The sequence below is a fragment of the Bombina bombina genome, chromosome 4 (assembly GCF_027579735.1).
Source record: "Bombina bombina isolate aBomBom1 chromosome 4, aBomBom1.pri, whole genome shotgun sequence".
In the NCBI taxonomy this organism is placed as follows: Eukaryota; Metazoa; Chordata; class Amphibia; order Anura; family Bombinatoridae; genus Bombina; species Bombina bombina.
Genome location: NC_069502.1, coordinates 1,226,905,398 through 1,226,977,486, shown reverse-complemented (window position 1 = coordinate 1,226,977,486; position 72,089 = coordinate 1,226,905,398).

Genomic DNA, 72,089 nt, shown 5'->3' with positions numbered 1-72,089 from the left:
TGGCTTTGTATGATAAGAATCACATGACAGATCTGTGTGTGTCTGTATGAGAGGCACAAGGCTTCTGTATGATAAGAATCACATGACAGATCTGTGTGTGTCTGTATGAGAGGCACATGGCTTTGTATGATAAGAATCACATGACAGATCTGTGTGTGTCTGTATGAGAGGCACAAGGCTTCTGTATGATAAGAATCACATGACAGATCTGTGTGTGTCTGTATGAGAGGCACACAGCTTTGTATGATAAGAATCACATGACAGATCTGTGTGTGTCTGTATGAGAGGCAAACGGCTTTGTATGATAAGAATCACATGACAGATCTGTGTGTGTCTGTATGAGAGGCAAACGGCTTCTGCATGATAAGAATCACATGACAGACCTGTGTGTGTCTGTATGAGAACTAGTAATAAAGGAATATGTACAGCGCCAATACAGGCTAAGGGATAAATATAAACACTAAAAGATCAGATGTATACCTGCTAAGGCTAAAAAAGGATTTATTGTATTGGTAACAATAGATGTATACCTGCTTAGGCTAAAAAAGGATTTATTACAAATAAAATAGTATTGATAACAATAAATGAATAAAATTAATGAATAAAAACAATGGTAAGGTAGAGTCTCTCTGAAAAACTCACAATGTGCAAATGACAATTGGATCCAAGGGTGTGAGAAAACTAAAATGATGATATTGTGAAATCCATGTGTGAGTGTGGATACACAAATAAGAACAAGTGTTTATGCAACATAAATGTGCAACATAATCTGGGCATAAATGTGTGTGTCTGTATGAGAGGCAAACAGCTTCTGTGAGATAAGAATCACATGACAGACCTGTGTGTGTCTGTATGAGAGGCACACAGCTTTGTAAGATAAGAATCACATGACAGATCTGAGAGTGTCTGTATGAGAGGCACACAGCTTTTGTATGATAAGAATCACATGACAGATCTGTGTGTGTCTGTATGAGAGGCACACAGCTTCTGTATGATAAGAATCACATGACATATCTGTGTGTGTCTGTATGAGAGACACACGGATTCTGTATGATAAGAATCACATGACAGATCTGTGTGTGTCTGTATGAGAGGCACACGGCTTCTGTATGATAAGAATCACATGACAGATCTGTGTGTGTCTGTATGAAAGGCACACAACTTCTGTATGATAAGAATCACATGAAAGATCTGTGTGTGTCTGTATGAGAGGCACATGACTTCTGTATGATAAGAATCACATGACAGATCTGTGTGTGTCTGTATGAGAGGCACACGGCTTTGTATGATAAGAATCACATGACAGATCTGTGTGTGTCTGTATGAGAGGCATACGGCTTCTGTATGATAAGAATCACATGACAGACCTGTGTGTGTCTGTATGAGAGGCACACGGCTTCTGTATGATAAGAATCATATGACAGATCTGTGTGTGTCTGTATGAGAGGCACACGGCTCTGTATGATAAGAATCACATGACAGACCTGTATGTGTCTGTATGAGAGGCACACGGCTTCTGTATGATAAGAATCACCTGACAGATCTGAGTGTGTCTGTATGAGAGGCACAGGGCTTTGTATGATAAGAATCACATGACAGATCTGTGTGTGTCTGTATGAGAGGCACACACAGCTTTGTATGATAAGAATCACATGACAGATCAGTGTGTGTCTGTATGAGAGGCACACGGCTTCTGTATGATAAGAATCACATGACAGATCCGTGTGTGTCTGTATGAGAGGCACAAGGCTTCTGTACGATAAGAATCACATGACAGACCTGTGTGTGTCTGTATGAGAGGCACACGGCTTCTGTATGATAAGAATCACATGACAGATCTGTGTGTGTCTGTATGAGAGGCACAAGGCTTCTGTACAATAAGAATCAAATGACAGATCTGTGTGTGTCTGTATGAGAGGCACATGGCTTTGTAAGATAAGAATCACATGACAGATCTGTGTGTGTCTGTATGAGAGGCACACGACTTATGTATGATAAGAATCACATGACAGATCTGTGTGTGTCTGTATGAGAGGCACACGGCTTCTGTATGCAGATAAGAATCACATGACAGACCTGTGTGTGTCTGTATGAGAGGCACACGGCTTCTGTATGATAAGAATCACATGACAGATCTGAGTGTGTCTGTATGAGAGGCACACGACTTCTGTATGATAAGAATCACATGCCAGATCTATGTGTGTCTGTATGAGAGACACACGGCTTCTGTATGATAAAAATCACATTACAGATCTGAGTGTGTCTGTATGAGAGACACACGGCTTCTGTATGATAAGAATCACATGACAGATCTGTGTGTGTCTGTATGAGAGGCACACGGCTCTGTATGATAAGAATCACATGACAGATCTGTGTGTGTCTGTATGAGAGGCACATGACTTCTGTATGATAAGAATCACATGACAGATCTGTGTGTGTCTGTATGAGAGGCACATGACTTCTGTATGATAAGAATCACATGACAGACCTGTGTGTGTCTGTATGAGAGGCACATGACTTCTGTATGATAAGAATCACATGACAGACTTGTGTGTGTCTGTATGAGAGGCACACGACTTCTGTATGATAAGAATCACATGACAGATCTGTGTGTGTCTGTATGAGAGGCACACGACTTCTGTATGATAAGAATCACATGACAGATCTGTGTGTGTCTGTATGAGAGGCACACGGCTTCTGTATGATAAGAATCACATGACAGATCTGTGTGTGTCTGTATGAGAGGCACACGACTTCTGTATGATAAGAATCACATGACAGATCTGTGTGTGTCTGTATGAGAGGCACACGGCTTCTGTATGATAAGAATCACATGACAGATCTGTGTGTGTCTGTATGAGAGGCACAAGGCTTCTGTATGATAAGAATCACATGACAGATCTGTGTGTGTCTGTATGAGAGGCACACGGCTTTGTATGATAAGAATCACATGACAGATCTGTGTTTGTCTGTATGAGAGGCAAACGGCTTTGTATGATAAGAATCACATGACAGATCTGTGTGTGTCTGTATGAGAGGCACACAGCTTCTGTATGATAAGAATCACATGACAGATCTGTGTGTGTCTGTATGAGAGGCAAACGGCTTCTGCATGATAAGAATCACATGACAGACCTGTGTGTGTCTGTATGAGAGGTACACGGCTTCTGTACGATAAGAATCACATGACAGACCTGTGTGTGTCTGTATGAGAGGCACACGGCTTTGTATGATAAGAATCACATGACAGATCAGTGTGTGTCTGTATGAGAGGCACACGACTTCTGTAGGATAAGAATCACATGACAGATCAGTGTGTGTCTGTATGAGAGACACACGGCTTCTGTATGATAAGAATCACATGACAGATCTGAGTGTGTCTGTATGAGAGGCACACGGCTTCTGTATGATAAGAATCACATGACAGATCTGAGTGTGTCTGTATGAGAGACACACGGCTTCTGTATGATAAGAATCACATGACAGATCTGTGTGTGTCTGTATGAGAGACACACGGCTTCTGTATGATAAAAATCACATGACAGATCTGTGTGTGTCTGTATGAGAGGCACACAGCTTTGTATGATATGAATCACATGACAGATCTGTGTGTGTCTGTATGAGAGGCACACAGCTTCTGTATCATAAGAATCACATGACAGATCTGTGTGTGTCTGTATGAGAGGCACATGGCTTCTGTATGATAAGAATCACGACAGATCTGTGTGTGTCTGTATGAGAGGCACAGACCTTCTGTATGATAAGAATCACATGACAGACCTGTGTGTGTCTGTATGAGAGGCACACGGCTTCTGTATGATAAGAATCACATGACAGATCTGTGTGTGTCTGTATGAGAGGCACACGGCTTCTGTATGATAAGAATCACATGACAGATCTGTGTGTATCTGTATGAGAGGCACAGGGCTTTGTATGATAAGAATCACATGACAGATCTGTGTGTGTCTGTATGAGAGGCACATGGCTTCTGTATGATAAGAATCACGACAGATCTGTGTGTGTCTGTATGAGAGGCACAGACCTTCTGTATGATAAGAATCACATGACAGACCTGTGTGTGTCTGTATGAGAGGCACACGGCTTCTGTATGATAAGAATCACATGACAGATCTGAGTGTGTCTGTATGAGAGGCACACGGCTTCTGTATGATAAGAATCACGTGACAGATCTGTGTGTATCTGTATGAGAGGCACAGGGCTTTGTATGATAAGAATCACATGACAGATCTGTGTGTGTCTGTATGAGAGGCACACGGCTTCTGTATGATAAGAATCACATGACAGATCTGTGTGTGTCTGTATCAGAGGCACACGACTTCTGTATGATAAGAATCACATGACAGACCTGTGTGTGTCTGTATGAGAGGCACACGGCGTCTGTATGATAAGAATCACATGACAGATCTGTGTGTGTCTGTATGAGAGGCACCCAGATTTGTATGATAAGAATCACATGACAGACTTGTATGTGTCTGTATGAGAGGCACACGACTTCTGTATGATAAGAATCACATGACAGATCAGTGTGTGTCTGTATGAGAGACACACGGCTTCTGTATGATAAGAATCACATGACAGATCTGAGTGTGTCTGTATGAGAGGCACACGGCTTCTGTATGATAAGAATCACATGACAGATCTGAGTGTGTCTGTATGAGAGACACACGGCTTCTGTATGATAAGAATCACATGACAGATCTGAGTGTGTCTGTATGAGAGGCACACGGCTTCTGTATGATAAGAATCACATGACAGATCTGAGTGTGTCTGTATGAGAGACACACGGCTTCTGTATGATAAGAATCACATGACAGATCTGTGTGTGTCTGTATGAGAGACACACGGCTTCTGTATGATAAAAATCACATGACAGATCTGTGTGTGTCTGTATGAGAGGCACACAGCTTTGTATGATATGAATCACATGACAGATCTGTGTGTGTCTGTATGAGAGGCACACAGCTTCTGTATCATAAGAATCACATGACAGATCTGTGTGTGTCTGTATGAGAGGCACATGGCTTCTGTATGATAAGAATCACGACAGATCTGTGTGTGTCTGTATGAGAGGCACAGACCTTCTGTATGATAAGAATCACATGACAGACCTGTGTGTGTCTGTATGAGAGGCACACGGCTTCTGTATGATAAGAATCACATGACAGATCTGAGTGTGTCTGTATGAGAGGCACACGGCTTCTGTATGATAAGAATCACATGACAGATCTGTGTGTATCTGTATGAGAGGCACAGGGCTTTGTATGATAAGAATCACATGACAGATCTGTGTGTGTCTGTATGAGAGGCACATGGCTTCTGTATGATAAGAATCACGACAGATCTGTGTGTGTCTGTATGAGAGGCACAGACCTTCTGTATGATAAGAATCACATGACAGACCTGTGTGTGTCTGTATGAGAGGCATACGGCTTCTGTATGATAAGAATCACATGACAGACCTGTGTGTGTCTGTATGAGAGGCACACGGCTTCTGTATGATAAGAATCATATGACAGATCTGTGTGTGTCTGTATGAGAGGCACACGGCTCTGTATGATAAGAATCACATGACAGACCTGTATGTGTCTGTATGAGAGGCACACGGCTTCTGTATGATAAGAATCACCTGACAGATCTGAGTGTGTCTGTATGAGAGGCACAGGGCTTTGTATGATAAGAATCACATGACAGATCTGTGTGTGTCTGTATGAGAGGCACACACAGCTTTGTATGATAAGAATCACATGACAGATCAGTGTGTGTCTGTATGAGAGGCACACGGCTTCTGTATGATAAGAATCACATGACAGATCCGTGTGTGTCTGTATGAGAGGCACAAGGCTTCTGTACGATAAGAATCACATGACAGACCTGTGTGTGTCTGTATGAGAGGCACACGGCTTCTGTATGATAAGAATCACATGACAGATCTGTGTGTGTCTGTATGAGAGGCACAAGGCTTCTGTACAATAAGAATCACATGACAGATCTGTGTGTGTCTGTATGAGAGGCACATGGCTTTGTAAGATAAGAATCACATGACAGATCTGTGTGTGTCTGTATGAGAGGCACACGACTTATGTATGATAAGAATCACATGACAGATCTGTGTGTGTCTGTATGAGAGGCACACGGCTTCTGTATGCAGATAAGAATCACATGACAGACCTGTGTGTGTCTGTATGAGAGGCACACGGCTTCTGTATGATAAGAATCACATGACAGATCTGAGTGTGTCTGTATGAGAGGCACACGACTTCTGTATGATAAGAATCACATGCCAGATCGATGTGTGTCTGTATGAGAGACACACGGCTTCTGTATGATAAAAATCACATTACAGATCTGAGTGTGTCTGTATGAGAGACACACGGCTTCTGTATGATAAGAATCACATGACAGATCTGTGTGTGTCTGTATGAGAGGCACACGGCTCTGTATGATAAGAATCACATGACAGATCTGTGTGTGTCTGTATGAGAGGCACATGACTTCTGTATGATAAGAATCACATGACAGATCTGTGTGTGTCTGTATGAGAGGCACATGACTTCTGTATGATAAGAATCACATGACAGACCTGTGTGTGTCTGTATGAGAGGCACATGACTTCTGTATGATAAGAATCACATGACAGACTTGTGTGTGTCTGTATGAGAGGCACACGACTTCTGTATGATAAGAATCACATGACAGATCTGTGTGTGTCTGTATGAGAGGCACACGACTTCTGTATGATAAGAATCACATGACAGATCTGTGTGTGTCTGTATGAGAGGCACACGGCTTCTGTATGATAAGAATCACATGACAGATCTGTGTGTGTCTGTATGAGAGGCACACGACTTCTGTATGATAAGAATCACATGACAGATCTGTGTGTGTCTGTATGAGAGGCACACGGCTTCTGTATGATAAGAATCACATGACAGATCTGTGTGTGTCTGTATGAGAGGCACAAGGCTTCTGTATGATAAGAATCACATGACAGATCTGTGTGTGTCTGTATGAGAGGCACACGGCTTTGTATGATAAGAATCACATGACAGATCTGTGTTTGTCTGTATGAGAGGCAAACGGCTTTGTATGATAAGAATCACATGACAGATCTGTGTGTGTCTGTATGAGAGGCACACAGCTTCTGTATGATAAGAATCACATGACAGATCTGTGTGTGTCTGTATGAGAGGTAAACGGCTTCTGCATGATAAGAATCACATGACAGACCTGTGTGTGTCTGTATGAGAGGTACACGGCTTCTGTACGATAAGAATCACATGACAGACCTGTGTGTGTCTGTATGAGAGGCACACGGCTTTGTATGATAAGAATCACATGACAGATCAGTGTGTGTCTGTATGAGAGGCACACGACTTCTGTAGGATAAGAATCACATGACAGATCAGTGTGTGTCTGTATGAGAGACACACGGCTTCTGTATGATAAGAATCACATGACAGATCTGAGTGTGTCTGTATGAGAGGCACACGGCTTCTGTATGATAAGAATCACATGACAGATCTGAGTGTGTCTGTATGAGAGACACACGGCTTCTGTATGATAAGAATCACATGACAGATCTGTGTGTGTCTGTATGAGAGACACACGGCTTCTGTATGATAAAAATCACATGACAGATCTGTGTGTGTCTGTATGAGAGGCACACAGCTTTGTATGATATGAATCACATGACAGATCTGTGTGTGTCTGTATGAGAGGCACACAGCTTCTGTATCATAAGAATCACATGACAGATCTGTGTGTGTCTGTATGAGAGGCACATGGCTTCTGTATGATAAGAATCACGACAGATCTGTGTGTGTCTGTATGAGAGGCACAGACCTTCTGTATGATAAGAATCACATGACAGACCTGTGTGTGTCTGTATGAGAGGCACACGGCTTCTGTATGATAAGAATCACATGACAGATCTGAGTGTGTCTGTATGAGAGGCACACGGCTTCTGTATGATAAGAATCACATGACAGATCTGTGTGTATCTGTATGAGAGGCACAGGGCTTTGTATGATAAGAATCACATGACAGATCTGTGTGTGTCTGTATGAGAGGCACATGGCTTCTGTATGATAAGAATCACGACAGATCTGTGTGTGTCTGTATGAGAGGCACAGACCTTCTGTATGATAAGAATCACATGACAGACCTGTGTGTGTCTGTATGAGAGGCACACGGCTTCTGTATGATAAGAATCACATGACAGATCTGAGTGTGTCTGTATGAGAGGCACACGGCTTCTGTATGATAAGAATCACGTGACAGATCTGTGTGTATCTGTATGAGAGGCACAGGGCTTTGTATGATAAGAATCACATGACAGATCTGTGTGTGTCTGTATGAGAGGCACACGGCTTCTGTATGATAAGAATCACATGACAGATCTGTGTGTGTCTGTATCAGAGGCACACGACTTCTGTATGATAAGAATCACATGACAGACCTGTGTGTGTCTGTATGAGAGGCACACGGCGTCTGTATGATAAGAATCACATGACAGATCTGTGTGTGTCTGTATGAGAGGCACCCAGATTTGTATGATAAGAATCACATGACAGACTTGTATGTGTCTGTATGAGAGGCACACGACTTCTGTATGATAAGAATCACATGACAGATCAGTGTGTGTCTGTATGAGAGACACACGGCTTCTGTATGATAAGAATCACATGACAGATCTGAGTGTGTCTGTATGAGAGGCACACGGCTTCTGTATGATAAGAATCACATGACAGATCTGAGTGTGTCTGTATGAGAGACACACGGCTTCTGTATGATAAGAATCACATGACAGATCTGAGTGTGTCTGTATGAGAGGCACACGGCTTCTGTATGATAAGAATCACATGACAGATCTGAGTGTGTCTGTATGAGAGGCACACGGCTTCTGTATGATAAGAATCACATGACAGATCTGTGTGTGTCTGTATGAGAGACACACGGCTTCTGTATGATAAAAATCACATGACAGATCTGTGTGTGTCTGTATGAGAGGCACACAGCTTTGTATGATATGAATCACATGACAGATCTGTGTGTGTCTGTATGAGAGGCACACAGCTTCTGTATCATAAGAATCACATGACAGATCTGTGTGTGTCTGTATGAGAGGCACATGGCTTCTGTATGATAAGAATCACGACAGATCTGTGTGTGTCTGTATGAGAGGCACAGACCTTCTGTATGATAAGAATCACATGACAGACCTGTGTGTGTCTGTATGAGAGGCACACGGCTTCTGTATGATAAGAATCACATGACAGATCTGAGTGTGTCTGTATGAGAGGCACACGGCTTCTGTATGATAAGAATCACATGACAGATCTGTGTGTATCTGTATGAGAGGCACAGGGCTTTGTATGATAAGAATCACATGACAGATCTGTGTGTGTCTGTATGAGAGGCACATGGCTTCTGTATGATAAGAATCACGACAGATCTGTGTGTGTCTGTATGAGAGGCACAGACCTTCTGTATGATAAGAATCACATGACAGACCTGTGTGTGTCTGTATGAGAGGCACACGGCTTCTGTATGATAAGAATCACATGACAGATCTGAGTGTGTCTGTATGAGAGGCACACGGCTTCTGTATGATAAGAATCACGTGACAGATCTGTGTGTATCTGTATGAGAGGCACAGGGCTTTGTATGATAAGAATCACATGACAGATCTGTGTGTGTCTGTATGAGAGGCACACGGCTTCTGTATGATAAGAATCACATGACAGATCTGTGTGTATCTGTATCAGAGGCACACGACTTCTGTATGATAAGAATCACATGACAGACCTGTGTGTGTCTGTATGAGAGGCACACGGCGTCTGTATGATAAGAATCACATGACAGATCTGTGTGTGTCTGTATGAGAGGCACCCAGATTTGTATGATAAGAATCACATGACAGACTTGTATGTGTCTGTATGAGAGGCACACGACTTCTGTATGATAAGAATCACATGACAGATCTGTGTGTGTCTGTATGAGAGGCACACGGCTTTGTATGATAAGAATCACATGACAGATCTGTATGTGTCTGTATGAGAGGCACACGGCTTCTGTATGATAAGAATCACATGACAGATCTGTGTATCTCTGTATGAGAGGCACACGGCTTCTGTATGATAAGAATCACATGACAGATCTGTGTGTGTCTGTATGAGAGGCACACGGCTTTGTATGATAAGAATCACAAGACATATCTGTGTATGTCTGTATGAGAGGCACACGGCTTCTGTATGATAAGAATCACATGACAGATCTGTGCGTGTCTGTATGAGAGGCACATGGCTTCTGTATGATAAGAATCACATGACAGATTTGTGTGTGTCTGTATGAGAGGCACCCGGCTTTGTATGATAAGAATCACATGACAGATCTGTGTGTGTCTGTATGAGAGGCACACGGCTTCTGTATGATAAGAATCACATGACAGATATGTGCGTGTCTGTATGAGAGGCACATGGCTTCTGTATGATAAGAATCACATGACAGATTTGTGTGTGTCTGTATGAGAGGCACCCGGCTTTGTATGATAAGAATCACATGACAGATCTGTGTGTGTCTGTATGAGAGGCACACGGCTTCTGTATGATAAGAATCACATGACAGATCTGTGTGTGTCTGTATGAGAGGCACACGGCTTCTGTATGATAAGAATCACATGACAGATCTGTGTGTGTCTGTATGAGAGGCACATGGCTTCTGCATGATAAGAATCACATGACAGATCTGTGTGTGTCTGTATGAGAGGCAAACGGCTTTGTATGATAAGAATCACATGACAGATCTGTGTGTGTCTGTATGAGAGGCACACGGCTTCTGTATGAAGATAAGAATCACATGACAGATCTGTGTGTGTCTGTATGAGAGGCACAGAGCTTGAGGCACACGGCTTCTGTATGATAAGAATCACATGACAGATCTGTGTGTGTCTGTATGAGAGGCACATGGCTTTGTATGATAAGAATCACATGACAGACTTGTGTGTGTCTGTATGAGAGGCACACGGCTTCTGTATGATAAGAATCACATGACAGACTTGTGTGTGTCTGTATGAGAGGCACACGGCTTCTGTATGATAATAATCACATGACAGATCTGTGTGTGTCTGTATGAAAGGCACACGGCTTTGTATGATAAGAATCACATGACAGATCTGGGTGTGTCTGTATGAGAGGCACATGGCTTCTGTATGAAAAGAATCCCATGACAGATCTGTGTGTGTCTGTATGAGAGGCACACGGCTTCTGTATGATAAGAATCACATGACAGATCTGTGTGTGTCTGTATGAGAGGCACAGGGCTTCTGTATGATAAGAATCACATGACAGATCTGTGTGTGTCTGTATGAGAGGCACACGACTTCTTTATGATAAGAATCACATGACAGATCTGTGTGTGTCTGTATGAGAGGCACACGGCTTCTGTATGATAAGAATCCCATATGATAAGAATCCCATGACAGATCTGTGTGTGTCTGTATGAGAGGCACAGGGCTTCTGTATGATAAGAATCACATGACAGATCTGTGTGTGTCTGTATGAGAGGCACACGGCTTTGTATGATAAGAATCACATGACAGATCTGTGTGTGTCTGTATGAGAGGCACACGGCTTCTGTATGATAAGAATCATATGACAGATCTGTGTGTGTCTGTATGAGAGGCACAGGGCTTTGTATGATAAGAATCACATGACAGATCGGTGTGTGTCTGTATGAGAGGCACACAGCTTTGTATGATAAGAATCACATGACAGATGTGTGTGTGTCTGTATGAGAGGCACACGGCTTCTGTATGATAAGAATCAAATTACAGATCTGTGTGTGTCTGTAAGAGAGGCACACAGCTTCTGTATGATAAGAATCACTTGACAGACCTGTGTGTGTCTGTATGAGAGGCACACGGCTTCTGTATGATAAGAATCACATGACAGACTTGTGTGTGTCTGTATGAGAGGCACATGGCTTCTGTATGATAAGAATCACATGACAGATCTGTCTGTGTCTGTATGAGAGGCAAACGGCTTCTGCATGATAAGAATCTAATGACAGACTTGTGTGTGTCTGTATGAGAGGCACACGGCTTCTGTATGATATGAATCACATGACAGATCTGTGTGTGTCTGTATGAGAGGCACATGACTTCTGTATGATAAGAATCACATGACAGATGTGTGTGTCTGTATGAGAGGCACACGGCTTCTGTATGATAAGAATCACATAACAGATCTGTGTGTGTCTGTATGAGAGGCACAGGGCTTTGTATGATAAGAATCACATGACAGATCTGTGTGTGTCTGTATGAGAGGCACAAGGCTTCTGTATGATAAGAATCACATGACAGATCTGTGTGTGTCTGTATGAGAGGCACACAGCTTCTGTATGATAAGAATCACATGACAGATCTGTGTGTGTCTGTATGAGAGGCACACGACTTCTGTATGATAAGAATCACATGACAGACCTGTGTGTGTCTATATGAGAGGCACATGGCTTTGTATGATAAGAATCACATGACAGATTTGTGTGTGTCTGTATGAGAGGGACACGGCTTCTGTATGATAAGAATCATATGACAGATCTGTTTGTCTGTCTGAGAGGCAAACGGCTTCTGTATGATAAGAATCACATGACAGATCTGTGTGTGTCTGTATGAGAGGCACACGGCTTTGTATGATAAGAATCACATGACAGATCTGTGTGTGTCTGTATGAGAGGCACACGACTTCTGTATGATAAGAATCACATGACAGATCTGTGTGTGTCTGTATGAGAGGCACACGGCTTCTGTATGATATGAATCACATGACAGATCTGTGTGTGTCTGTATGAGAGGCACACAGCTTCTGCATGATAAGAATCACATGACAGATCTGTGTGTGTCTGTAGGAGAGGCAAACGGCTTTGTATGATAAGAATCACATGACAGATCTGTGTGTGTCTGTATGAGAGGCACACGGCTTCTGCATGATAAGAATCACATGACAGATCTGTGTGTGTCTGTATGAGAGGCACACAGCTTCTGTATGATAAGAATAACATGACAGATCTGTGTGTGTCTGTATGAGAGGCACACGGCTTCTGTATGATAAGAATCACATGACAGATCTGTGTGTGTCTGTATGAGAGGCAAACGGCTTTGTATGATAAGAATCACATGACAGATCTGTGTATGTGTCTGTATGAGAGGCACACGGCTTCTGTATGATAAGAATCACATGACAGATCTGTGTGTGTCTGTATGAGAGGCACACAGCTTTGTATGATAAGAATCACATGACAGATCTGTGTGTGTCTGTATGAGAGGCACACAGCTTTGTATGATAAGAATCACATGACAGATCTGTGTGTGTCTGTATGAGAGGCACACGGCTTCTGTATGATAAGAATCCCATGACAGATCTGTGTGTGTCTGTATCAGAGGCACACGGCTTCTGAATGATAAGAATCCCATGACAGATCTGTGTGTGTCTGTATGAGAGGCACACAGCTTCTGTATGATAAGAATCAGATGACAGATCTGTGTGTGTCTGTATGAGAGGCACAGGGCTTCTGTATGATAAGAATCACATGACAGATCTGTGTGTGTCTGTATGAGAGGCACACGGCTTTGTATGATAAGAATCACATGACAGATCTGTGTGTGTCTATATGACAGACACACGGCTTCTGTATGATAAGAATTATATGACAGATCTGTGTGTGTCTGTATGAGAGGCACAGGGCATTGTATGATAAGAATCACATGACAGATCTGTGTGTGTCTGTATGAGAGGCACATGGCTTTGCATGATAAGAATCACATGACAGATCTGTGTGTGTCTGCCTGAGAGGCACACGGCTTCTGTATGATAAGAATCACATGACAGACCTGTGTGTGTCTGTATGAGAGGCACACGGCTTTGTATGATAAGAATCACATGACAGATCTGTGTGTGTCTGTATGAGAGGCACACGGCTTTGTATGATAAGAATCACATGACAGATCTGTGTGTGTCTGCCTGAGAGGCACACGGCTTCTGTATGATAAGAATCACATGACAGACCTGTGTGTGTCTGTATGAGAGGCACACGGCTTTGTATGATAAGAATCACATGACAGATCTGTGTGTGTCTGTATGAGAGGCACATGACTTCTGTATGATGAGAATCACATGACAGATCTGTGTGTGTCTGTATGAGAGGCACACGGCTTCTCTATGATAAGAATCACATGACAGATCTGTGTGTGTCTGTATGAGAGGCACAAGGCTTCTGTACGATAAGAATCACATGACAGATCTGTGTGTGTCTGTATGAGAGGCACACGGCTTTGTATGATAAGAATCACATGACAGATCTGTGTGTGTCTGTATGAGAGGCACATGACTTCTGTATGATAAGAATCACATGACAGATCTGTGTGTGTCTGTATGAGAGGCACACGGCTTCTGTATGTTAAGAATCACATGACAGACTTGTGTGTGTCTGTATGAGAGGCACACGACTTTGTATGATAAGAATCACATGACAGATCTGTGTGTGTCTGTATGAGATGCACACGGCTTCTGTATGATAAGAATCACATGACAGATCTGTGTGTGTCTGTATGAGAGGCACACAGCTTCTGTATGATTATGATAAGAATCACATGACAGATCTGTGTGTGTCTGTATGAGAGGCACACGACTTCTGTATGATAAGAATCACATGACAGATCTGTGTGTGTCTGTATGAGAGGCACACGACTTCTGTATGATAAGAATCACATGACAGACCTGTGTGTGTCTGTATGAGAGCCACACGGCTTCTGTATGATAAGAATCACATTACAGATCTGTGTGTGTCTGTATGAGAGGCACACGGCTTCTGTATGATAAGAATCACACAACAGATCTGTGTGTGTCTGTATGAGAGGCACACGGCTTTTGTATGATAAGAATCATATGACAGATCTGTGTGTGTCTGTATGAGAGGCACATGGCTTTGTATGATAAGAATCACATGACAGATTTGTGTGTGTCTGTATGAAAGGGACACGGCTTCTGTATGATAAGAATCATATGACAGATTTGTGTGTGTCTGTCTGAGAGGCAAACGGCTTCTGTATGATAAGAATCACATGACAGATCTGTGTGTGTCTGTATGAGAGGCACAGGGCTTTGTATGATAAGAATCACATGACAGATCTGTGTGTGTCTGTATGAGAGGCACACGACTTCTGTATGATAAGAATCACATGAGAGATCTGTGTGTGTCTGTATGAGAGGCACACGGCTTCTGTATGATATGAATCACATGACAGATCTGTGTGTGTCTGTATGAGAGGCACACAGCTTCTGCATGATAAGAATCACATGACAGATCTGTGTGTGTCTGTATGAGAGGCAAACGGCTTTGTATGATAAGAATCACATGACAGATCTGTGTGTGTCTGTATGAGAGGCACACGGCTTCTGTATGATAAGAATCACATGACAGATCTGTGTGTGTCTGTATGAGAGGCAAACAGCTTCTGTATGATAAGAATAACATGACAGATCTGTGTGTGTCTGTATGAGAGGCACACGGCTTCTGTATGATAAGAATCACATGACAGATCTGTGTGTGTCTGTATGAGAGGCAAACGGCTTTGTATGATAAGAATCACATGACAGATCTGTGTATGTGTCTGTATGAGAGGCACACGGCTTCTGTATGATAAGAATCACATGACAGATCTGTGTGTGTCTGTATGAGAGGCACACAGCTTTGTATGATAAGAATCACATGACAGATCTGTGTGTGTCTGTATGAGAGGCACACGGCTTTGTATGGTAATAATCACATGACAGATCTGTGTGTGTCTGTATGAGAGGCACACGGCTTCTGTATGATAAGAATCCCATGACAGATCTGTGTGTGTCTGTATCAGAGGCACACAGCTTCTGAATGATAAGAATCCCATGACAGATCTGTGTGTGTCTGTATGAGAGGCACACAGCTTCTGTATGATAAGAATCACATGACAGATCTGTGTGTGTCTGTATGAGAGGCACAGGGCTTCTGTATGATAAGAATCACATGACAGATCTGTGTGTGTCTGTATGAGAGGCACACGGCTTTGTATGATAAGAATCACATGACAGATCTGTGTGTGTCTATATGACAGGCACACGGCTTCTGTATGATAAGAATTATATGACAGATCTGTGTGTGTCTGTATGAGAGGCACAGGGCATTGTATGATAAGAATCACATGACAGATCTGTGTGTGTCTGTATGAGAGGCACACGGCTTTGCATGATAAGAATCACATGACAGATCTGTGTGTGTCTGCCTGAGAGGCACACGGCTTCTGTATGATAAGAATCACATGACAGACCTGTTTGTGTCTGTATGAGAGGCACACGGCTTTGTATGTTAAGAATCACATGACAGATCTGTGTGTGTCTGTATGAGAGGCACACGGCTTTGTATGATAAGAATCACATGAAAGATCTGTGTGCGTCTGCCTGAGAGGCACACGGCTTCTGTATGATAAGAATCACATGACAGACCTGTGTGTGTCTGTATGAGAGGCACACGGCTTTGTATGATAAGAATCACATGACAGATCTGTGTGTGTCTGTATGAGAGGCACATGACTTCTGTATGATGAGAATCACATGACAGATCTGTGTGTGTCTGTATGAGAGGCACACGGCTTCTCTATGATAAGAATCACATGACAGATCTGTGTGTGTCTGTATGAGAGGCACAAGGCTTCTGTACGATAAGAATCACATGACAGATCTGTGTGTGTCTGTATGAGAGGCACACAGCTTTGTATGATAAGAATCACATGACAGATCTGTGTGTGTCTGTATGAGAGGCACATGACTTATGTATGATAAGAATCACATGACAGATCTGTGTGTGTCTGTATGAGAGGCACACGGCTTCTGTATGATAAGAATCACATGACAGATCTGTGTGTGTCTGTATGAGAGGCACACAGCTTCTTCATGATAAGAATCACATGACAGATCTGTGTGTGTCTGTATGAGAGGCACAGGGCTTTGTATGATAAGAATCACATGACAGATCTGTGTGTGTCTGTATGAGAGGCACACAGCTTTGTATGATAAGAATTACATGACAGACCTGTGTGTGTCTGTATGAGAGGCACACGGCTTCTGTATGATAAGAATCAGATGACAGACCTGTGTGTGTCTGTATGAGAGGCACACGGCTTCTGTACGATAAGAATCACATGACAGATCTGTGTGTGTCTGTATGAGAGGCACATGGCTTCGGTATGATAAGAATCACATTAAAGATCTGTATGTTTCTGTATGAGAGGCAAACGGCTTCTGCATGATAAAAATCACATGACAGATCTGTGTGTGTCTGTATGAGAGGCAAACGGCTTCTGCATGATAAGAATCACATGACAGACCTGTGTGTGTCTGTATGAGAGGCACACGGCTTTGTATGATAAGAATCACATGACATATGTGTGTGTCTGTATGAGAGGCACACGGCTTCTGTATGATAAGAATCACATGACAGAACTGTGTGTGTCTGTATGAGAGGCACGCGGCTTTGTATGATAAGAATCACATGACAGACCTGTGTGTGTCTGTATGAGAGGCAAACGGCTTCTGCAGGATAAGAATCACATGACAGATCTGTGTGTGTCTGTATGAGAGGCAAACGGCGTCTGCATGATAAGAATCACCTGACAGGTCTGTGTGTGTCTGTATGAGAGGCAAACGGCTTGTGCATGATAAGAATCACATGACAGACCTGTGTGTGTCTGTATGAGAGGCACACGGCTTCTGTATGATAAGAATCACCTGACAGATGTGTGTGTCTGTATGAGAGGCACACGGCTTCTCTATGATAAGAATCACATGACAGATCTGTGTGTGTCTGTATGAGAGGCACACGGCTTCTGTATGATAAGAATCACATGACAGATCTGTGTGTGTCTGTATTAGGGGCAAACGGCTTCTGTATGATAAGAATCACATGTGACTTTGGGGAAAGCACAGCTTCTTGTAAGTGCCACTGAGCACCCGGGGCTGAGCATGTTGCAGGGTCATGGGATGTGTACCCAGTCCGGTATGAGACTCCAGTCCCCTTCCGTGTTTTACAAATACACCCAGTGACATACTGCAATCCCTTAGAAAATCTTACCTGATGACTTTTTTGCAAAGTTCAACTTTAAAGTCTATTGGAAGTTTTGTAGTTTGGATAATAATTTAAAGGGATTGATATGCATTAAACAAATAAATATGCATAGCTATAAGAAAAGTATAATGTGACAGACCCTTCTGTCAGTACTGAAAGAGTTAACTTTGTTCAGCTTTAAGAAGCTATTTTCTAAAGACAAGGTTGCTGGCATTAAGTTTAAGTGATAAACATTCACATTGTTTAATCCCATCCAGAGAGCAGATGCCCAAGTGATAAGAAAGGCTCAAGTGTGTCTTGTGTTTAACTTGTTTATCTGCTTAAGTAATGTAATTCTATTGTGGCCTGTCAAAGGGCGTTTTCCCTCTATCTAATGTACAATATTCTTTCAACCCCCCATCTGGGGTCAGACCTGCATAAATACTGGGCATATAGCCTTCAATAAAGTGCATTCTGTTTTAACCTTCAATGTGGAGTCTGGTCTCATGTTTGGGGGGGGGGAACTGGCTGGGTTGTGAGTTGCTGATCCCATATTCAGGACATCGTTCACCTGGTATTATCCCTTGGTATCCTGTTGGTACCGTAACAATTGGTGGCAAGCGACGGGATGATCCTCATCGCCCAGAAGAGCAACTACACAAGCCAGTAACCTCAGGAAGAGGGGGATTATTACAATACTGACAAAGATGGAAAGAGTACCTGGGACCGTAGGAACCAATGGGCTCAGCATATCAGACAGAACCCCCGAAGAAGCAAGCTTTGACCGGGCTGTCAAAATAAGACTGGCACATTATGGCCCCAACCCATCTGCGGAAATTATCGACCGGGTCATAGCAGCTGTGGAGGCCAACCTACTTCGCCAAAGCGGCGCTGCAGCAGCCCAAGTCACAGCAACCCCAGTGGAAAAGAGAAAAGTAAATTTTGCAGCTTTTAAAAACTTCCTGGAAACAGAAGGAGAGATTGATGGGTACCTTGCGGATTTTGAGAGGCAATGTGCACTACACAAGGTACCAGCAGAGGACTGGGTCACGATATTATCCGGAAAATTATCCGGCCGGGCCAGAGAGGCTTTTCGGGCCATTCCAGATGAGGAAGTCGGGGATTATAATACTGTAAAAGAGGCTCTGCTCTCCAGGTATGCGGTTACACCGGAGGCATACCGGAGGTGGTTCAGAGACACTGTTAAATTAGCTGGTGATTCCTACGTTGAGTGGGCATATAAGGTGCACCGCACAGCATCTTACTGGATGGCAGGGTGCCAAGCCGTACCTGGGGAAGAGGTGCTGCAGCTATTCCTGTTGGAACATTGCTTTGACAAGTTATCAGCAGGAGTTAGAGAGTGGGTTCGGGACCGTAAACCCTCCACCCTGCATGAAGCTGCTCGCCTGGCAGATGAGTATACGGATGCCCGCAAACTGGACACTGCTACCACTAAGCCCCCTGCTAGAGTGGAGTACAGACCCCCAGTCACCCCAGCAGCTGCCAGTTACCAACCCCTGGTGCACCACTATACCACACGGCCTCCCGCCACGAACTACCCTCAGAGAGCCCGGTTCAATTCTCGGGGCTACTCACAACCTATTTGGTGCTTTGGATGTAAGCAACTAGGGCACAAAAGAACAGAGTGTCCCCTAAATGCAGCGAACCAAGCACAGTCCTGGAGAAGACCCGCCGGCGGAATCCCACGTAACCCTCAGCCTGCGGCCCACTACGTAGAGGAGCAAGAATGCTGGGGCATCCTACATGAAGCAGACCCCATGCAAGCTGCCCACCGGAATAACCGGCAACTGGTTAAAGTGAATGGGAAGGAGGTCAGTGGTCTACGGGATACTGGTGCTACCATGACCTTGCTTCAAAAGAACTTGGTGTCTGAGAAACAGCACACTGGAGACACTGTAGCTGTGAGGGTAGCGGGGGGGCGCTGTGTTCCGCCTACCTGGTGCCCAGGTACATTTGGATTGGGGAGTGGGCACTAGACCTGTGAATGTGGGGGTCATGAAGGACTTACCAGCTGATGTTCTCCTTGGAAATAACTTGGCCCCCCTTGTTTCTGCCTACGCTCCTATGGGTCCCGCTGATGTTAACCCTGTGACTACCCGTGCCCAGATCCGTGCAGCAGAGACTGACCCACCTGCTGCTAAGCCCCAGGACACTGAGCTCAGTAAATCTCTATCCGCTATTGATACGTGGAAGTCCTGTTACAATGCGCTGATGAAGGAGAAAAGTCAAGTAGAGAATAAAATGGTCACGTTAAACAATCACGTAACAGTGCTAGCGGGAGAGAAGAAGAGCGCAGAGGAAAAAGCACGTTTAGAACGGGAATCTCTGCTAGACAAGCTGCACCGACAGACTGCAGAAAACACCAGCTTGAGAGTGGAACATGAAACATTAAAGACAAACTTAGCCACACTGGAGGAGAAGCTGGCGCTGGCTCATAGTGAGGTGCAGCAACTCAAGGGCACCCTATGTCCGTATGAAGGGATTGATTGTGGATACCTATAAAGAGCAGGTACAAAAACCACGTAAAGAAGCCGATGATATTTTGAAGGACTTTTTAGCCCTGGTCTGGGCACTGAAGAAGTTGAACCCTTATTTATACGGGCAGGAATTCTCTCTCATAACGGGAATACAGATGGATTGTCCCTGCAAACTGACATGCCTACCACCTCCTAGTCTGGTCATCCCCAGGTTGACCCGCCAAAGGGTCAAGCCGGGTCTGCCGGAGTGTTCCACTAGGAGGGAGCTATGTGACAGACCCTTCTGTCAGTACTGAAAGAGTTAACTTTGTTCAGCTATTTTCTAAAGACAAGGTTGCTGGCATCAGCTATTGAGTGCTGTAATTAAGTTTAAGTGATAAACATTCACATTGTTTAATCCCATCCAGAGAGCAGACGCCCAAGTGATAAGAAAGGCTCAAGTGTGTCTTGTGTTTAACTTGTTTATCTGCTTAAGTAATGTAATTCTATTGTGGCCTGTCAAAGGGCATTTTCCCTCTATCTAATGTACAGTATTCTTTCAACCCCCCATCTGGGGTCAGACCTGCATAAATACTGGGCATTGTCAGGATAGGTTAAGTCCAGAGTTAGACCCAAATGCTAAAATGAAGTTAGAATAACACTCTAGCACTGTGAGTATATTCCCGGACCTGACCCTGCGACAGCTGCAATAGTATACTCACAGAAATAAACTGGAAGATGATACAGCAGGGTCAGGAGAAGAACTTCGGGTAGATAAGGTTTAACCAAAAGAGTAATCCATCAAGCAATAACCGGCAACATGGAATCAGGCAGGCAGGGGTTAACCAGAAGGGTTTGTCAAACAAGCAAAGTTCCAGCAGCGTGTAATCAAGCAGTTTGGGGTTGAACAGTAGAATGGTCTAGCAAGCAAAGTCCAGCAACGTGTAATCAGGCAGTTTGGGGTTAAACAGTAGAATGGTCTAGCAAGCAAAGTCCCAGCAGCGTGTAATCAGGCAGTTTGGGGTTAAACAGTAGAATGGTCAAACAAGCAAAGTGCAGCAACGTGTAATCAGGCAGTTTGGGGTTAAACAGTAGAATGGTCAAACAAGCAAAGTCCAGCAACGTGTAATCAGGCAGTTTGGGGTTAAACAGTAGAATGGTCTAGCAAGCAAAGTCCCAGCAGCATGTAATCAGATAGTATAGGGTTAAACAGTAGAATAGTTAAACAAGCCAAGTTCCAGCAGCGTGTATTCAGGCAGTTTGGGGTTAACAGTTGAAATGTTCAATACCAGCAATAGTCCAGATAACAGGAAACAGGCAGGAAGGGGTTAGGAATCAAACAAGCCAGAAATTCCGATTCAAAATAAGTAATCCAAAAGTTACTTACAAGCAGGAACAGAACAAACAGGCCCCGAGGTGAGGAGACGCCGGAATAAGAAGGCCCTCTGACGTCAGCAGAAGGGGCCGAGGAGAACAAGGTTGCTAAGCAACCAAGGAAGCGCTACCGCGCTGACAGAAGGAAGCGATCAGCAGCTGAGCGATCGCGACAGTGCCCCCTCCTCAAGGACCCCTCCGGGGAACACGAACAGGTTTAGAGGGATTCTGAGAGTGGAACTGTTTGATCAAAGCAGAAGCACGAACATTAGAAGCAGGTTCCCAAGAACGTTCAGTGATGGGATATCCCTTCCAGTGGACCAAATAATATAGACAGGTACCCCGTAATCTGGAATCAAGAATATGACTGATCTCAAATTCTGAAGTACCATCCACAAGGAACGGAGAGGGAACTTTACATTTGGTGGAAAACCGGTTAGAGACTGCCGGTTTAAGAAGAGATACGTGAAAGACTGGGTGAATCTTCAAGTTGTCTGGTAAAGCTACCCTGTAGGCAGTAGAACAAACCTTGGAAACAATCCTGAATGGTCCAATGTATTTGGGACCCAATTTAGCACAAGGTTGTTTGAGTCGAATGAATCGGGTGGAAATCCAAACCTTGTCTCCAGTCCGAAAAGAGGGTGCCTTCCGGCGTCTGCGATCAGCAAATCTTTTATACTTTTGAGAAGAGAGAAGAAGAATTTCCCGAACCTTCTTCCAGTGTTTACAAAGATTTCTCACTGTACGATCTGCTCCAGGAACTCCAGAACCTCCCGAAGACATAGGAAAAGTTCTAGGCGCGAATCCATAGGCTGCCTTAAAAGGGGAAGTCTGTAAAGAAGAATTGAAATGGGAATTGTAAGCAAGTTCAGCTAAAGGAAGAAGTTGAGACCAATTGGAGTGCTGATGATTAACATAGTGCCTGAGATAGGATTCAAGAGATTGATTTACCCGCTCAGTTTGACCGTTGGACTGAGGATGATGTAGAAAGAGATATGGTAACTCCAAACTGTTTGCACAGAGATTTCCAAAATCTTGAGACAAATTGAACTCCACGATCAGAAACAATGTCCAAAGGAAAACCATGTAATCTGGTGATATGAAGAATAAACAATTCAGCAAGTTTCTGGGCCGATGGTAATCCAGGTAATGGAACAAAATGAGCTGCTTTGGAAAACCTGTCTCCCACAACCCATATGGTCTTGTTACCGGCAGAATTGGGAAGATCTGTAATAAAGTCCATGGAAACATGAGACCAGGGATAATACGGAACAGGTAGAGATTGTAAGAGTCCAAGAGGTAAAGATGAAGACTGTTTATTAGAGGTACAAGAATGACAAGCTGCAACATAATCCTTGACATCTTTGCCCATGGAAGGCCACCAGACATGTTGTTTGAGTTTCCACAAAGTATTACGCACTCCTGGATGTCCAGATAGAACATTATCGTGAGCAAAACGAAGAAGTTTTAGACGGAATTCAGGAGGTACAAATAAGATTCCAGGAGGTATGTTAAAGGATGAAGGAACGGAAGCTTGAACAGACTGTAATGCTTGGAAAGGAAATGTAGACAACTGAGCTAGAACTTTAGCAGGGTGGAGAATGGGTTCAGAATCCAAAATTGTAGAATCAGAAGCTAGAAATTGTCTAGATAAAGCATCTGCTTTCGTATTCTTAGAACCAGGAATATAAGAGAGGACAAAATTAAATCTGGAGAAGAACAAAGCCCATCGGGCTTGACGTGAGCTGAGGCGTTTGGCAGTATGAAGATACAGAAGATTTTTATGATCCGTGAGAATAAGAAATGGTTGAACCATGCCTTCAAGCAGATGTCTCCATTCTTCCAAAGCCATTTTAATAGCTAACAATTCCTTGTTACCGACATCATAATTCAGTTCTGAAGTATTGAACTTCTTGGAGAAAAATCCCACAGGAAGGATCTTGCTAGAAACAGGATTTCGCTGAGATAGTACTGCCCCAGCAGCAATCAGAGAAGCATCCACTTCAAGGATGAATTGTAGACTCGGAACAGGATGACAAAGAATGGGAGCAGAAGTAAATGCAGACTTCAGAGATTCAAATGCCTGTAAGGCTTTATCAGACCAATGTTTGCAATCCTGACCCTTCTTAGTAAGAGCAGTAAGGGGTGCCGAGATGTTAGCAAAGTCTTTTATGAACTTACGATAGTAATTGGCAAACCCCAGGAACCTTTGAAGAGATTTTAAGGAAGTAGGTCTAGGCCAGTCTATAATTGCCGACAGTTTGTCAGAATCCATCTTGAATCCAGAAGGGGAAATAATGTAACCCAGGAAATGAATAGATTCTTGATGAAAAGAGCACTTTTCAAGCTTGGCAAAGAGAGAATTTTCACGTAACCTCTGGAGTACTAATGTAACATGATGAACGTGGTCCTGTAAATTCCGGGAATAAATCAAAATATCATCAAGATAGATAATAACGAATTGATTAAGATAGTCTCTGAATATTTCATTAACAAAATGTTGAAAAACTGCAGGGGCATTGCATAGCCCAAAAGGCATAACTAAATATTCATAATGCCCAAACCTAGTATTGAAGGCAGTTTTCCACTCGTCCCCTTTACAAATTCTGACCAAATTATATGCCCCACGAAGGTCCAATTTGGTAAAGATGGAAGCACCCTGGAGACGGTCAAATAATTCGGGAATGAGAGGAAGTGGATAACAATTCTTGATTGTAATTTGATTTAGAGCTCGATAGTCAATGCAAGGACGAAGGCCTCCTACTGGAGAAGAAGAAGGGCGGATAAAACCTCGGGCCAAATTATCCTTGATATACTCCTCAAGTGAAACATTTTCTTGATGAGAAAGTGGGTATGTTTTACCCTTAGGTAGAGGAGCTCCTGGTAATAGGTCAATGGGACAATCAAAGGTCCGGTGTGGAGGTAATATTTCAGCATCCTTTTTAGAAAAGACATCACAGAAAGAATGACAATGTCCAGGTAAGGAATCAGGAATGTCCAAAGCTGCCACAACTGTATTAGAAGTTTTGGGAGTACTTTGAAGACACTGTTTGAAACAAGAAGATCCCCAAGCAACAAGCTCTCCTTTAGACCATGAAAAAACTGGATCATGTAATTGAAGCCACGGGAGTCCCAAAATGAGAGGAAACTGTGGGGAAGAGATTATGTCAAAACAAATGGTTTCGGAATGAAGTACTCCTACAGACATGAGAAGTGGTATCGTAGTATATTGAATGAAACCAGAACCTAAGGGTTGACCACTGACAGTAGTGACCTTGATTACTTGGCTCTTGAAAAGCAAAGGAATATGAAAAGCATTAACAAAGTCCGAATCCATAAACATTACGGCAGCTCCGGAATCGATGAGTGCTTGAGCCTGAAATTTGGTGTTGCCAAAACGAACAGTGACTGGAACAAATAGCTTGGGATTGAGGGTAGAAAAAGATCTTTGGCTTAACTCAGTCCCTCCTTCTGGAGTTAAGCCCTGGCTTTTACTGGACGAGTTGGACAATCTTTTAACATATGCCCCTTAATACCACAGTAAAGACATAGTCCCAGATTACGCCTTCTGAGACGTTCAGCTTCGGATAATTTAATAGCACCAACCTCCATGGGTTCACTTGACTCAGAGATAGAAGTATTAGGAGTAGGAAGTTTTGGAGAATGAGGCATAGGACGAAAGGAAGATCTGATAAAGGATCTTCTGTTACGGTCACGTTCATGGAGACGCTCAGAGTAACGAGCATCTAGCTTGATACATAAGTTGATAAGTTCTTCTAGAGAATCAGGAAGATCCCTATAAACCAATTCATCTTTCAAACGGTCACAAAGACCTTTACGAAACGCTGCACGTAAGGCGCCATGATTCCACATAGTTTCAGCAGCTAAAGTCCGGAATTCTATAGCGTATTGTGGTACAGAAAGAGATCCCTGTCTTAGATCTAAAAGTCCTGCTTCAGCAGCCGCTGATCTACCAGGTTTATCAAACACAGAAGAAAATATGGAAACAAAAGTGTCAATATCATGGAGCAAAGGATCATCCTTTTCCAACAGTGGAGAAACCCAAGCCAAGGCTTTACCCTTCATAAGAGAAATTAAAAAGGTGATCTTGGAGGAAGAGGAAACAAACATCTGAGGATTATTTCTGAAGTGAAGGCGGCACTGATTTAGAAATCCTCGACAGTCTTCAGGATTGCCGTCATATTTATCCGGTAGTGGAATTCTGGGAATAGACTGTTCTGCAGGTTGTGGCGGATTAAATGCAGGGTTAGAACTGGCCGCAGGAACAACAGGTGTTGCAGAAACTTGAGAAGGAGAGAGATTATGCAAAAGTGCACTAATTTGATCCAATTTAGAATCCAGGGATTGCAGGTGTGCAGAGTGGGTTCCAAGAAGCTGCCCCTGTAGAGCCACAGCTCTGGATAACTCACCAGGGTCCATTTTTTATGGCCTGTTTGTAATGTCAGGATAGGTTAAGTCCAGAGTTAGACCCAAATGCTAAAATGAAGTTAGAATAACACTCTAGCACTGTGAGTATATTCCCGGACCTGACCCTGCGACAGCTGCAATAGTATACTCACAGAAATAAACTGGAAGATGATACAGCAGGGTCAGGAGAAGAACTTCGGGTAGATAAGGTTTAACCAAAAGAGTAATCCATCAAGCAATAACCGGCAACATGGAATCAGGCAGGCAGGGGTTAACCAGAAGGGTTTGTCAAACAAGCAAAGTTCCAGCAGCGTGTAATCAAGCAGTTTGGGGTTGAACAGTAGAATGGTCTAGCAAGCAAAGTTCCAGCAGCGTGTAATCAGGCAATTTGGGGTTAAACAGTAGAATGGTCAAACAAGCAAAGTCCAGCAACATGTAATCAGGCAGTCTGGGGTTAAACAGTAGAATGGTCTAGCAAGCAAAGTCCCAGCAGCGTGTAATCAGGCAGTTTGGGGTTAAACAGTAGAATGGTCAAACAAGCAAAGCCCAGCAACGTGTAATCAGGCAGTTTGGGGTTAAACAGTAGAATGGTCAAACAAGCAAAGTCCAGCAACGTGTAATCAGGCAGTTTGGGGTTAAACAGTAGAATGGTCTAGCAAGCAAAGTCCCAGCAGCGTGTAATCAGATAGTATAGGGTTAAACAGTAGAATAGTTAAACAAGCCAAGTTCCAGCAGCGTGTAATCAGGCAGTTTGGGGTTAACAGTTGAAATGTTCAATACCAGCAATAGTCCAGATAACAGGAAACAGGCAGGAAGGGGTTAGGAATCAAACAAGCCAGAAATTCCGATTCAAAATAAGTAATCCAAAAGTTACTTACAAGCAGGAACAGAACAAACAGGCCCCGAGGTGAGGAGACGCCGGAATAAGAAGGCCCTCTGACGTCAGCAGAAGGGGCCGAGGAGAACAAGGTTGCTAAGCAACCAAGGAAGCGCTACCGCGCTGACACAAGGAAGCGATCAGCAGCTGAGCGATCGCGACAGGCATATAGCCTTCAATAAAGTGCATTCTGTTTTAACCTTCAATGTGGGGCCTGGTCTCATGTTTGAGGGGGGAACTGCCTGGGTTGTGAGTTGCTGATCCCATATTCAGGACATCGTTCACCTGGTATTAACCCTTGGTATCCTGTTGGTACCATAACATATAAATATAATGGCAATTAGTAAAAGATATAAAGATATTTGGAAAAAACATTGTAGTACAAAAAGAACACATTTAAAGGGATAGGAAGGTCAACATTAAACTTTCATAATTCAGGATACACCAAAAAATGTTAAGGCAATGCTATTATTCTTGTTCTCTTGGTATCCATTGTTGAAAAGCATATGTACATATCCTTAGCCGCAGTAATGCACTACTAGGAGCTAACTGGTGGTTGGCCACAACACACATTTGTCTCTTGTCATTTGCTCACCAGATGTGTTCAGCTCGGTCCCAGTACTGCACTGCTGCTTTGGAGCTGACCTCTAAATGACAGAGTGACATGCTGGGTCTTAGAGGGGGACTTTAGAATCTGTGAGGGGGCACATTTTGGGAGCCAGATTCTCTAGAAACGGCCCTACTTATTCTGTTGGGGATAAGGTTTGGCTGGCTACTACTAACCTAAAATTGCAGTGTCCTAAAAAATTAGGTCCCTGATTTGTTTAGTCATTTTAAGATTGTGAGTTTGGTGAACACTGTGGCAGTTTGTCTTGAATTGCCACCTTCTTTTAAAATGCCCCCTGTATTTCCAGGTACAATCAAAATAACACTTTCTAATAAAAAAATATTTGAAAAAAAAAATTGCAATGAGTTATAAGGGCTCAGATATGAGGTCTCAGGAATTAGAAAAAAAGACTGCAAAGGGATTTAACATAGAGATACAAATATATACATAAATATGTATATGTGTATTTATGTATTTACAGACATCTATAAAAACATAAATATGTATATGTGTATTTATGTATTTACAGACATCTATAAAAACATAAATATGTATATGTGTATTTATGTATTTACAGACATCTATAAAAACATAAATATGTATATGTGTATTTATGTACTTACAGACATCTATAAAACCATAAATATGTATATGTGTATTTATGTACTTACAGACATCTATAAAAACATAAATATGTATATGTGTATTTATGTATTTACAGACATCTATAAAAACATAAATATGTATATGTGTATTTATGTATTTACAGACATCTATAAAAACATAAATATGTATATGTGTATTTATGTATTTACAGACATCTATAAAAACATAAATATGTATATATGTATTTATGTACTTACAGACATCTATAAAACCTAAATATGTATATGTGTATTTATGTACTTACAGACATCTATAAAAACATAAATATGTATATGTGTATTTATGTATTTACAGACATCTATAAAAACATAAATATGTATATGTGTATTTATGTACTTACAGACATCTATAAAACCTAAATATGTATATGTGTATTTATGTACTTACAGACATCTATAAAAACATAAATACATATGTACAGTAAATGTAATCATTTTACAGATAGCTGAAAACATGTAAAAGCATATTTATGCAATATTCCTATTTAATAAAGTGTTTAACTGTAAATATTTCCCCTTTCAATGTTCTTCACATAGGGTAATATGTTGTAAGTATGTTTAAATAGATATTCCTATATATATCTGCATATATCTATACCTATATATAGCGTCGCAAAAATAAGCACTCACTGGTCTTTAGTAGTAAAACTTCACATTTAATGTATAAAAATTAAAAGTAGAGCATAACGTTTCAAGACCACATTGGTCCCTTTGTCAATACAATCACCAAACAACCTTACCTACTATAACCCAGCACACACCCGCCTTATATACCCAACAATGTCCCCTTCAGCTGAACTGAGCTCCAATGCTGTTTGCGTTCCACGGAGCACATTGCGTTCCAGTGACGTCATCATCATGTGTCCGTCACTTCCTTATTCCATATAGATGCTTAAACGCTGCTCCTGACAGCTGTCAGAACTAACACACGTGTTAGAGAATACAAGCACGGCTGAACCATACGCAGTAGTGCCGAGCATGTATACTATCTTTGACAGCAAGGGATATGCATGATTAAAAAAGACAATAAACATAAAAACATACCTATATATAATCATGTGTGTATATATTATTTTTTTGTACCAAAAACAAACGTATTTAAGAAAAAATAGAACATATTCTGCTATGTGAAGAACACTGGAATGTGAAATGTTCATATTTCATGTTAGGTTAGCGCACTTGAGTACTTGATTGGTTTGCACGTATGTAAGGGTGTTAGTTTTCCCCCCACTTTTCATGCTCCATTAAAGTCTATGGGGGAATACATTAACATGGTTGCAATATTTGAAGCTGATTTTTGTGTGCATCGGGTTAGCGCAAACGTTTTACTTTTAACGTGTAATACACGTGCTACCTGCAGTGCTCAAAAAGCTTCTTTCTAGCAAAGTTAACGTGGGAGCGGGAGAGCTAATTTGCGCTCCACTCCTAATCTAGCGCCATAACTCTTTAGTACTATACATTTACTAACTTTCAAAAATGTGTATCATTTTCATTTAAATAAGACGGCCTATGCCTTGCCTGAGCTGCAAGCCTCTCTGGCATTGAGGAAGTTAATGACAAACAAATGAACCCAAGCATTCGCTGAAGTAGGAGAGGTAGATGACACATCAGGGTTTATTAAACATTGACAAGCAGAAGGAAAAGTGAATAGAGCTGAAATAAGAGCTGACTTAGCCCAGGTGGGAGGCTGGGGGGTATCACAGTTCATCCAGCCACATGGCAAAGTCACAAGGTTTAGATCATTTATGAGCATCAATGCTGAAGACATTCATATTTAATGTAAGTAATAGGAGAAACATGGATTACTTACCATGATGCATTTCTCTTTGTTCCCATACACACCTCAGCTAGTTACAGGAGGCTAAGATGTGGTAACCTCAGTATGATGCTGTCATAGCTGAAACTGGAATATCTGCTCCTTCCCCTTAGCACAATGTCTTGGTTTGGAAGGTGCCACCAGAACTGCAGAGAATCCCTATCAAAAGGATAAACAATTACATTAATACATGTGATAAATGCAATAAGGTGCATGGGATAGACACTGCATGCACTGTACACATCAGCCTGCAAGCCCCAATTTCAGCCCCTCAGTATAACACATGAATGTTATAGGTGACAGTGCTACTCTCTACCAACCAGATGTTATGGCTTCATCATGGAATATAATGTGACCCTTCAGGAAATTCAGTATTGGAGAATCTGGTCTCCCAAAATAAAATGATTCTAACTACAAGGGTCTCAATCCATTTATTTTCTTACTATTGTTTATTTGAAAACCCACAACAACAAAAAAGGTCTTACAACGTAGAAGATCAGACCCAAGACTATTGTTCTGACATAGAAGTTATTCTCCTTCTGCAGATCAAAATGTCACTTTCTAAAACAAACAAATGCTTCAACTTTTAAATGAGTCCACTAAGATCTCCATACTATAAACCGGTAGAAAAATAAGATTACTGTGTTTCTGGGTGTATTGCTCTGTACTTGTCTACAAGCCTTAGGTGGTATGTCCAAAAATCTGGTGGGTATGCCAAGCTATCCATATGTGGAAGTTTGGGTATGTTTCACCTTAAACTACACATGAGAGAAAACAATGCATGTGTTTAATTATGTTGCAACAATCTAAAACTGTAGCACACCCTTAATGCCTGCACATGGTGCTCATCTTCTTCATTAAACCATTTGCCAACAGCATATTGTGGTCAGATGCTCAATAGCAGACCAAAATATGTAAAGCACTGAGTACAACTACCAACATGCAACAGATATAGTATTATGTTCCTCATCAGGCTTCATAGATGATGTGAGTGACCATCCACTGTCCTACTATCAAATTATATTGTGGAACAAGTGTACTATACAGCAATGGAAAGTCTGACTAAATTTTTTTTACTTAGCAGCAATATGGACCTGCTGGTAACAAGGCTTCCCTACCGTGGACGGACTGTTATCTGACGGACATTTGTGCGACAGATAATAATCCGACAAATGTCCGTCGGATAACACTCCGGCCACGGCTTCCGATTCTACTCACGCTCCACTCCGCATGGAGCCATCACAGCCTCACTCTAATTTCATGACGTATAGTGAATGTTTATTTAAAGTATTACAAAAAGCACAAACATAAAACAATTAAATTAGCTTATATATGTCTATAAACATGGTATCTCACCATCAAGCAAGAACCACTATCAAAGTGAAAAAACAATCATTACAATTGCAACATTCGGGAAACACCCTTTCATATTTGCATGTCTCTTGCTATGGTAAAGCAGTCGTGTTGAAAAAAAAATGAAAGGTCCTTTCAGGCCTTGGGCGTTTCAGGGCGTTCTAGAGCTGTGATCAGGATTTTTCAACTACACCATGAACCCCGCATGCAAAATTCGTAAAGACCCTATTGCCCTTGTGAAATATATTGTCTTATTGTTGTTTCCTGCTATTTCAAAGCAGATGCTTTCAAGTTTTGTGCATATACTCTTAAGAAAGTCTTTTCTATTTAATGCTCTTGTGCTAACTGCACTAAAGCCAAAGGTGCGTTGGGAATACTTCAAATTCCTGTGTTCTTCACTTACAAAAAATATTATTTTTATTTAAAAAAATAAATAAAATGAATATCTATGTATATAGATATATCTATATATCTATATGAAATGAATATATATATATATATTCATTTAACTTATGGTGGTAATAAAAACGTGATTAAAATCCTCCATTTCATAAAAGTAAAGCAACAGAATTATTGCACAGACAATTAGCACATCTAGGCAAGTATCCCCGGTTGCCTTTACCCAGAAATACCCTGCATAAACTATTAGCATTATACCAGAGGATATGCACGATATCTCCGCTTTTATCTCCACCATAATTTAAATGAATATTGCTTTTGCCCTGGAATGATCTTTGCTTAGCATCAACTCAAAAACTTCTCTTCTGCTAAAAAGTTCTAATAAGAATGAAACTGCTATCCAGAAGTGGTTTTGATGCACTTACCCCAATAGGGGTTTGCTGTTTTATCACAGTATCAGAAGCAAAAAGCCTGAGATGTTACATATCTTACCCATGGGTATAGGCAAGCAGGGATAGTTGCCTAGATGTGCTAATTATCTGTGCAATAATTCTGTTGTTATTTATACATATATACAGGCATAGCTCGTTTTATTGTGATTGGCAGATATCGGTCTTTTTTACAGATTGAAGGCTTCTGACAATCCTGTGTCGAGCAACTCGATCAATGCCCTTTTTACAACATATATACACATATAAATACACATTAATCCACATATATACACCTATAAATACACACCACTAGCAAAAAGATTATGGGGCCGATTTATCAAGGGCCGAAAGGACCTTGATGCCCCTGTTTCCGTGCGAGCCTTCAGGCTCGCCGAAAACAGCAGTTAAGAAGCAGTGGTCTTAAGAGCACTGCTCCTAAATTCGTCCCCTGTCTCTGAGGCGGCGGACAGCAATCAACCCGATCAGATACGATCAGGTTGATTGACACCCCCTGCTAGCGGCCGATTGGCCGCGAATCTGCAGGTGGCGGCATTGCACAAGCAGTTCATCAGAATTGCTTGTGCAATGTAAAATACCCACAGCGGCATTCAGCGATGTCGGGCGGACATGATTCGCTTCAGCCCCTTTGACTCACTGAAGGCTCAGATGATGGTTAGCGTTTTTTTTGTTTTTTTTAAACAAGCTTTATTGTTCATAAATTTCAATGATACATAAAGGAGAGACATTTATTAATGTACATTGGAAAATAGAAAAAAAACATGTTCCACTAGGCATACTTATTACTAATCGGTTGAAATTGTAGTAGTCTTAGTTATAACAAGTTATATCGACAGAGTCCCAATGCAGACCTAGAAGTGGAGTCCAGCGCTACCGGGCTCAAATGACACTCCGTAAAGCTTGTTTTTTTAAACTTTTGGTTTTGCATAACAACAAGTTCATAAAATAACAATAAACAATTATTGAAACTGTCCAAACGTGCCAGATTTATATCCGTGTATAGAAAATCAGATCAGAGTGAGAGAGGGAAAAGAGGGGGAGAGAGGAGGGAGGAGAGAAAAAAAAACCTTTCCAGCAGCAAGCCTGGTTCTTAATCAGGATGTGTGTCACTAGGTTTCCTATCCTTTGAGTTTATCTATTGTAACTAGGTCAGTTATGTGTGGGTACCCTTCCATTTGGCCGGCATCATTTCATAGGAGACTAATTGATTTGTCTTAAGATAGTGTAACCTCTCTAGAAGTAGCAGGTCATCAACTGACGCCCGCCACTCCTCCAAGGTTGGTGTGTCCGTTGACTTCCATTTTTTTAGTATCAGTTTTTTCGCTCCAGTGAGCATTATTAGAAGGAGAGACTGAGTATATGTCTCTTTAGCTTTCGGGAGGTGTATAAAGAGCATTGTGTTAGGTGTACATGGGATGTCTATTTGTAGTATTTCCGATGTTTGTGAAATCACCCCGGTCCAGAATCCCATTTCAGGCACGACCAGCAGATATGTAGTAATGTGCCGGTCTCACCGCATCCTCTCCAGCACAATGGGCTAACTGAGGGATAGAGGTTGTGGAGTCTGGCCGGTGTAAGATACCATCTACTCATCAGTTTAATGTGAATTTCCTGCACAGTGGATGAGATGGATGACTGTGTTTTGTTAATATAAATGACTTAAGCCAAGCTTCCCGGTCAATATCAATGTTAAGTTCTGTATTCCAAGCTCTAGTGTATGTAGGAAAAGGGCCATCCGTTGCCGCAAGCAATAGTTTATAAATCAATGAGATTAGTTGCTTTTTGGTTTGTTCGAATGGGATGTGGTCTCTACCCAGCTTGTCTTTATGCGCATGGTGTGGTAGAAAATGCACTAGTTGATTATACCTCAATCATGAAGAAAAATATTACTATCTATCGCTGTTTTGTAGCTGGGGCAGATAACCTCTTGGGAGAGATAGCGGGATGGTTTGCATAATATATAATATACGTGGAAGGATATTCTTCTTTATTACCCCTATTCTGCCTAACCACGAGAGAGGTTTATTTTTCCATGACGATAATTCTCTTATAATCTCTTCCCTTATTGTTAGGTAGTTATCTTTGTACAAGTCTTGTGGTTTAGGTGAGAGATATATTCCTATACATGTCTATCTGGATTTTGCAAATTTTGGTTCTGATCTCAGCTAACAAATAATCTTTATACTCTATCAGCAGTGAAATTAATACCAGGGAACAATCAGTAAGAGCAGAGTTCCAACGTTTGATCAGTTATTTCATACGTAGGAAATTTGTTTGAACGAAGTCCCCTCGTTATCATTTTTAATTGTAGATATTTATTCAAAATCCACTTGTCCCATTTGAGCTTCTGCTCCTTTAACTTTAAATACTCATAGTCCTGGAACAGATCACCCAGAACAATTTTGGGTGAATCAAACTTAAAGACATCCTCCAAGTCTAATAATTCAAGATTGTCCTCATCCACATCCTTAAATAAAAGAAATTCAGTATCCATATCTTCTTCAATATTGAACTCACAGTCAAATATATGTTACAGATAGTAATGGTTCAATCCTTACAATACTGCAAATTGTGCAACTTTTTTTTTTTTCTTTTTGTATGGATAGGAAGATGGATAGGATATTGTAAATATTTACTTCGGTGTAGTATTAATGCAAGGTCTAGTTTATATCCTTAATTACGTTACTAGAAAGTACTATTTTGGTCCACCCATTTAAACATGTTAAGTTACTGCATCATGTATTATGGGAGGTTTTCCAACAAGTCCTTTAAGTACTTAAGCACTCTAGTAGTTGTGAGTTATTGATTGGAACAGCCAATAGAATGCCAGCTCAATCCTATTGGCTGATTGCATCAGCCAATAGGATTTTTTCTACCTTAATTCTGATTGGCTGATAGAATTCTATAAGCCAATCGGAATCTAAGGGACGCCATCTTGGATGACGTCACTTAAAGAGATATTCATTTGGAAGAAGATGTCGTTTGAAGAGGATGCTCTGCACCGGATGTCTTGAAGATGGAGTCGCTTTGCGTCAGAAGGATGAAGATAGAAGATGCCGTCTGGATGAAGACTTCTGCCCGTCTGGAGGACCACTTCTGCCCGTCTGGAGGACCACTTCTGCCGGCTTCGTTGAGGACATCTTGCCGCTTGGATGAAGACTTCTCCCGGTTAGTGAATCTTCGGGGGTTAGTGTTAGGATTTTTTTACGGGTGTATTGGGTGGGTTTATTTTTAGATTAGGGTTTGGACCTGCAAAAGAGGTAAATGCCCTTTTCAGGGCAATGGGGAGCTTAGGTTTTTTTAGTTAGTATTTTATTTGGGGGGTTGGTTGTGTGGGTGGTGGGTTTTACTGTTGGTGGGGTGTTTGTATTTTTTTTTTACAGGTAAAAGAGCTTATTACTTTTGGGCAATGTCCCGCAAAAGGCCCTTTTAAGGGCTATTGATAGTTTAGTTTAGGCTAGGGGTTTTTTTTTTATTTTGGGGGGGCTTTTTTATTTTGATAGGGCTATTAGATTAGGTGTAATTAGTTTAAAGATCTGTTATTTTTTTTTATTTTTTTCTGTAATTTAGTGTTTTTGTTGTTGTTGTGATTTAGCTAATTTAGTTAATTTATTTAATTGTAGTGTAGTGTTAGGTGTTAGTGTAACTTAGGTTAGGTTTTATTTTACAGGTCAATTTGTATTTATTTTAGCTAGGTGGTTATTAAATAGTTAATAACTATTTAATAACTATTCTACCTAGTTAAAATAAATACAAACTTGCCTGTAAAATAAAAATAAAACCTAAGATAGATACAATGTAACTATTAGTTATATTGTAGCTAGCTTAGGGTTTATTTTATAGGCAAGTATTTAGTTTTAAATAGGAATAATTTAGTTAATTATAGTAATTTTCTTTAGATTTATTTTAATTATATTTAAGTTAGGGGTTGTTAGGGTTAGATTTAGGGTTAATACATTTAATATAGTGGCAGCGACGTTGGGGGCGGCAGATTAGGGGTTAATAAATGTAGGTAGGTGGCGGCGATGTTAGGGGTGGCAGATTAGGGGATAATAATATTTAACTAGTGTTTGCGAGGCGGGAGTGCGGCGGTTTAGGGGTTAATATGTTTGTTCTAGTGGCGGCGATGTTTGGAGCGGCAGATTAGGGGTTAAAAATTGTATTATAGTGTTTGCGATGCAGGAGGACCTCGGTTTTTATTGGTTAATAGGTAGTTTATGGGTGTTAGTGTACTTTTTAACACTTTAGTTATGAGTTCTATGCTATGGCGTTGTAGTGTAAAATTTATAACTACTGACTTTAGAATGCGTTACGGATCTTGGAGGTAGAGGGTGTACCGCTCACTTTTTGGCCTCCCAGGACAGACTCATAATACCAGTGCTATGGAAGTCCCCTAGAAAAAAGACTTTACGAACTTTACGTAAGTCGGTTTGCGGTAAGGCCAAAGAAGTGTGCGGTGCCCCTAAATCTGCAAGACTCGTAATACCAGCGGTAGTGAAAAAGCAGCGTTAGGACCTGTTAACGCTGCTTTATCAGCTTACTCGTAATCTAGCCGATTATTTTTAAATAAACACTCAAAAAATATAATAAACCAATTTTGTTGTTCTTATTATATGTGTAGATACATTATTAAAATTTGTCTTAAAACATTATCATGGAGATTGACCATCTCCCACTGGTTAAAGCATCACACCCAAGCTCAGGAGTGCTCATGACAGCATAATATATTTGGGAATATTAAGCCAGGGAGTCTAATTATATTATGTAAAAGCAGTAATGATTCTGCCCACTGAGCGCGATCCGATATAGATCGTAGTTTGCTGCGCAAGCGAGGGAACCAGCGTCGCCCGCAGTTTCAGCTCGCAACTCGAGCTATCCCATATATGTCGCCGTTAGATGCTAACGTGCCGTAAGTCTGACAAACCAGCGATGTCCAGAAATCTGCGCAAGTACAAATTTCTGGCGTCGCCAGTGACTTGCGGCACGTTAGAAACTGCCGGCGCCTACAAAACCTGACTAAAGTCTAAATCACCCGCACTGTCTAACACGCCTCCCTAACATAGCCCGACAAGTCTAACACACCTCCCTAACATAGTCTGACACGTCTAACCCTCTATCCGCTATCCCCCCTCACTATCCTAACAATAAAATATGTATTAACCCCTAAACCGCCGCTCCCGGAGCCCGCTGCTACCTAATAAAGTTATTAACCCCTAAACCACCGCCAGCTATATTAAATCTATAACCCCCTAAAGTGAGCCCCTAACACCGCCGCCATCTACCTTACCTACCCCCTAAAGTGAGCCCCTAACACCGCCGCTATCTACCTTACCTACCCCCTAAAGTGAGCCCCTACCCCGCCGCTATTTTAAAATTATTAACCCCTAATCTAATCCCCCTACCCCGCCGCCATCTATATTAAATTATTTAACCCCTAAAATACTAAACTATCCCTACCACTAAACCTAAGTCTAACCCTACAAATAGCCCTGAAAAGGGCTTTTTGCATGGCATTGCCCCAAAGTAACAGCTCTTTTGCCAGCCCTTAAAAGGGCTTTTTGCGGGGCATGCCCCAAAGTAACAGCTCTTTTGCCAGCGCTTAAAAGGGCTTTTGGCGGGGCTTTGTCACAAAGTAAACTGCTCTTTTGCCTACAATCTACATCCCCCTACACCGCGGCCAATCGGATTGAACTTGAATCTGATTGGCTGATTCAATCAGCCAATCAGATTTTTCTACCTTAATTCCGATTGGCTGATAGAATCCTATCAGCCAATCGGAATTCGACGGACGCCATCTTGGATGACGTCATTTAAAGGAACCTCATTCGTCGGGAAGTCGTCGTGCCGGAAGGATGCTCCGCGGCTGAGGAGCGAAGTAAGAAGATTGAAGATGCCGATTTGCTTGAAGACGTCGCCGATGGAAGAAGACTTCACTGCCGCTTGCTGGAACACATCACCCGGATCGGATGAGTTCTGCCCGGCGGGGTGAATACAAGGTAGGGAGATCTTCAGGGGGGGTAGTGTTAGGTTTATTTAAGGGGGGTTTGGGTTAGATTAGGGGTATGTGGGTGGTGGGTTGTAATGTTGGGGGGTGGTATTGTGTTTTTTTTGCAGGCAAAAGAGCAGTTTTCTTTGGGGCATGCCCCCACAAAAGGCCCTTTTAAGCCTGGTAAGGTAAAAGAGCTTTGAACTTGTTTTAATTTAGAATAGGGTAGGGAATTTTTTTTATTTTGGGGGGCTTTATTATTTTATTAGGGGGCTTAGAATAGGTGTAATTAGCTTAAAAATCTTGTAATCTTTTTTTTATTTTTTGTAATTTAGTGTTTGTTTTTTTTGTAATTTAGTTTAGTTTATTTAATTGTATTTTTAGATAGATATTTGTAGTTTATTTAATTTATTGATAGTGTAGGTGTATTTGTAACTTAGGTTAGGATTTATTTTACAGGTAATTGGGTAATTATTTTAACTAGGTAGCTATTAAATAGTTCATAACTATTTAATAGCTATTATACCTAGTTAAAATAATTAACAATTTACCTGTAAAATAAATATAAACCCTAACATAGCTATAATGTAATTATTAATTACATTGTAGCTATCTTAGGGTTTATTTTATAGGTAAGTATTTAGATTTAAATAGGAATATTTTAGTTTATAATATGAATTAGATTTATTTAATAAGAATTTAGTTAGGGGTGTTAGGGTTAGATAGAGTTAATATAGTTTATATAAATACTATAGTAACTATATTAACTATATTAACCCTAATATAATTAGGGTTAATATAGTTAATATATATAATGTAATAACTATATTAACTATAATATACTTAGGGTTAATATAGATAATATAGCTGGCGGCGGGGTAGGTAGATTAAATTAGGGGTTAATAATTTTAATATAGATGGCGGCGGTGTAAGGGGTTCACATTAGGGGATAGATCAGTTAGATGGTGGCGGTTTTAGGGGCTCACAGTAGGGGGTTAGTTTATGTAGATGGCGGCGGTTTAGGGGTTAAATACTTTATTAGGGATTGCGGCGGGGGATCGCGGTTGACAGGGAGATAGACATTGCGCATGCGTTAGGTGTTAGGTTTATTTTAGCAGATCGCGGTTGACAGGGAGATAGACATTGCGCATGTGTTAGGTGTTAGGTTTATTTTAGCAGCCAGTTTAGGGAGTTACGGGGCTCCAATAGTCAGCGTAAGGCTTCTTACGGCTGCTTTTTGTGGCGAGGTGAAAATGGAGTAAGATTTCTCCATTTTCGCCACGTAAGTCCTTACGCTGTATATTGGTGTGACAAAACCAATCTCGCCACTGTACATTGGAGGGCCTGTTATGGAACATTCTTTGGGCTGGAGGTACATGGGCTTAAGGATACCCAGAGACTGCATGGAAATATGGAATTTTATATGCTGGACACCCCATGTACTTTCATAACTCTGTCTTATGTCTATGTCACCCTGTATCCATAAATACAGGATGGGTACAGGGTGTGAGTGCCCCTTGTGGGAGCAATTGTGACTCTATAAGCCAAGTGGGCATAAAAGACTTTATAGCTAATAAGAACTGTTCCTATATTCTGTAATAAGATGTATTCTATGTATGTTTAAGATCTGATTGTGTCTCAGGAGTCTGTCTAGGTAAACTGATTGTGTCCTTGTGTGATTATGTTAACTAGACTGCCCAACATCAGATTGTCTGAGTACTTAATATGTTAATCTGTTTTACCTGTGAATAGACAATTCTTAGAGGTTTGATGCATTGTTCATATGTTTGCTTTACTGTTTAACCAATGCCCTCTGTAACCTGAAGCCAGGGTTATATTCAACCCCCCCATCTGGGGTCAAAACCTGTATAAATACTAGGCATTCAGCCTTTAATAAAGATATTCTGTTTAAACCTGAAAACTGGCTGGTTTGTGAATTGCTGATTCCCTATACAGGACGTTGTTCCCTGGTATTAACCCTTGGTATCCTGTGGGTACCGTAACAATTGGTGGCAAGCGACGGAATGAACCTTATCGCCCAGAAGAGCAACTACACAAGCCAGTAACCTCAGGAAGAGGGGGATTATTACAATACTGACTAAGATGGAAAAGAGAAAAGTAAATTTTGCAGCTTTTAAAAACTTCCTGGAAACAGAAGGAGAGATTGATGGGTACCTTGCGGATTTTGAGAGGCAATGTGCACTACACAAGGTACCCGCAGAGGACTGGGTCACGATATTATCTGGAAAATTATCCGTCCGGGCCAGAGAGGCTTTTCGGGCCATTCCAGATGAGGAAGTCAGGGATTATAATACTCTAAAAGAGGCTCTGCTTTCCAGGTATGCGGTTACACAGGAGGCATACCGGAGGCGGTTCAGAGACACTGTTAAATTAGCTGGAGATTCCTACCTTGAGTGGGCATGTAAGGTGCACCGCACAGCAGCTCACTGGATAGCGGGGTGCCAAGCCATATCTGGGGAAGAGGTGCTGCAGCTATTCCTGTTGGAACATTGTTTCGACAAGTTACCCACAGGAGTTCGAGAGTGGGTTCGGGACCGTAAACCCTCCACCCTGCAGGAAGCGGCTCGCTTGGCAGATGAGTATACGGATGCCCGCAAACTGGACACTGCTACCACTAAGCCCCCTGCTAGAGTGGAGTACAGACCCCCAGTCACCCCAGCAGCTGCCAGTTACCAAACCCCGGCGCACCGCTATACCACACGGCCTCCGGCCACGAACTACCCTCAGAGAGCCCTGTTCAATTTGCGGGGCTACTCACAACCGATTCGATGCTTTGGATGTAAGCAACTAGGGCACAAAAGACCAGAGTGTCCCCTAAACGCAGCGAACCAAGCGCAGTCCTGGAGAAGACCCGCCGGCGGAATCCCATGTAATCCTCAGCCTGCGGCCCGCTACGTAGAGGCGCAAGAATGCTGGAGCATCCTACATGAGGCAGACCTTGTGCAAGCTGCCCACCGGAATAACCGGCAACTGGTTAAAGTGAATGGGAATAAGGTCAGTGGTCTACGGGATACTGGTGCTACCATGACCTTGCTTCAAAAGAACTTGGTGTCTGAGAAACAGTACACTGGAGACACTGTGGCTGTGAGGGTAGCAGGGGGCGATGTGTTCAGCCTACCTGTTGCCAGGGTACATTTGGATTGGGGAGTGGGCGCTAGACCTGTGAATGTGGGGGTCAAGAAGGACTTACCTGCTGATGTTCTTCTTGGAAATGACTTGGCCCCCCTTGTTTCTGCCTACGCTCCTATGGGTCCCGCTGATGTTAACTCTGTGACTACCCGTGCCCAGATCCGTGCAGCAGAGACTGACCCACCTGCTGCTAAGCCCCAGGACGCTGAGCTCAGTAAATCTCTATCAGCTATTGATACGTGGAGGTCCCGTTACAATGCGCTGATGAAGGAGAAGAGGAGCGCAGAGGAAAAAGCACGTTTAGAACGTGAATCTCTGCTAGACAAGCTGCACCGACAGACTGCAGAAAACACCAGCTTGAGAGTGGGACATGAAACCTTAAAGACAAACTTAGCGACACTTGAGGAGAAGCTGACGCTGGCTCATAGTGAGGTGCAGCAACTCAAGGGCACCCTATGTCAGTATGAAGGGATTGTGGATACCTATAAAGAGCAGGTACAGAAAACTCGTAAAGAAGCTGATGGGATTTTGAAGGACTGTTTGGCCCTGGTCTGGGCACTGAGGAATTTGAACCCTTGTTTGTATGGACAGGAATTCTCTCTCATAACGGGAATACAGATGGATTGTCCCAGCAAACTGACATGCCTACCAGGCGCTCTGGTGGTATATGGCACAGTATATACCCTGGACAGCCGAGCATGACAAACCAGAGGGAGAGGAGTTTGATGGTCCTGTCCCCAAGCAGCAGAGGAATATACATGGAATTGGGAGCCCAGACTCCATTCCCCAGCGGTAGGCTGCGTTACAAGGGGTAGGGACAGTTGGTCCTGTCCCCCAGCAACACGGCTGTTTAGCCAAAGGGGAGACGATTGGTCTCCCCCTCCAGCAGCACAGCTATGTATCCAAAGGGGAGACAGTCGGTCTCCCCCTCCAGCAACCAGGCTCCCACCAGGCTACTTCCATGGTAGTGCTGGCACCCAGGCAGAGTACAGCTGGTCTCTGCCCACCTCGCAACCCACCAATTCAGCGTAGCAGTCCCCCACACAGCTGTGGTGAGGCACCTGGACATGGACAAGTTTTCCCCGTACTCAGGTGTAGTAACCATTTATTGTGGGTGGGCTGTACTACTAATTGTGTTTTATGGGTGGGTTGCTGGACTAACCAGGGCACTGACCGGCATGAGGTCAGATACCCTGTTAGTCTGTTTGGAAAAGGGGAGAGATGTGACAAAACCAATCTCGCCACTGTACATTGGAGGGCCTGTTATGGAACATTCTTTGGGCTGGAGGTACATGGGCTTAAGGATACCCAGAGACTGAATGGAAATATGGAATTTTATATGCTGGACACCCCATGTACTTTCATAACTCTGTCTTATGTCTATGTCACCCTGTATCCATAAATACAGGATGGGTACAGGGTGTGAGTGCCCCTTGTGGGAGCAATTGTGACTCTATAAGCCAAGTGGGCATAAAAGACTTTATAGCTAATAAGAACTGTTCCTATATTCTGTAATAAGATGTATTCTATGTATGTTTAAGATCTGATTGTGTCTCAGGAGTCTGTCTAGGTAAACTGATTGTGTCCTTGTGTGATTATGTTAACTAGACTGCCCAACATCAGATTGTCTGAGTACTTAATATGTTAATCTGTTTTACCTGTGAATAGACAATTCTTAGAGGTTTGATGCATTGCTCATATGTTTGCTTTACTGTTTAACCAATGCCCTCTGTAACCTGAAGCCAGGGTTATATTCAACCCCCCCATCTGGGGTCAAAACCTGTATAAATACTAGGCATTCAGCCTTTAATAAAGATATTCTGTTTAAACCTGAAAACTGGCTGGTTTGTGAATTGCTGATTCCCTATGCAGGACGTTGTTCCCTGGTATTAACCCTTGGTATCCTGTGGGTACCGTAACATTTGGATACCAAATTGCGCGGGTTTGGTATACCTGCCTATGGCCCAAAAAACTACGGGCGACGGCAGAAATATACGCGCGTAACTTCTAGGTTACGCCGTATATAGGATACCAAACCCGCGCAAATATTGGCGTCGCCGACTTTTGTGGGCGACGATTTTTATCGGATCGACCCCTATATATATAAATATATAAATAATTGTCCATAACATTGATTATTACCTGCTCATGAGCTTACATACATACAGCTTTGATCAATGGAGAACAAGAGAATGAATCAAATTATATAATTAAAGTTGATTCTAAAAGTTTTTAAAATAACATGCTATTTTATAACCTTGAAATTCATTTTTATTGTATTTATGTCCCTTTAATATAGTTGTGTTGGTTATGCATAACAGGTGTAATAATGGTAAATATTTTGTAAAAGATAAAATACTCTGGTGTACATTGTCCCTTTAATAAACTAATCAAATTATATATGGCCAATGCATAGTACTTGAAAACCATGATTTATTTAAATAAAAAAAAGATAAATAATCAACAAAATATATTTATTGTTTAAATTAAAATATAAGCATTTCTTCATGCATAATACAAAAATAATGATATAAATAATATATATATATATATATATATATATATATATATATATATATATATATATATATATATATATATATATATATATATTAAAATTATGGGGGGAGATAAAAAACTAAAATTAAAATCCTCCATGTCTTAAAATTAAATCAATGTAAATATTTGCATAGTAAATTAGCACATCTAGGCAAGATTCCTCGTTTGCTTTGTCCCAGAAATACCTCATATACAATGTTACCAATGCACAAGAGAATTCTGGGTAAGATATGCAAATTAGAAACACAAATTCTCAGGTTTTTTGCTTCAAAATACTGTGTTAAAACAGTATTTTGAAGCAAAAAAACTGAGAATTTGCATATCCAATTTGCATATCTTACCCAGAATTCTCTTGTGCATTGGTAACATTGTATATGAGGTATTTCTGGGAAAAAGCAAGCAGGGAATCTTGCCTAGATGTGCTAATTTCCTATGCAAATATTTACTTTGATATATATATATATATATATATATATATATATATATATATAAATATACACACACACACATTTTTTTAAATATATAAAAAAAAAATTCTTATCTCTAGATCGCTTAGAGGTAGTGGGAGATTGTGGATGTGATCTTTCCCTTCTTGAAGATATTAATTCAGAAAGGGTCCCCTGCATCAATAGAAATAGATTTCTATTGAAACTTCTATTATCTTCATCAGCCCTCCCCCTTCGCTCCAACTCCCTTTCCTCTATGGCTACCCTGCGCCGATCTATCGCTATCCTCTCCCTTTCCAATTCCATAGTCATCTCCACCTGACGCCCCTGTTGCTGTATATAGACCCCCAATGTCCTAATCAACTCCTGTTGATTATCGCTATACTGCCTCCCCAGATTCGCCATATCCTGCATTGCTCCATCATCATCAGCAGGGCCAGGGGCGGCAGCAGGGGCAGCAGGGCCAAGGGTAGAAGCAGCTGAAGCTTCCAGAGAGCTTTCTATCTCCTCAGCATCCTGAGAAAGGATGCTACCAATCAGTTCTTGGGATTCATCAAATAGAGTCTCTTGGATCTGCCTAACAACAATTGTTAGCTCTTCCGACAGGTGATGACACTGTTCGGTACCTAATGTAAATGTAAAAACAAAATTTATGCTTACCTGATAAATGTATTTATTTCTTGACACAGTGAGTCCACGGATCATCTAATTACTATTGAAAATATCACTCCTGCCCAGCAGGAGGCGGCAAAGAGCACCACAGCAAAGCTGTTAAATATCACCTCCCTTCCTTCCCACCCCAGTCATTCGACCAAAGTAATTGAAAAGAAAGGAAGCAACAAGGTGCAGAGGTGCCTGAGGTTTATAACATAACAAACAGTGTGTCTTAAAAAACAGGGCGGGCTGTGGACTCACCGTGTCAAGAAATAAATAAATTTATCAGGTAAGCATAAATTTCGTTTTCTTTCTAATGACACGGTGAGTCCACTGATTATCTAATTACTATTGGTAATCAATACCCAAGCTAGAGGACACAGATGATAAGGGAGGGACAAGACAGGGAACCTAAACAGAAGGCACCACTGCTTGAAGAACCTTTCTCCCAAAGGAAGCCTCAGCCGAGGAAAAAGTGTAAAATGTATAGAATTTTGAAACAGTGTGTAGAGAGGACCAAGTTGCAGCCTTGCAAATCTGTTCCACAGAATCTTCATTTTTGAATGCCCAAGAGGAGGAAACAGCCCTCGTAGAATGAGCCGTAACTCTCTCAGGAGGCTGCTGTCCAGTAGTTTCATAGACCAAATGAATAGTACTCTTCAGCCACAAGGAAAGAGAAGTATCCGTAGCTTTCTGCCCCTTACGTTTCCCAGAGAAAACCACAAACAGAGCAGACGACTGGCGAAAATCCTTAGTCGCCTGTAAATAGAATTTCAAAGCACGTGCCACATCTAGGTTGTGCACCAGACCTTCCTTATGAGAACAAGGGTTAGGACATAAAGAAGGAACAACAATCTCCTGATTAATGTTCCGATCTGAAACCACTTTAGGGAGAAACCCTAACTTAGTATGCAAAACAACCTTATCTGAATGAAAAATAAGGTAAGGAGACTCATACTGTAATGCAGAGAGCTCAGCCACTCTACGAGCAGATGAAATAGCAACAAGAAACAAAACTTTCCAAGATAACAGTTTAATATCTAAGGAATGCATAGGCTCAAACGGAGCCTGTTGAAGAACTTTAAGAACAAGGTTAAGACGCCAGGGAGGAGTAACCGGCTTAAACACAGGCCTAATCCTGACCAAGGCCTGACAGAACGATTGTAGGTCTAGAACATCCACCAGACGTTTATGTAACAAAATAGACAAGGCAGATATTTGACCCTTTAAGGAGCTTGCCGATAAGCCCTTCTCCAAACCCTCTTGGAGAAAGGACAAAATTCTAGGAATCCGAACTCTACTCCAAGAGTTGCCTTTGGTTTCACACCAATGCAGATATTTACGCCATATCTTATGGTAAATCTTTCTAGTCACAGGCTTACGAGCCTGAATCATGGTCTCAATGACCGACTCAGAAAAACCACACTTAGATAAGATTAAGTGTTCAATCTCCAAGCAGTCAGCTTCAGAGAAACTAGATTTGGATGAAGGAAGGGCCCTTAAAGTATAAGGTCCTTCCTCAATGGAAGTCTCCAAGGTGGAAGAGATGACATCTCCACTAGGTCTGCATACCAGATCCTGCAAAGCCACGCTGGTGCGATGAGGATCACCGATGCCCTCTCCTGTTTTATTCAAGCAATGACCCGAGAAAGGAGAGCGAACGGGAGAAATAGGTATTCAAGACTGAAATTCCAAGGTACCGCCAGAGCGTCTATCAGTACAGCCTGAGGATCCCTTGACCTCGACCCGTACCTCGGGAGCTTGGCATTCTGCTGAGACGCCATGAGATCCAGTTCCGGCAGTCCCCATTTGAGAATCAAGTTGGAAAAAACTTCCGGGTGGAGTTCCCACTCTTATGGGTGAAAGGTCTGTCTGCTCAGAAAATCAGCTTCCCAATTGTCCACTCCTGGAATGTGGACAGCAGTTGTGGGTCTCCACCCACTGAATAATCTTGGCTACCTCTGTCATGGCCAAGGAACTCCGAGTTCCCCCTTGATGGTTGATGTAAGCCACTGAAGTTATGTTGTCCGACTGGAACCTGATAAACCGGGCCGAAGCTAACTGAGGCCAGGCCAGGAGAATATTGAAGATTGCTCTCAGCTCCAGAATGTTTATGGGTAGAACTGACTCCTCCCGAGTCCATATCCCCTGAGCCTTTAGAGAGCCCCAGACTGCTCCTCATCCCAACAGGCTGGTGTACGTTGTCACAATCACCCAGTTAGGTCTGCCGAAGCAAGTTCCCTGGGAGAGATGATCCTGAGACAACCACCAGAGAATAGAATCCTTTGTCTCCTGATCCAGATGTAGTCACGGAGACAGATCCGCATAATCGCCGTTCCACTGCCTAAGTATGCATAACTGCAGAGGTCTGAGGTGGAAACGGAATGATGTTCATGGCCGCTACCATCAGACCGATTAAATCCATACATTGAGCAACTGATGGCCGAGGAGAGGACTGAAACGCTAGACAAGAATCAAAAATATTTGATTTCCTGACTTCTGTCAGAAAAATCTTCATTGATAGGAAATCTATTATGGTTCCCAAGAAAACTACCCTTGTATTTAAAATTAAGGAACTCTTTTCCAAATTCACCTTCCATCCATGAGATCGCAGGAAGGTTAACAGCATCTCCGTGTGGGAGTCTGCTTGTTGAAAGGATGGCGCCTGAACCAGAATGTCGTCCAGATAAGGCGCCACTGCAATGCCCTGCAACCGGAGAACCACCAACAGGGATCCCAGAACCTTTGAAAAAATTCTGGGAGCTGTGGCAAGGCCGAATGGAAGAGCCACAAACTGGAAGTGTTTGTCTAGGAATGCGAACCTCAGAAACTTGTGATGCTTGCTATGGATGGGTACATGTAGGTACGCGTCCTTTAAATCTACTGTTGTTATAAATTGACCCTCTTAAATCAAGGGAAGAATGGAACAAATAGTTTCCGTCTTGAAGGACGGCACTCTGAGGAACTTGTTTAGACTTTTGAGATCTAAAATTGGTCTGAAAGTTCCCTCTTTTTTGGGAACCACGAACAGATTGGAGTAAAATCCCAGACCTTGTTCCTGTCTTGGAACAGGAACTATCACTCCCAGGTCGGAAAGATCCAGAACATAGTGTAGGAACGCCTCTCTTTTTATCTGGTCTACAGATAATCTTGAAAGCAGAAACCTGCCCCTGGGAGGAAAGGTCTTGAATTCTAGTTTGGATCCCTGAGACACGATGTCCACCGCCCAGGGATCCTGAACATCCCAAACCCAAGCTTGAGAAAAGAAGGAAAGTCTGCCCCCCACAAGATCTGGTCCCGGATCGGGGCAGGCCCTTCATGCTGACTTTCAGTCATTAGCGGGCTTCTTAGATTGCTTTCCCTTGTTCCAGGACTGGTTAGGCTTCCAGGAAAGCTTGGATTGTTCCTGCTTGTTAGAGGGAGAGGAAGGCTTACCCTTGAAGTTTCAAAGGAACGTAAATTACTCTGACGTCGTTTCTGTTTATTCCTCTAATCCTGAGGGAGGAAATGACCCTTTCCTCCCGTAATGTCAGAAATAATCTCTGCTAATCCCGGACCAAACTAGGTCTTACCCTTGAAAGGGATCGCCAAAAGCTTAGACAACACATCCACAGACCAGGATTTCAACCATAAGGCTCTGCGGGCCAGTACGGAAAACCCAGACATTTTTGCTCCCTGTTTGATAACTTGTAGTGAAGGATCCGTAATAAAAGAATTGGCCAATTTAAGGGCCTTGATCCTATCCTGGATCTCTTCAAGAGGAGTGTCTGTCTGAATAGAATCAGACAACGTACTGATTTACCCTCCCCCGATAGGGAATAATGTCAGCTTGTTCTGATGTATCAAGTCTCCCCAGAAACAAATGACTGAACATATCTCAATGCTGCTTGTAGCATGACAGGGTTCTCCACACTGAAGATGTTTCTTTACACTACCTTCAACTGCTCTGTGGGAAACAGCATGGATCTTAGATAACATTTGCTAAGATCATCAACATCACGGCAGAAAAATAAGATGTCTTTACTCCTCTTGGGAAGTAATAGACTGATGATTTCTCCCTGAGGAAAATAGTACTCACTGGCACCATTTTAAAATAAAAAACTTCTTGATTGAAGAATATAAAACTAACACCTCAATTTACCTCTTCCTATCACTAACACAGGCAAAGAGAATGACTGGAGGGGGAGGGGAAGGGAGGAGCTATATATACAGCTCTGCTGTGGTGCTCTTTGCCACTTCCTGCTAGCAGGAAGTTAAATCACACAAGTAAGGATGAAATCCGTGGACTCGTCATATTTTGTAAAATAAATAAATCTAAATAAAACTTACAATTATTACCTAAATAATTCCTATTTAAAACTAAATACTTACCTATAAAATAAAACCCAAGCTAGCTACAAAATAACTAACATTGTAGCTATCTTAGGTTTTATTTTTTTTCACAGGTAAGTTTGTATTTATTTTAACTAGGTAGACTAGTTAGTAAATAGTTAAAATAAATACAAAGTTACATTTAAAATAAAACCCAACCTGTCTTCCAAAAAAAACTAACATTACAATAAAATTAAATAAATTAAATTATTAAAATACAATTATCTAAATTACAAAACAAAATAAACACTAAATTACACAAAATAAAAAACTAAATTATCAAAAATAAAAACAAATTACTCCTAATTTAATAGCCCTATTAAAATAAAAAAGCCCCCCAAAATAAAATAAAAAACTAGCCTACACTAAACTGCAAATGGCCCTTAAAAGGGCCTTTTGCGGGGCATTGCCCAAATAAATCAGCTCTTTTACCTAAAAAAAAAAAAATACAAACAACCCCCCAACAGTAAAACCCACCACCCACCCAAGCAAACCCCCCAAATAAAAACCTATCTAAATAAACCTAAGCTAACCATTACCCTGAAAAGGGCATTTGGATGGGCATTGCCCTTAAAAGGGCATTTAGCTCTTTTACATTGCCCAAACCCTAAGCTAAAAATAAAAACCACCCAATAAACCCATAAAAAAACCTAACACTAACCCTCAACGATCCAATTACAGTTTTCGAAGACCAGACATCCATCCTCATCCAGGCCGCAGAAGTCCTCCTCGAAGCTGGCAGAAGTCTTCATCCAAGCGGGCAGAAGTCTTCATCCAAGCGGCAGAAGTCATTTTTTATTTTGTGTAATTTAGTGTTTATTTTTTTTTGTAATTTAGATAATTGTATTTTAATAATTTCATTTATTTTATTGTAATGTTAGGTTTTATTTTACAGGTAAATTTGTATTTATTTTAACTAGGTAGTAAATAGTTATTAACTAACTAGTCTACCTAGTTAAAATAAATACAAACTTACCTGTGAAATAAAAATAAAACCTAAGATAGCTACAATGTAGCTATTAGTTATTTTGTAGCTATCATACGCCTAGATTTAGAGTTTTGCAGCCAAAGGGGTGCGTTAGCTACGCGTGTTCCCCCCCCCCCCCCCCGCGCACCTTTTAAACAACGCTGGTATTTAGAGTTCTCTGAAGGGCTGCATTAGGCTCCAAAAAGGAAGCGTACAGGCATATTTACCACCACTGCAACTCTCAATACCAGCGTTGCTTACGGACGCGGCCAGCTTCAAAAACGTGCTCGTGCACGATTCCCCCATAGGAAACTATGGGGCAGTTTGAGCTTAAAAAAAAAAAAGCAGCGTTCAGCTCCTAATGCAGCCCCATTGTTTCCTATGGGGAAACACTTCCTAAGTCTGCACCTAACACCCTAACATGTACCCCGAGTCTAAACACCCCTAGCCTTACACTTATTAACCACTAATCTGCCGCCCCCGCTATCGCTGACCCCTGCATATTATTTTTAACCCCTAATATGCCGCTCCGTACACCGCCGCAACCTACGTTATCCCTATGTACCCCTAATCTGCTGCCCCTAACACCGCCGACCCCTATATTATATTTATTAACCCCTAATCTGCCGCCCCCAACGTTGCCGCCACCTATCTACAATTATTAACCCCTAATCTGCCGACCGGACCTCACCGCTACTCTAATAAATGTATTAACCCCTAAAGCTAAGTCTAACCCTAACCCTAACACCCCCCTAAGTTAAATATAATTTTATTCTAACGAAATAAAATAATTCTTATTAAATAAATTAATCCTATTTAAAGCTAAATACTTACCTGTAAAATAAATCCTAACCTAAATTACAATTAAACCTAACACTACACTATCAATAAACTAATTAAATAAACTACCTACAATTATCTACAATTAAATCAACTAAACTAAATTACAAAAAACAAACACTAAATTCCAAAAAAAAACCAAAACACTAAATTACAAAAAATAAAAAAAGATTACAAGAATTTTAAACTAATTACACCTACTCTAAGCCCCCTAAAAAAATAACAAAGCCCCCCAAAATAAAAAAATGCCCTACCCTATTCTAAAATAAAAAGTTAACAGCTCTTTTAACTTACCAGCCCTTAAAAAGGCCTTTTGCGGGGCATGCCCCAAAGAAAACAGCTCTTTTGCATTTAAATAAACATACAATACCCCCCCCAACATTACAACCCACCACCCACATACCCCTAATCTAACCCAAACCCCCCTTAAAAAAAACTAACACCGATCCGTCCAGAAGAGGGTCCGAAGTCTTCATCCTATCCGGCAAGAAGAGGAGATCCGGACCGGCAAACATCTTCATCCAAGCGGCATCTTCTATCTTCTTCCATCCGGCGCGGAGCGGGACCAGCCAATAGAATGCGAACTTGAATCTGATTGCCTGATTCAATCAGCCAATCAGATTTTTCCTACCTTAATTCCGATTGGCTGATAGAATCCTATCAGCCAATCGGAATTCGAGGGACGCCATCTTGGATGACGTCATTTAAAGGAACCTTCATTCGAACTTAGGATGTCGTTAGAAGACGATGGATCCGTGTCAGCTGCTTCAAGATGGTCCCGCTCCACGCCGGATGGAAGAAGATAGAAGATGCCGCTTGGATGAAGATGTTTGCTGGTCCGGATCTCCTCTTCTTGCCGGATAGGATGAAGACTTCGGAGCCTCTTCTGGACCTCTTCTTGCCGGATAGGATGAAGACTTCGGACCCTCTTCTGGACGGATCGGTGATAACCGGCGTGGTGAAGACAAGGTAGGAAGATCTTCAGGGGCTTAGTGTTAGGGTTTTTAAGGGGGGTTTGGGTTAGATTAGGGGTATGTGGGTGGTGGGTTGTAATGTTGGGGGGGGGGTATTGTATGTTTTTTTACAGGCAAAAGAGCAGAATTCTTTGGGGCATGCCCCGCAAAAGGCCCTTTTAAGGGATGGTAAGGTAAAAGAGCTGTAAAATATTTATTTTAGAATAAGGTAGGGCATTTTTTTTATTTTGGGGGGCTTTGTTATTTTTTAAGGGGGCTTAGAGTAGGTGTAATTAGTTTAAAATTCTTGTAATCTTTTTTTATTTTTTGTAATTTAGTGTTTTTTTTTTTTGTAATTTAGTGTTTGTTTTTTTGTAATTTAGTTTAGTTGATTTAATTGTAGATAATTGTACATAGTTTATTTAATTAATTTATTGATAGTGTAGTGTTAGGTTTAATTGTAACTTAGGTTAGGCTTTATTTTACAGGTAATTTTGTAATTATTTTAACTAGGTAACTATTAAATATTTATTAACTATTTAATAGCTATTGTACCTGGTTAAAATAAATACAAAGTTGCCTGTAAAATAAATATTAATCCTAAAATAGCTATAATATAATTATTATTTATATTGTAGCTATATTAGGGTTTATTTTACTGGTAAGTATTTAGATTTAAATAGGAATAATTTATTTAATAAGATTTATTTTATTTTGTTAGATTTAAATTATATTTAATTTAGGGGGGTGTTAGGGTTAGACTTAGCTTTAGGGGTTAATACATTTATTAGAGTAGCGGCGAGGTCCGGTCGGCAGATTAGGGGTTAATACTTGAAGTTAGGTGTCGGCGATGTTAGGGAGGGCAGATTAGGGGTTAATACTATTTATTATAGGGTTTGCGAGGCGGGAGTGAGGCGGATTAGGGGTTAATACATTTATTATAGTAGCGGTGAGGTCCGCTCGGCAGATTAGGGGTTAATAATTGTAGGTAGGTAGCGGCGACGTTGGGGGGGGCAGATTAGGGGGTAATAAATATTATGTAGGGGTCGGCAATGTTAGGGGCAGCAGATTAGGGGTACATAGGGATAATGTAGGTTGCGGCGGTGTGCGGTTGGCAGATTAGGGGTTAAAAAATTTTTAATAGAGTGGCGGCGATGTGGGGGGGCCTCGGTTTAGGGGTGCATAGGTAGTTTATGGGTGTTTAGTGTACTTTAGAGCACAGTAGTTAAGAGCTTTATGAACCGGCGTTAGCCCAGAAAGCTCTTAACTCCTGGCTTTTTTCTGCGGCTGGAGTTTTGTCGTTAGATTTCTAACGCTCACTTCAGTCAAGACTCTAAATACCGGCGTTAGAAAGATCCCATTGAAAAGATAGGATACGCAATTGACGTAAGGGGATCTGCAGTATGGAAAAGTCGCGGCTGGAAAGTGAGCGTTAGACCCTTACCTACAAGACTTTAAATACCAGCGGTAGGACAAAACCAGCGTTAGGACACCCTAACGCTGGTTTTGACGGCTAACGCAGAACTCTAAATCTAGGTGTTAGGTTTTATTTTATTGGTAAGTATTTAGTTTTAAATAGGAATTATTTAGGTAATAATTGTAAGGTTTATTTAGATTTATTTTAATTATATTTAAGTTAGGGGGTGTTTGGGTTATGCTTAGGGTTAGGTTTAGAGGTTAATATATTTATTTAGTGTTAGTGATGTTGGAGGCCAGATGTTTAGGGGTTAATAACTTATCTAGGTTGTGGCGATGCCGGGGACGGCAGATTAGGGGTTAATAACTGTAATGTAAGTGGCGGCGATGTCAGGGGCAGCAGATTTGGGGTTAATAGTTTTATTTAGGTGCCAGCAATTTAGGGGGCGGCAGATTTGGGGTTAATAACTGTAATGTAAGTGGCGGCGATGTCAGGGGCAGCAGATTAGGTGTGTTTAGATGTGGTTTTTATGTTAGGGTGTTAGGTTTAAACTTAACTTTTTCTTTCCCTATAGACATCAATGGGGCCGGCTCTCCCCATTGATGTCTATGGGGAAATCGTGCACGAGCACTTTAAAGCAGCGCTTCTATTTGGGTAAAGCATGGAGCTCAACGCCACCATATCGCCTGCGCAAGCCTGCTTTTTCAGAACTTGTAATAGCAGCGCTATGAAAGGTGAGCGATGAAAATAACGTACACAAACTTAGCGAGCAGCCATAACGCTATAACTTGTAATCTAGCCGAATGTAAATTACAAAGAAATAAAAAGTTAACAATTATAAGCCAATAACAAATGGTTCATGCTGGTAAATAGTATGGTCTGGGGGAACGTTTCTTGGTTTATAAAGCCATACAAAGGGGCACAGTATGCTATGCTGTTAATATAGCTTTGCTTGTTATTACTTGTTTGCATATTATTACTAGGTAAGCTGCATATCACATGAATCAAACACAAGACACCTGACTACAACATGACAAAGTTCTAACAATGATGGATTTGTTTTTACAAATATGTCACCTTCTCAGAATCTGCCTATAAATAAACGTTTCCTATTTGCTTCCATAGCTAGGTAGTTAGTATGTGGGCACTATTTACTAAACTATAAAATAATTAAATACATCTTTCCTATTTGCTTCCATAGCTAGGCAGTTAGTATGTGGGCACTATTTTCTAAACTATAAAATAATTAAATATAATTCTGGAGGTCTGTTCAAAAGTTTAACACAAGAATCCTTAGAGATCTGACACTGTAGGTAGATAATACTGACCAATAGCTTTGGCCATTTCCATAAAATATGCAGCAACGTATTATTTTATTTTAAACATAACCCTGAGGTGTTTGACTAAACAATCTGGATAGTAGTTTGTCGCAACAGGAGGCTGAAGAAGAAGAATTGAGTCTAAAGATATCATACAACTCTTTTTTTGTTGATAGGTGAGCATTTAATTATTTCTCCCAGTGGATGGTTTCAGAAGGAAGATCTGTGAGGTTTTCTGAAGATATTTCATGCAATATCCCAAGTGTGGGTTTGGGCAACAATATCCTTATTAATAACAAGCTAAGATTTCTCTCTTGGTTTTATATTCCGCTATATATGGTGGTCACCCATCCCACTTCTTAAATGTATCCTGAGTCATGAGCAATTTGCAGATATCTGAGGATTGGTTACAAGAGGACAGCAATACTGGCTGATGAATTTTGTGTGACAATAACACTCTGACGGAATATGGCATTTCTAAAAAGAATGAGGTTTGGCTCTACCAGTTCTCCAACCTATATTCTCAGATGTAAAATTGTTGAAATGAGTTTGTATTATGTAGGAAGGTTAGAAGGCAAGTGGAAGGAGAATATTCTTTTTAATGATATTGAAACAACCAGTCCAGATTGTGGGGCCTAGTTATCAAGCCGTCAACCTCAAATACGCTGCGTATTCCGCAGCGTATTTGTGGCGAGGCTGATACGCCTTAGTTATCAAAGGCTCGAGACCGGCAAAAGTAGAATTTTGTGACGTAAGCTTCGATCCACCGGACTCAGTCCGACACAGATCGATTCTTACTTCACTCCAGATGTTCCGCACACAAGTGCGGCACATTCTCACTACTTTTGCTAGCTATCAAAAAACTAGCAGGTACGCTCGGCACTTTTACGGCCCAGCGTACCTGGTTTTCAATCCGCCACCCCTGGAGGCGGCGGATCCCATAGGAATCAATGGGAGTCTGACCATAGCGAAAGTACAAGTTCGCTGCTGACAGACATCCCATTGATTTCTATGGGAGCTGTCTACACCTAACACCCTAACATGTACCCCGAGTCTAAACACCCCTAATCTGACCCCCCCTACACCGCCGCAACTAAATAAAGTTATTACCCCCTAAACTGCCGCTCCCGGAGCCCACCGCAAGCTACTCTATACATATTAACCCCTAAACCGCCGCTCCCGGAGCCCACCGCAACTATAATAAATGTATTAACCCCTAACCCGCCGCTCCCTGAACCCGCCGCAACCTATATTAAATGTATTAACCCCTATCCTGCCCCCCCTACACCGTCGCCACCTATAATACATTTATTAACCCCTAATCTGCCCCCCCTACACCGTCGCCACCTATAATAAATTTATTAACCCCTATCCTGCCCCCCACTACGCCGCCGCCACTGTAATAAAATGATTAACCCCTAAACCTAACCCTAACCCTAACGCCCCCTAACAAATATTAATTAAATAAATCTAAATAAATTAACTCTTATTAACTAAATGAATCCTATTTAAAACTAAATACTTACCTTTAAAATAAACCCTAATATAGCTACAATATAAATAATAATTATATTCTAGCTATCTTAGGATTTATTTTTATTTTACAGGTACCTTTCAATTTATTTTAACCATGTACAATAACTATTAAATAGTTATTAACTATTTAATAGCTTACCTAGCTAAAATAAAGAGAAATGTACCTGTGAAATAAATCCTAACCTAAGTTACAATTACACCTAACACTACACTATACTTTAATAAATTATTCCTATTTAAAAATAAATACTTACCTGTAAAATAAACCCTAAGATAGCTACAATGTAATTAATACTTATATTATAGCTATTTTTGGATTTATATTTATTTTACAGGTAACTTTGTATTTATTTTAGCTAGTTAGAATAGTTATTAAATAGTTATTAACTATTTAATAACTACCTAGCTAAAAGAAATACAAAATTACCTGTAAAATAAATCCTAACTTAAGTTACAATTAAACCTAATACTACACTATCATTAAATTAACTAAATAAACTACCTACAAAGAACTACAATGAAATACAATTACATAAACTAACTAAAGTACAAAAAATAAAAAAAGCTAAGTTACAAAAAATAAAAAATTACGTTACAAACATGTTAAAAATATTACAACAATTTTAAGCTACTTACACCTAATCTAAGCCCCCTAATAAAATAACAAACCCCCCCAAAATAAAAAAAATCCCTACCCTATTCTAAATTACATAAATTTCAATGCTCTTTTACCTTACCAGCCCTTAAAAGGGCCATTTGTGGGGGCATGCCCCAAAAAGTTCAGCTCTTTTGCCTGTAAAATAAAAATACAACCCCCCCCCCAACATTAAAACCCACCACCCACATACCCCTAATCTAACCCAAACCCCCCTTACAAAAACCTAACACTAATCCCCTGAAGATCATCCTACCTTGAGTCGTCTTCACTCAGCCGAGCCACCGATGGAACTGAAGAGGGCATCCGGAACGGAAGAAGTTAATCCTCCAAGCGGCGCTGAAGAAATCTTCCATCCGATGAAGACATCATCCAGGCGGCGCTGAAGAAGTCTTCGATCCGGCCGATGTCATCTTCAAAGAGGCGCTGAAGAGGTCTTCTATCCGGGCGAAGTCATCTTCCAAGCCGGGTCTTGAATCTTCCTTCCGCCGACGCGGAACCACCTTCTTCACCGACGGACTACGACGAATGACGGCTCCTTTAAGGGACGTCATCCAAGATGGCGTCCCCTCAATTCCGATTGGCTGATAGGATTCTATCAGCCAATCGGAATTAAGGTAGGAAAATCTGATTGGCTGATGGAATCAGCCAATCAGATTCAAGTTCAATCCGATTGGCTGATCCAATCAGCCAATCAGATTGAGCTCGCATTCTATTGGCTGTCCCGATCAGCCAATAGAATGCGAGCTCAATCTGATTGGCTGATTGGATCAGCCAATCGGATTGAACTTGAATCTGATTGGCTGATTCCATCAGCCAATCAGATTTTCCTACCTTAATTCCGATTGGCTGATAGAATCCTATCAGCCAATCGGAATTGAGGGGACGCCATCTTGGATGACGTCCCTTAAAGGAGCCGTCATTCGTCGTAGTCCGTCGGTGAAGAAGGTGGTTCCGCGTCGGCGGAAGGAAGATTCAAGACCCGGCTTGGAAGATGACTTCGCCCGGATAGAAGACCTCTTCAGCGCCTCTTTGAAGATGACATCGGCCGGATCGAAGACTTCTTCAGCGCCGCCTGGATGATGACTTCATCGGATGGAAGATTTCTTCAGCGCCGCTTGGAGGATTAACTTCTTCCGTTCCGGATGCCCTCTTCAGTTCCATCGGTGGCTCGGCTGAGTGAAGACGACTCAAGGTAGGATGATCTTCAGGGGATTAGTGTTAGGTTTTTGTAAGGGGGGTTTGGGTTAGATTAGGGGTATGTGGGTGGTGGGTTTTAATGTTGGGGGGGGGGTTGTATTTTTATTTTACAGGCAAAAGAGCTGAACTTTTTGGGGCATGCCCCCACAAATGGCCCTTTTAAGGGCTGGTAAGGTAAAAGAGCATTGAAATTTATGTAATTTAGAATAGGGTAGGGATTTTTTTTATTTTGGGGGGGTTTGTTATTTTATTAGGGGGCTTAGATTAGGTGTAAGTAGCTTAAAATTGTTGTAATATTTTTAACATGTTTGTAACGTAATTTTTTATTTTTTGTAACTTAGCTTTTTTTATTTTTTGTACTTTAGTTAGTTTATGTAATTGTATTTCATTGTAGTTCTTTGTAGGTAGTTTATTTAGTTAATTTAATGATAGTGTAGTATTAGGTTTAATTGTAACTTAAGTTAGGATTTATTTTACAGGTAATTTTGTATTTCTTTTAGCTAGGTAGTTATTAAATAGTTAATAACTATTTAATAACTATTCTAACTAGCTAAAATAAATACAAAGTTACCTGTAAAATAAATATAAATCCAAAAATAGCTATAATATAAGTATTAATTACATTGTAGCTATCTTAGGGTTTATTTTACAGGTAAGTATTTATTTTTAAATAGGAATAATTTATTAAAGTATAGTGTAGTGTTAGGTGTAATTGTAACTTAGGTTAGGATTTATTTCACAGGTACATTTCTCTTTATTTTAGCTAGGTAAGCTATTAAATAGTTAATAACTATTTAATAGTTATTGTACATGGTTAAAATAAATTGAAAGGTACCTGTAAAATAAAAATAAATCCTAAGATAGCTAGAATATAATTATTATTTATATTGTAGCTATATTAGGGTTTATTTTATAAGTAAGTATTTAGTTTTAAATAGGATTCATTTAGTTAATAAGAGTTAATTTATTTAGATTTATTTAATTAATATTTAAGTTAGGGGGGCGTTATGGTTAGGGTTAGACTTAGGTTTAGGGGTTAATCATTTTATTACAGTGGCGGCGGCGTAGTGGGGGGCAGGATAGGGGTTAATAAATTTATTATAGGTTGCGGCGGGTTCATGGAGCGGCGGTTTAGGGGTTAATACATTTATAAGAGTTGCGGCAGGGTCTAGGAGCGGCGGTTTAGGGGTTAATACATTTATAAGAGTTGCGGCGGGGTCTAGGAGCGGCGGTTTAGGGGTTAGTAACTTTATTTAGTTGCGGGGGGCTCCGGGGGCGCCGGTATAGGGGGCAGAACAGTGCAGTTTAGTGTGAGTGCTTAGTGACAGGCTAGCAATAAAGCTGGGAAAAAGCCGAAGGGCAGCGAGATCGGATGAGTGATAACTGTCACAGTCCGCTGCTCATCGCCCCGCGGCTTTTTGACAGCTTTATTTGATAACTTAGGCGAACGTATTCAAGGTCCGCGGCGGCGAAGGTAGGCGAGCTTAGGCGGACGTATTGGGCCGGCGAAGCCAGAAAAGTAGACGGCTTGATAACTACCCCCCGAAGTGTTTAAAGCCTCACTATGATAATAATTGCTGCAGGGTTTGTTTAAGGACAAATATTTATCTTTAAATAAATTTTGAGACAAAATTGAGAGGCTAATACTCAGATATTGAAAGGGTTTGTGCTGCCACTAAACGTAGTAGCAATGTGGGGACGACATTTTGTGAGGCAGATATGTTGATTATTTCAGATATTAGTTCTCTATCCTTAACAACTATTTTTTTGGATCTGTGATCAACATACAGAATATCACCTGCTAACAATGCAAATTTTGGGGTATCATGCAATAGTAGCCTTATCTTTGTTTCCAGTTTGCAAGAGTTCTACAAATAGCACATTGTGACATATTTAAGAATGCCATTGACTCTAGTCATAGCAGATTGTTGGGTGTAAAAGGTCATAATTAAGTTAAATAATTAAAAGTGCCTCAAAGTTGTTTTCAGAAATTTAACATAGCCAAATAATTGTTTGCATTGGGGATATCTACTGGGCTTGTGCATGATGTAACAACTGAAGTGCTAAAGTCTTCATGACAAATTGCCTAATTTGAGCTTGTTGACTTAAAGGGACAGTCTAGTCCAAAACAAACTTTCATTTTTCAGATAGGGCATGTAATTTTAAACAATTTTCCAATTCACTTCTATCACCAATTTTGCTTTGTTCCCTTGTTATTCTTAGTTGAAAGCTAAATCTAGGAAGTTCATATGCTAATTTCTAAGCCCTTGAAGGCCGTCTCTTAGCTCAGGGCATTTTGACAGTTTTTCACCACTAGATAGTGTTAGTTCATATTTTTCATATAGATAACATTGTGCTCACGCACGTGGAGTTCCTAGGAGCCCGCACTGATTGGCTAAAATGCAAGTCTGTCAAAAGAACTAAAATAAGGGGCAGTTTGCAGAGGCTTAGACACAAGATAATCACAGAGGTAAAAAGTATATTAATATAACCGTGTTGGTTATGCAAAACTGGGGAATGGGTAATAAAAGGATTATCTATATTCTAAAACAATAAATATTCTGGTGTAGACTTTAAGTCAACAGAATTGTGTTGGCTTTTACAGGTAGCCCTCAGTTTATGCCGGGGTTAGGTTCCAGAAGGAATGGTTGTAAATCGAAACTGTTGTAAATTGAAACCCAGTTTATAATGTAAGTCAATGGGAAGTGAGGGAGATAGGGTCCAGGCCCCTCTCAAAATTGTCATAAGTAACATCTAATACATTATTTTTAAAGCTTTGAAATGAAGATTTTAAATGCTAAACAGCATTATAAACCTAATAAAATAATCACACAACACAGACTTCACTTGCATTTTTCTGCAAACAGTTCTTTCTATGCATTCCAATCTAGACTGATTTATAGACAGGAAGATCTTGTTCCTTTGAAATCTGCTCGATAGCTCAGGTCTAGTTAAACTGATTAATTTCAGCTTGCTTGGCTTTGCTGCAACACAAGCGGACAGCTCCACCTACTGGCTATTTTAATAAATGCACTGCTTCTCAATGCTTTTCAATAGCAATTTGCAAAAACAGAATTTATGCTTACCTGATAAATTTCTTTCTCTTGCGATGTATCGAGTCCACGGATTCATCCATACTTCTCCTTCCTACAGGAAGTGGCAGAGAGAGCACCCACAGCAGAGCTGGCTATATAGCTCCTCCCTTAGCTCCACCCCCCAGTCATTCGACCGAAGGCTAGGAAGAAAAAGGAGAAACTATAGGGTGCAGTGGTACTGAAGTTTTTTTAAAGAAAAATATACTACCTGTCTTAAATAGACAGGGCGGGCCATGGACTCGATACATCACAAGAGAAAGAAATATATCAGGTAAGCATAAATTCTGTTTTCTCTTGTAAGATGTATCGAGTCCACGGATTCATCCATACTTGTGGGATATCAATACCAAAGCTTTAGGACACGGATGAAGGGAGGGACAAGACAGGTACCTTAAACGGAAGGCACCACTGCTTGTAGAACCTTTCTCCCAAAAATAGCCTCCGAAGAAGCAAAAGTATAGAATTTGTAAAATTTGGAAAAAGTATGAAGCGAAGACCAAGTCGCCGCCTTACAAATCTGTTCAACAGAAGCCTCATTTTTAAAAGCCCATGTGGAAGCCACTGCTCTAATAGAATGAGCAGTAATTCTTTTTCAGGAGGCTGCTGGCCAGCAGTCTCATAAGCCAAACGGATGATGCTTTTCAGCCAAAAGGAAAGAGAGGTAGCCGTAGCCTTTTGACCTCTCCGCTTACCAGAATAAACAACAAACAATGAAGATGTTTGACGGAAATCTTTAGTTGCTTGTAAGTAGAACTTTAAAGCACGAACCACATCAAGATTGTACAACAGACGTTCCTTCTTTGATGAAGGATTAGGACACAGTGATGGAAGGAACAACAATCTCCTGATTGATATTCCTATTAGAAACAACCTTAGGAAGAAACCCAGGTTTGGTACGTAAAACCACATTATCTGCATGGAAAACAAGGTAAGGTGAATCACACTGTAAAGCAGATAACGCAGAAACTTTTCGAGCCGAAGAGATAGCTACTAAAAACAAAACTTTCCAAGATAGAATCTTAATATCTATGGAATGCATAGGTTCAAACGGAACCCCTTGAAGAACTTTAAGAACTAAGTTTAGGCTCCATGGCGTAGCAACAGGTTTAAATACAGGCTTGATCCTAACCAAGGCCTGACTAAAGGCTTGAACGTCTGGGACATCTGCCAGACGTTTGTGTAAAAGAATAGACAAAGCTGATATTTGTCCTTTTAAGGAACTAGCTGATAATCCCTTCTCCAATCCTTCTTGGAGAAAGGACAAAATTCTAGGAATCCTAATCTTACTCCATGAGTAACCCTTGGATTCACACCAATAAAAATATTTGCGCCAAATCTTCTGATAGATCTTCCTGGTGACAGGCTTTCTAGCTTGAATCAGGGTATCAATGACCGACTCAGAGAAACCACGCTTTGATAGAATCATGCGTTCAATCTCCAAGCAGTCAGACGCAGAGAAATTAGATTTGGATGTGTGAATGGACCTTGGATTAGAAGGTCCTGCCTCATTGGCAGAGTCCACGGTGGAACCGATGACATGTCCACTAGGTCTGCATACCAAGTCCTGCGTGGCCACACAGGTGCTATTAGAATCACCAAAGCTCTCTCCTGCTTGATTCTGGCAACCAGACGTGGGAGGAGAGGAAACGGTGGAAATACATAGGCCAGATTGAAGGACCAGGGCACTGCTAGAGCATCTATCAGTACCGCCTGGGGATCCCGGGACCTGGACCCGTAACAAGGAAGTTTGGCATTCTGACGGGACGCCATCAGATCCAATTCTGGTGTGCCCCATAGCTGAGTCAGCTTGGCAAATACCTCTGGATGGAGTTCCCACTCCCCCGGATGAAAAGTCTGACGACTTAGGAAATCCACCTCCCAGTTCTCTACTCCTGGAATATGGATTGCTGAAAGATGGCAAGAGTGATCCTCCGCCCATCGGATTATTTTGGTTACCTCCATCATCGCTAGAGAACTCCGTGTTCCTCCTTGATGATTGATATAAGCTACAGTCGTGATGTTGTCTGACTGAAATCTGATGAATTTAGCCGCAGCAAGCTGGGGCCACGCCTGAAGCACATTGAATATCGCTCTCAGTTCTAGAATGTTTATCGGGAGGAGAGTTTCCTCCTGAGACCATAAGCCCTGTGCTTTCAGGGAGTTCCAGACTGCACCCCAGCCTAACACGCTGGCATCAGTCGTTACTATGAGCCACTCTGGCCTGCGGAAACACATTCCCTGAGACAGGTGGTCCTGAGACAACCACCAGAGAAGAGAATCTCTGGTCTCCTGGTCCAGATGCAGTTGAGGAGATAAATCTGCATAATCCCCATTCCACTGTTTGAGCATGCATAGTTGCAGTGGTCTGAGGTGTAGGCGGGCAAAAGGGACTATATCCATTGCCGCTACCATGAGTCCGATTACCTCCATGCACTGAGCCACTGATGGCCGAGGAATGGAATGAAGAGCTCGGCAAGTGGTTAAGAGTTTTGATTTTCTGACCTCCGTCAGAAATATTTTCATTTCTACCGAGTCTATCAGAGTCCCTAGGAAGGAAACTCTTGTGAGAGAGAAGAGAGAACTCTTTTTTATGTTCACCTTCCACCCATGAGATCTCAGAAAAGCTGACACGATGCCCATGTGAGACTTGGCTAGTTGGAAAGTCGACGCCTGAATTAAGATGTCATCTAGATAAGGCGCCACTGCTATGCCCCGCGGCCTTAGAACCGCCAAAAGGGACCCTAGCACCTTTGTGAAAATTCTGGGAGCCGTGGCCAACCCGAAGGGAAGGGCCACAAACTGATAATGCCTGTCCAAAAAGGCGAATCTGAGGAATTGATGATGATCTCTGTGAATAGGGTTGTGTAGATACGCATCCTTTAAGTCCACGGTAGTCATATATTGACCCTCCTGGATCAGAGGTAGAATAGTCCGAATAGTCTCCATCTTGAATGATCGTACTCTGAGGAATTTGTTTAGAATTTTGAGATCCAAGATTGGTCTGAAAGTTCCCTCTTTTTTGGGAACCACAAATAGGTTTGAGTAAAACCCTAGCCCTTGTTCCGCTTTTGGAACTGGGCGGATCACTCCCATGGTATGTAGGTCTTCTACACAGCGTAAGAACGCCTCTCACTTTGTCTGGTTTGCAGACAATTGAGAAGTGTGAAACCTCCCCCTTGGGGGAGAGTGTTTGAAGTCCCGAAGATATCCTATTTGTCCTACCCTGAGGAAGAGCATGGTCTTTCCCTCCAGTGATGTCTGAAATGATCTCTTTCAGTTCAGGCCCGAATAGGGTCTTTCCTTTGAAAGGGATGTTCAAAAGTTTAGATTTTGATGATACATCAGCAGACCAGGACTTAAGCCATAACGCCCTGCGTGCTAAAATGGCAAAACCTGAATTCTTTGCCGCTAACTTAGCCAGTTGGAAAGCGGCATCTGTAATGAAAGAATTAGCCAACTTAAGAGCCTTAATTCTATCCATAATATCCTCTAATGGAGTCTCCATCTGAAGAGCCTCTTCTAGAGCCTCGAACCAGAAAGCAGCTGCATTAGTTACAGGAACAATGCACGCAATAGGTTGGAGAAGAAAACCTTGATGAACAAAAATTTTCTTCAGGAGACCCTCTAATTTTTTATCCATAGGATCTTTGAAAGCACAACTGTCTTCGATAGGTATAGTTGTACGTTTAGATAGAGTAGAAATAGCTCCCTCCACCTTAGTAACCGTCTGCCACGAGTCCCGCATGGTGTCAGATATGGGAAACATTTTCTTAAAAACAGGAGGGGGAGCAAACGGAATACCTGGTTTATCCCACTCCTTAGTAACAATATTCACAATCCTCTTAGGGACTGGAAAAACATCAGTGTAAACAGGAACCTCTAAGTATTTGTCCATTTTACACAATTTCTCTGGAACCACAATGGGGTCACAATCATCTAGAGTCGCTAATACCTCCCTGAGCAATAAGCGGAGGTGTTCAAGGCCATCATGTCAGAATCTGTCTCAGGGAGCATCTTTCCTGAATCAGAAATTTCTCCCTCAGATAACAAATCCCTTACCCCTACTTCAGAACATTGTGAGGGTATATCAGATACGGCTACTAAAGCGTCAGACTGCTCAGCTTTACTTAACCCAGAGCTGTCACGCTTTCCTTGTAAACCAGGTAGTTTAGAAAAAACCTCTGTGAGGGTTTTATTGATAACTGTGGCCATGTCTTGTAAAGTAAATGAATTTGACGCATTAGAGGTACTTGGCGTCACTTGTGCGGTCGTTACTGGTTGTGACACTTGGGGAGAGCTAGATGTCAAAAACTCATTTCCATCTGTCTGAGAATCATCTATTGCTATATTTTTCACTGCTAAAATATGCTCTTTATAATTTATAGACATATCAGTGCAAGTGGGACACATTCTAAGAGGGGGTTCCACAATGGCTTCCAAACACATTAAACAAGGATTTTCCTTAGTGTCAGACATGTTAAACAGGCTAGTAATGAAACAAACAAGCTTGGAAAACACTTTATTCAAAGTAAATAATACTTAGAAAAAAACTGTACTGTGCCTTTAAGAGAAAAAAAGCTGCACAAACTCTGCAAAACAGTGTAAAAAAGCAGTAAACTCAACGAAATTTTTACAGTAGCATCATAAAGCCTTAGTAACTTTGCACAGCTATGCAAATAAAGAATTAACCCCTTAATGTAAAAACCGGATTGATAAAACGTCAAAAAACGGTAAAAACCGTTCAGTACCTTGCCACAGCTCTGCTGTGGCGCCTACCTGCCCTTTATGAACGATTTCTGGGAAAAAAAACTTCTTTACAGCCCTCAAACACAGCAGGACCCTCTGGAGAAGCAATTAGATGTCTCTGAGGAAAAGAAACTGCGCAACTGAGGAGCGAAAATAGGCCCCTCCCACCTCACTCGATGTCATGGGGCCTAAAGGAAATACAACAGAGTGTTTCCTAAACTAGCCATGTGGGTTAATAACCCTTAAACAAGTCACAAAGACCCCTTAAAGTCCCTCAAAAAAACGTTATTGCAATAAAAATAAAAACGTTTTTCCATATCAGTGTCACCAGTAACTAATGAGCCCTTTGTGTAAGCTGGAATTCCTACTAAGTGTCTGAATACATCTTACCCTTCCCTCATGGGGATATTGTCAGCCTTTTCTAGAATTAACACAGTCTGTCTAGAAAAAATTAGACTGAACATACCTCAAAGCAGTTTAGCTTGCAAACTGTTCCCCCAACTGAAGTTTTCCTGTACTCCTCAGTCCTTGTGAGAACAGCAGTGGATTTTAGTTACAAAGTGCTAAAATCATCATCCTCTCTGCAGAAATCTTCATCTCTTTTCTGCCAGAGAGTAAATAGTACACACTGGTACCATTTAAAATAACAAACTTTTGCTTGAGAAAATAAAAACTAAACATTTTTGTCACCACACTCACTTTGCCCTTCCTTGCAGTTAAACAGGCAGAGAGAATAACTGGGGGTGGAGCTAAGGGAGGAGCTATATAGACAGCTCTGCTGTGGGTGCTCTCTCTTCTACTTCCTGTAGGGAAGGAGAATATCCCACAAGTATGGATGAATCCGTGGATTCGATACATCTTACAAGAGAAAAATTGACTGAACATACCTCAATGCAGCTTAGCATGCAAACCGTTCCCCCAACTGAAGTTTTCCTGTACTCTTCAACCCTTTTGAGAACAGCAGTGGATCTTAGTTACAAAGTGCTAAGATCATCATCCTCCTTGCAGAAATCTTCATCCCTTTTCTGCCAGAGAGTGAATAGTACACACCGGCACCATTTAAAATAACAAACTTTTGCTTGAGAAAATAAAAACTAACATTTTTGTCACCACACTCACTTTACCCTTCCTACTGCTTAGAGCCGGCAAAGAGAATGACTGGGGGGTGGAGCTAGGGGATGAGCTATATAGACAGCTCTGCTGTGGGTGCTTTCTTTGCCACTTCCTGTTGGGAAGGAGAATATCCCACAAGTATGGATGAATCTGTGGACTTGATACATTTTGCAAGAGAAAAAACGTTGTTATTCTGAAACGGTGTAAATTGAACCGTTGTAAAATGAGGGCCACTTGTATTTTTATGTATATTGGGCAAAAGTTGGCAGCTATATAAGTGTCTACTATGGATATAGGAAGAAGATGAAAAAAATGCCCCACAGAGTGTCCTAATGCATATGTAGATCTTGTAATACTTGGCACCTGAACACTTTCTCCTAGGTAGGGATTTAATTCTGTTTTAATGGGCTAGGTCTCTATACAGTTAAAGGGATACAAAAGACAATTTTTTTCTTTCATGATTCAGGTAGAGCAGCAATTTTAAGCAACTTTCTAATTGACTCCTATTGTCAATTTTACTTCTTTCTCTATCTTTATTTGAAAAGCAGGAATGTAAGCTTAGGAGCCGGCCCATTTTTGGTTCAGCACCCGGGTAGCTAAAAAAAAAAAAAAAAAAAAAGTATTTCAATTTGGTACTGAAAATGGCATCTGTGTAACTTGCATACAGGCGTACCTCGGTGATATTGTGTGTTAGGTTCCAGACCACCGCAATAAAGCAAAATAGCAATAAAGTAAGTCACACTATTTCTCTTGTTAAGTGTATTTAGTCCACGGGTCATCCATTACTTATGGGATATATTCCCTTCCCAACAGGAAGTTGCAAGAGGATCACCCAAGCAGAGCTGCTATATAGCTCCTCCCCTCACATGTCATATCCAGTCATTCTCTTGCAACCCTCAACATAGTAGGAGGTCGTGAGAGAGAGTGTGGTGTTTTATATTTAATTATTTCTTCAATCAAAAGTTTGTTATTTTAAATGGCACCGGAGTGTGCTGTTTTTTTCTCAGGCAGTATTTAGAAGAAGAATCTGCCTGCGTTTCCTATGATCTTAGCAGAAGTAACTAAGATCCACTGGCTGTTCTCGCACATTCTGAGGAGTGAGGTAACTTCAGAAAGGGAATAGCGTGCAGGGTCTCCTGCAAATGAGGTAAGTGCAGTAAAATATTTTTCTAAGGAATGGAATTGACTAAGAAAATACTGCTGATACCGAAGTAATGTAAGTACAGCCTTAAATGCAGTAGTAGCGACTGGTATCAGGCTGATTAAATGTATGTGCAGTAATGTAATTTTCTAAGGAATGGAATTTGACTAAGAAAATGCTACTTATAATGAAGTAATGTAATGAGCCTTAACTGCAGTAGAAGCGACTGGTAGCAGGCTTATAAATAACAATACATACTCTTTAAAAAAGGGTCTTAAAAACGTTTACTGGCATGTTTAATCATTTTTGTGAGGTACATTGGTGATAAAACTTATAGGGGCATGAATTTTTCCACATGGCTGACTTATATTTCTGCATAGAAACAGTTAACTGAGGCTTCCCACTGCTGTAATAATGAGTGGGAGGGGCCTATTTTAGCGCTTTTTTGCGCAGTAAAAATTCAGTCACAGTCTTCCTGCTTCTTCCTGCATGACCCAGGACGTCTCTAGAGAGCTCAGGGGATTTCAAAAGTCATTTTGAGGGAGGTAATCAGTCACAGCAGACCTGTGACAGTGTGTTTGACTGTGTTAAAAAAACGTTTATTTGCATATTGATTATCCGTTTTTGGGTATTAAGGGGTTAATCATCCATTTGCTAGTGGGTGCAATGCTCTGCTAAATTAATACATTTACTGTGAAAATTTAGTTCATTATTATTTCAACTGTGACAGTTTTTTTTTTGTGCTTCTTAAAGGCGCAGTAGCGTTTTTTATATTGCTTGTAAATTTATTTTAAAGCATTTTCCAAGCTTGCTAGTCTCATTGCTAGTCTGTTTAAACATGTCTGACACAGATGAATCTGTTTGTTCGCTATGTTTGAAGGCCAATGTGGAGCCCCATAGAAATATGTGTACTAAATGTATTGATGTCACTTTAAATAATAAAAGTCAGTCTTTATCTGTAAAGGAATCATCACCAGACAACGAGGGGGGAAGTTATGCCGACTAACTCTCCTCACGTGTCAGTACCTTCGCCTCCCGCTCAGGAGGCGCGTGATATGGTGGCGCCAAGTACATCAGTGACGCCCATACAAATCACGTTAGAAGACATGGCTACTATTATGAATAATACCCTGACAGAAGTATTATCTAAATTGTAAGAATTAAGAGGCAAGCGCGACAGCTCTGGGATAAGGACAGAGCGCACTGGTGATATGAGAGCCATGTCTGATACTGCGTCACAGTTTGCAGAACATGAGGACGGAGAGCTTCATTCTGTGGGTGACGGATCTGATCCGGGGAAGCCGGATTCAGAGATCTCTAATTTTAAATTTAAGCTTGAGAACCTCTGTGTATTGCTTGGAGAGGTTTTAGCGGCTCTGAATGACTGTAACACAGTTGCAATTCCAGAGAAAATGTGTAGGCTGGATAGATACTATGCGGTGCCGGTGTGTACTGACGTTTTTCCTATACCTAAAAGGCTTACAGAAATTATTAGCAAGGAGTGGGATAGACCCGGTGTGCCCTTTTCCCCACCTCCTATATTTAGGAAAATGTTTCCAATAGACGCCACTACACGGGACTTATGGCAGACGGTCCCTAAGGTGGAGGGAGCAGTTTCCACTTTAGCTAAGCGTACCACTATCCGGTGGAGGATAGCTGTGCTTTTTCGGATCCAATGGATAAAAAATTAGAAGGTTACCTTAAGAAAATGTTTGTTCAACAAGGTTTTATCTTACAGCCCCTTGCATGCATTGCGCCTGTCACTGCTGCTGCGGCATTCTGGTTTGAGTCTCTAGAAGAGGCCATTCACACAGCTCCATTGGACGAAATTATGGACAAGCTTAAAGCACTTAAGCTAGCTAATGCATTTGTTTCTGATGCCATTGTACATTTAACTAAACTAACGGCTAAGAACTCCGGATTCGCCATCCAGGCGCGCAGAGTGCTATGGCTTAAATCCTGGTCAGCTGACGTGACTTCTAAATCTAAATTGCTTAATATTCCTTTCAAAGGGCAGACCTTATTAGGGCCCGGCTTGAAAGAAATTATCGCTGACATTACTGGAGGTAAGGGTCATACTCTTCCTCAGGACAGGGCCAAATCAAAGGCCAAACAGTCTAATTTTTGTGTCTTTCGAAACTTCAAGGCAGGAGCAGCATCAACTTCCTCCGCTCCGAAACAGGAAGGAACTGTTGCTCGTTACAGACAGGCCTGGAAAACTAACCAGTCCTGGAACAAGGGCAAGCAGGCCAGAAAACCTACTACTGCACCTAAGACAGCATGAAGAGAGGGCCCCCTATCCGGAAACGGATCTAGTGGGGGGCAGACTTTCTCTCTTCGCCCAGGCGTGGGCAAGAGATGTCCAGGATCCCTGGGCGTTGGAGATCATATCTCAGGGATATCTTCTGGACTTCAAAGCTTCTCCTCCACAAGGGAGATTTCACCTTTCAAGGTTATCAGCAAACCAAATAAAGAGAAAGGCATTTCTACGCTGTGTACAATACCTCATAGTAATGGGGGTGATCCACCCAGTTCCGCGGATGGAACAAGGGCAAGGGTTTTACTCAAATCTGTTTGTGGTTCCCAAGAAAGATGGAACCTTCAGACCAATTTTGGACCTAAAAATCTTAAACAAATTCCTAAGAGTTCCATCATTCAAAATGGAAACTATTCGAACCATCCTACCCATGATCCAAGAGGGTCAGTATATGACCACAGTGGACTTAAAGGATGCCTACCTTCACATTCCGATTCACAAAGATCATTATCGGTACCTAAGATTTGCCTTTCTAGACAGGCATTACCAGTTTGTAGCTCTTCCCTTCGGGTTAGCTACGGCCCAGATAATTTTTACAAAGGTTCTGGGCTCACTTCTGGCGGTGCTAAGACCGCGAGGCATAGCGGTGGCTCCGTACCTAGACGACATTCTGATACAAGCGTCAAGTTTTCAAATTGCCAAGTCTCATACAGAGATAGTTCTGGCATTTCTGAGGTCGCATGGGTGGAAGGTGAACGGATGGAAAAGAGTTCTCTATTACCACTCACAAGGGTTCCCTTCCTAGGGACTCTTATAGATTCTATAGAGATGAAAATTTACCTGACGGAGTCCAGGTTATCAAAACTTCTAAATGCTTGCCGTGCCCTTCATTCCATTCCACACCCGTCAGTAGCTCAGTGCATGGAAGTAATCGGCTTAATGGTAGCGGCAATGGACATAGTACCATTTGCGCGCCTGCATCTCAGACCGCTGCAATTATGCATGCTAAGTCAGTGGAATGGGGATTACTCAGATTTGTCCCCTCTACTAAATCTGGATCAAGAGACCAGAGATTCTCTTCTCTGG